The sequence below is a fragment of the Eumetopias jubatus genome, unplaced genomic scaffold, assembly GCF_037043125.1.
Source record: "Eumetopias jubatus isolate StellerSeaLion01/CBP00866 unplaced genomic scaffold, mEumJub1_p1.0 scaffold_11, whole genome shotgun sequence".
NCBI classification, from domain to species: Eukaryota; Metazoa; Chordata; class Mammalia; order Carnivora; family Otariidae; genus Eumetopias; species Eumetopias jubatus.
Genome location: NW_028274817.1, coordinates 31,916,829 through 31,988,917, shown reverse-complemented (window position 1 = coordinate 31,988,917; position 72,089 = coordinate 31,916,829). Strand labels below are relative to the sequence as shown.

Here is a 72,089-nt window from a genome sequence, read left to right as displayed (position 1 = left end):
ATTTCAGCGGAGCTGGAATTTAAAAAAAAAAAAAAAAAAAATTTAACTTTTCGCTACATCTCGTAAAGTTAGAATTTATTAATATTTGGCAGAATACCACAAGGCTGTCAGGAAGGGGATTCGTAAGCATTGTATCATTCCTTTGTCAGGGTGTTCTCTTTTTCTAGCAGGAAGTGTTATGACTTGCTCTCCAAAGTTGCAATTGTAAGAAGAATGTTGGGTTTCCAGATTGGCTTTCTGGGCGTGGGAGGTTCCTTCTATTAGTGCTGCGAGAGAGAAAGAAACAGGTTTGCTCTCGTCGCGGAAGGGTAACTATTTTAATACTATTTTGTTAGGCTCTAACTTCTCGATGACTGAATATTTAAGCAGAAATTTATTTGAAAAGCTTGAGATTCTTACTATGTGTTTGGGTAGTTAAGCATTTGGAGATGCATTCTAAACGTTACTTACTCAAGGAGAACCAAAGAAAAGAAAATTTTTGAAGTTTTAGAATCTAAAATTATCTCTTTATATTCTGCCTTTTCATTATTTGGGGAATATTCTAGGGACTTTGTACTTTCTAAAAATTGCTTTTGAAATCTTAATTATATACCTGTGTCTATCACGTTAGAGGCTCAGAGGTTTAAATACAGAAACTATTAGTTTATATCTTGGGGGGGGAGTAGAATTTCAGATGCCTTTGATGCCTTTGATCCGTAAATGGTTTTTCAAAATTGTGTGGAAAAGATGAGGTAGCTGTCATGACAGAATAGGTTATGATTAGACGAGTATTCTGCTCTTATGAAACGACTTATGACAAAGTTGTGTTACTGTTTGTTTATATTTTACAAGATACCTGAAAATCATTGGTGTTGAAATTTTGGTGCTGTTATTGTAACGTGGTAGTGATGGTGATTTCTGGTGCCCACAAACCCGTCAGGGATTTTTTCCATCCATTGGTGATCAGAGACGTTTTATTTCTCCTTGTTTGAGCAGAGCTAGATAGCCAACTCTGATGCGTGTAAGCAGTAAGAAGTGTTTTCTCAGTTAACAAGTACTATATTTGAGAACATAGAAGCAGGGTATGTAACATTGCAGGAGGCACTTTTAGTGACTAACAGATAAGCTTTCAGCTTAGCTCAGAGTCTAAGCTAAAATTGTAGCTCTAGTGATTTCTGAGTTGTGCATCCTAATATTTTGTTTTGAATTGAAGCATGTTAACTAGTCTGATCTTGCCTTGTGATGTATGTGTGTGTGTCTAGTACACACAGAGACACATACACACACACACCTGAAGGTTGCCCTTGGCTTCAATGTTAATTTTCATAGGAAAGGACAATGAAATACCCCTCCGATGTGAAGGTTAATTTCTTTAGCAGTAAATGTATTTTTTCTTTTTCTTTTTCTTTTTTAAAGGTTTTATTTATTTATTTGACAGAGAGACAGCGAGAGAGGGAACACAAGCAGGGGGAGTGGGAGAGGGAGAAGCAGGCTTCCCGCCGAGCAGGGAGCCTGATGCGGGGCTCGATCCCAGGACCCCGGGATCATGACCTGAGCCGAAGGCAGATGCTTAACGACTGAGCCACCCAGGCACCCTGCAAATGTATTTTTTCATGAATTATTCGGATATTTGGGGAAAGTGTCAATGTTTACTTCGGAAATACAGACAGGCTTAGACCTTTGTAAAGGAGAGTGTGCTGCTTCAATCCAAGGAGTTAATACAAGCTTGGCTTTTGGTAGGAGAAGGAGAGGTGTCACTTTGTTGTTTTATCTTTGGCTTTGATATAGTATTCATCACAGGGAAAGGGGATTTTAGAATATGATTAGGACATATGTGAAATATCTGTAAAACTCTTGACTGGTAAGAATGTAAAGAATGTCTTCAGTCTGACTAAATTGAATTGAATGTTTCCTTTATTGGAAAAGTTACTAACTTGTTTTTAAATAGCCATTACTTTAAGGTCTTATCTCCTTTTATTTTTTTATTAAGTACAAAAAGAAGAAAGAAACGTTTACTTTAAATGGAAGTATTTGATATTCCTCCAGGAAATGACACATGATTGGGCACCCTTTGGGGTTTAAGTGACTCATAGATATTGGTACTTGAAAAAAAAGATCGATTAGAATCTAGCTTATGCCGGATTCGAGAATAGAATAGAGGTATTTCCAGAAAATGAACTCATTTCTTAAGAGAGCTATGTAGGGCAAAATCATGAGATGTCTGGGTTTGCTTTAAAATAATTCAGGAAAGTGACAGAAAAGGGAGAAGAGATGAAGAAGGCCGAGGGGAAATGCTGATCAATGTAGAGTCTGGGTGGTAGGTTAATGAGCGTTTACTGTACTATTTTCTTTTTTGTGTTTATTGGAAATTTTCATAAAACATTTAAGTATAGCTAAATTTAGTTTGGGGCAATTTACATTTATTTCCAAACGTTACTTTTACCTATAAATTGCAGGTTTGTCAAAGCATGATTTGTGCCTAATGTGTATTATTGGAAAAGTGAAATGTGCTACTTGATTGTCAAAATTGTAACAAGTAAAAACTGTTTCTGGGAGGAAAAAAAAAGCCTTTCTGTTTGACTTTCGACTAAATTCAAAGGACAGGCTGCAAACATCTTGAGTAGTTTTTGTAGTATCTTGAAGCATTAAACAAGAGTAGATAGCTAAAGCATGCTAATAGGCCAATTGCATGTGAAGAATGCAGGAACATTATTTTGTCTTGACTGTTTTGTTCACAGCTTTCTCTAATAGAATATGCATTTTTAAAATCACAGGAGACAACTATTTAGCCTGCCTTGTGTTTAAAGATGTTCACTTTCCCTACTTGCCTCCATCAGAGTTTATTTATTCAACACACATTTGGTAGGTGCTTATTGTGAGCCAAGATACAAAGTCAAATAAGATACCAGCCCTGCTTTCAAGAAGCTCCCAGACTGGTGGAAGAAATAGAGTAGTAGGTGGTCATCCTGCAATGAAAGGGGGCGGAGCTACAGGAATTGGGTAAGGGGAGTTAGTGGTTAGCAACTAGGACGCTGTGGTGCATCTCCTTTAAAATAATGCAAACAAGGGGTGCCTGGGTGGCTCAGTCGGTTGGGCATCTGCCTTCAGCTCAGGTCTTGATCCCGGGGTCCTGGGATCGAGCCCTGCCTCGGGCTCCTTGCTCAGTGGGGAGCCTGCTTCTCCCTCTGTCTCTGCCTTTCCCCCTCCCCCTGCTTGTGCACTCTCTCTCTCTCTCTCTCTCTCAAATAAATAAATAGAATCTTTAAAACAATGCAAATGAGAATTTGAGATGGCTTAATTATTTGTAGGTACTAGAGAAGTCAGAAGAGGGCTAACATAGTTTAGTTTAATTAACGCTATGCAGTTGACATGCATGACTTCCCAAGTAACAGCCATCTCTGCTTCCCTGCACTTCTTAATAAAACCTCTATACTTCTCTCTTGCATCTCAAGTGTTGTTGGAGCAGCATACCTGCAGGAGATAACAATCTCTTCGTCACATTAAATAGTAAGCTAATGTTTAAGTCTCCTTAAACATTCAAGGCGACCTCCAGGGCAAAGTTGCTGTTGTAGGTGGGCAGCTACGTGGGGTGGGATAAAGGGTAGAGTTAGCCTTCAGTCACTGATGAGCCTTCCAAAGTTCATTTCTCCATCCATCTGGAGTTTGAAACCTACTTTGTCATGGAAGTAGTAGGTAAGGTTTTTCAGGTCACCTCCCAAATGTCCCTGAAATTATACACTCTGTTTACCTGAAGTAATATACTTTTGTGTTCATGTTATGTTAATCCAAATGAATTATAGAAGCGTAGTTGCTAAATATAGCCAGATTTATGTTCCATCAGCCAGTTGCTTTACTCTCAAGTCCTCAATACCGTATAACCTAACGGCATATACAACTGTGCCTCAGGGGAAAATGCTGTCAGTTTTATTTGGGGTCATCTATCCGTGTCCTCTGCTTAGTTTTACCAGTTTATGGCTGCAGCATCAAGTAGAATTAGCAGAAGATCTAAGCCTGAAAGACAACCTCATGGCACAAAGTATGCTGTGCATGTTGAATATTGCTTTCGTAGAACTTTGCTGTCCACATCGGCTATCAGAAGCAATTTGTAATGATGCTGAACTGCTGGAATAATCGACAGTAACATCCATCACCACTTCTTTCTGCTCAAACCTTTCCTTAACTCTCAGGACTAAGAACCTGTGACGCATGAGGGCATTTAGAGTTCGACTCACTTGTTTGACTTTCAGAGCAACAAATCATTAAATTCAGAAAGATGCACATAACCTCTTAAGCTCTCACAGTTACTCCTGTACCAAGTAGCACATTTCACTTTTCCAATAATACACATTCCATTGAAATTTTTTAAAAGATTTTATTTATTTATTTGAGAGAAAGAGAGTGGGAGCAAGCTAGAGAGAGAGAATGAGCAGGGGGAGGGGCAGCAGGAGAGGGAGGAGCAGGCCCCCCACTGAGCAGAGAGCCGGATGCGGGGCTCCATCCCAGGACCCCAAGATCATGACCTGAGCCGAAGGCAGACGCTTAACCGACTGAGCCACCCAGGCTCCCCTCCATTGAAATTTTCTAAAAGGAAACGCACAAAGACTCCAAACCCCTTGACCCTTGAGAAAAGTCAGCTGTTAAGTTTAAGAACTAATCACTAAAAAAAAAAAAAACAAAAAGAGAAAAAAAAAAAGAAACTATGGGTGCCATAGTGATGGCTTACGTATGAAAATAATTCTTAAGTAAATCACATAGATACTTGAGTGTTTGGTTATGTTTATACTAAGTTATTAGCACTGATAACGGTGGGAGTGGTTGTTCACAATACTTAGCATTTAGGAGGCTGAAATGAAGTCATATTTAAATCCCGTGAAGGGACGCCTGGGTGGCTCAGTCGGTTGAGCACCTGCCTTCGGCTCGGGTAGTGATCCCAGGGTCCTGGGATCGAGCCCCGCATCGGGCTCCCTGCTCAGCGGGGAGCCTGCTTCTCCCTCTCCCTCTGCCTGCCTGTCTCCCTACTTGTGATCTCTCTCTCTCAAATAAATAAATAAAATCTTTAAATCCCATCAAGCACAAGCCTGTCAGACCGAGGAAGGAATGGGCCACAGGAGAAGGGAGACATTGGTGTCCTTACTTTTTTAAAAGTGTGGCCTGTCTTATTGTCGGCACCCGTTTAACATGAATGTTCTGAAGAAAGAACTTTGAGAATTCCACGGTACATAGTCTACTGAACCTGTTTCCTGTATTTTGTGTGTTTTCCACAATCCGTTTTAGTGATTTCAGCTCAAGGATTAAGTGAACCCCCTTATCCTTTAAGTAACAAAAGCAAGTTGCTTTTAGGTAGGGGAGTCACTGTCTACGTTTTCTGGTAACTGCATATTTCTCAGGACCATGGTCACATTTGTTTGGAGCCTTTCAAGGATCTTGCGTAGTCTCTAATTGGCATGAGCCTGCTTTCCACAAAGCAGTGTGTAGCCTCCTTGGTTTTGCTTTTACGGTAACAGTAGTTCATTACCTTCACTCACAATCTTTTAATTTGACGTTTGCTGCACAGCCTTGTGTCTTGGGCAAAGTATGTAACGACCCTAGGCTCTTGTTTTTTCCCTACGATGGTTTCAGTAGTCATTGGATATCGGGCATGCTGGGAATTATCACTCAAACCTTCAAAACCTTGCAGTCAGTTGGAATATTTTTTTGAGCCACGCCTCTACCCGGGATCCGACAGCGGATTATTACGGTGGGAGTATAGAAGAGGAAGACGGAGTTTTGACGCTGTTCTTGAGATACAAACAGTCTCAAAATGAGACCAGCAGAGCAAGTAGTTAGACAAGCGTTTGTGTGCTATTAGTCAAAGACGGAATCTCTCTTACTGGGGAAGATTATTCTTGAAGCAAGTTTGAGGAGCTGTGTGGAAGAGGCAGGTGAACTGAATCAGGTAGGACGACGGATGTCCCAGCCAGGCGGTCCTCACATCCTCTAACATAACTAGAGGAGGAAGGCCATAATGAAATTGCCAGTTTTTGTTACAGGATTCTCAAGCCTGTGGGATTTGAAGAGGAAGGGTGGCAGGGGGCGGAGGCCCTGGGGAAACATGCTTTGGGAGAGGGTGAGGCTTCTGCTGAACCTTGAAGGGTGAATAGGGTTTGGAGAGGGAGAGAAGAAAAATTAGGAGGGCATTGTAAGTGTGAGAGGTGGATACAGGAGAGGGAGTCCTTAGTGGGAGGGAGGGAAAGAGGAAGAGGGGCAGGATAAAACAAAAGGTACTGATGTAGGAGTTAACAGGACATGCTCAGGAGAATAATTGTGATCGAAAAGCTAATTGGGAGTGTGGCTGAAATGTAAAACTGGTTAGATCTGTCCAGTAGGACCGCTCTAGAGGGCCTGAGTATCAGGCAGAGATTAGACATGCTGTTTTAGGCATAAGCAATGATAGCTTCCTAAAAGGGGACGGACATGGCTGACATGGTTGTGGGCACTAGCCGTGGGCCATTTTTTATTCAGAAGATATGTATTGAAAATGCTTTGTCGGGGCACCTGGGTGGCTCAGTCAGTTAAGAGTCTGACTCTTGATTTCAGTTCAGGTCATGATCTCGGGGTTGTGAGATCAAGCCCCACATCTGGCTCCGCGCTGGGCATGTAGCCTTTTTGAGATTCTCTCTCCCCCTTTCCCTCTGCCCCTCCCCCCCCTTGCATGCACTCTGTCTCTCTCTCTCTAAAAAAGAGAAAGAAAATGCACTGTGTTTGTGCGTTATTCTAAGGGCTGTGGTGAATACAGAGATAAGTAAGCTGCATCTCCACTCTAATAAGGTTATAGTCTTATTGGGGAAATAAATTCATTCAATAAGCTGTTGTTCAGGAGGCTACATAGCAAAATGGTTGAGAATACTGACTTTAGTGGCAGGCAGACCTGGGTTTGAGGCCTGGCTCTACCTCTCAAGAGCTGTGTGACTTTGGGAAAGTGACCCAACCTCTCTGAGCTCACTTCCTCATCTGTAAAATGGGCATAACAGTATCACCCGGTTTACAGAGTTTTTTTCTGAGACGTAACGTACATAATGTATATAAAGCATTTCACAGAATGCACCTACATAATAAGTCCTCCGTAAATGTCAGCTGTAATGTAAACTTACAATGGTATGTTATTACATTATCTTAATTATTATCATTACCTACTCTGTAGGCACTGTGATCAGGGCTGGGAATATGAAGATGAATGGGATATGGCCCCTTCCATCCAAGAGCTTTGTTATAAATGCTATCCTTGTGGTGACTGTATTTTCCCACTCAAACACTGGTACGTAGGCTCCAACGGTAGAACGAGATATTTAAAATCAGAGCTGCCTGGGCGCCTGGGTGGCTCAGTTGGTTAAGCGACTGCCTTCAGCTCGGGTCATGACCCCCTGGAGTCCCGGGATCGAGTCCCGCATCGGGCTCCCTGCTCGGCGGGGAGTCTGCTTCTCCCTCTGACCCTCTTCCCTCTCGTGCTCCTATCTCTCATTCTCTCTCTCTCAAATAAACAAATAAAATCTTTAAAAAATAAAATAAAATCAGAGCTGCCTGAAAGAGTCCTACGCTGGTTGTCACAGAAGAAAACACAGCCAGTCCTGGGCAGAGAGGATTGTGATCTCAGGTGGGTTCAATCTGAAGCTTTTGTAGAGCTGGGTTAGGAGATGGGTGGAGAGCATTCCACGGAGAGAGGCACAGAGGAGAAGGAACAGGGGGTAGGAAACGGTGGCCTGCTTGGGAAATGGGATCTTTCTAGAGCGTGGGTCGAGGGGGCCATGCACGTGATGGGAAGTGACATCGGAAAGATAGGCAGGTCTCAACACAGAGCCACATAGGGCCTTGAATGCCGTGCAAGAGAGGCGGGACTCTGTGTTTTGTAGACTCGATCGTCGGTCTTCTCCCCAGGGAGCTGGCAGTGTGAAGATCACCTTGGAGGGACACAAGACTGGAGATAGACCAACTCAAAGGCTTTTGGACACCTCATGGTCAGACATGAGGTGATCCAGGGGTATGATGGAAGAATCCAGACTGCTTATTTACTTCACCCTCCCTTTGTTTCTTTAGAGACAGAGCAAAGTGGGGAACTGGAAAGGGACACCTGATTTGGCAGGGGAGATAGCTGAAAATGGGAACTAATTCAGTGGGAAGTTAAGTGTAGACACTTAGACTTTCCTGACTGGAATCCTCCTCACTCAGCTTCCTTCTCCCTTGGACCAGAGGGTCAAGTCCAGATTTTGAGTGGAGACCCTCTAAATTTTTTTTTAAGATTGTATTTATTTATTTGAGAGAGAGAGAGCACAAGCAGGGGCAGAGGCAGAGGTAGAAGCAGGCTCCCCACTGAGCAGGGAGCCCAGTGCGGGGCTCGATCCCAGGATTCTGGGACCATGACCTGAGCCAAAGGCAGACGCTTCACTGAGCCACCCAGGCGCTCCGAGTTTAGCCCTTCTAAAGTGGACCCTGACCTTCGGCTCCCAATCAAGTCTGTCCTAAATCCCAGGCACAGTGCTCCAACCAACTACATTTTTCCACCTCCAGAATATAATCTTCTCTTCACATCTCTGTATCTAGAATGCCTTCAGTGATGTCTGTCCGAGGAATTCCTACTTAGGTTCTAGGATAAAGTTCAAAAGTCCTCTTTGGAAAACCTTTCCTGAACCCCACGGCTCTCACTCCAGCACTCAGGAAATAGGACTCTAATAGCATGAGAGCACTAGTATTGTCTTTGTCTTTCTCTCTGTTTCTCCCACTAGACAGTAAGCTCTTGGGACTTTGGGTCCTAATTCCCTACTTGTGCAGCACACGACACAGTGCCTGGTACCCCCTAATAAGCCTTCCATTAAGGCCTGGATATAAATGAATAAGTGAGTAAATAGGGTAGACAGTCAAGTTGAAATCTTGTAGAAAGTCACTTGGAAGTACAGGTGTGGAGCTTGAGTAATCATGGGAAGAGTCGGTGAGCTCGAGCTCGGTGTTGAACACCCATGTGACCTGGAGACTAGTGCTGTTGACTTACCCGACTCGGGAGGAGACAGGGTGGCAGTTTCTGTCAGTACAGGGAAGTATGTGAAGTGTGGGTGTTCCGGAGCAGTGCCTGATTTGGACAAAGGAAGGTGACAAATACACCCCTTCTTGTTGACCACTGTTGAATTATTCACCCTTAGCCGTGGCTGTGGGGTTTTGTTTTGTTTTGTTTTGTTTTGTTTTCATTTATTGTGAAACAATGTATTCTTCCATGTTTTGTCCACCCTTTGTTGCTCTCTCCTTCATGGCGGCTATGCGAGCTTAAATATGTGTTGCCAAATCTCTGATTTAAGTAACCAGCCTCCCTTTCCCAGTCGTATTTACCTGGCCTGCTAGTGGCTGGGATAAAGCTTCTGGGTGAATATCCCCTGCGTTTCTCCTGTCGTTCCCTTTCAGCTTCCGGAAGAAGAAATACAGAGTTCATAATCAACTCCCGATTATCCACGGATGAGTTTCCCAGCGTGTGTGCCCTGCCTCCCGCCCCACGTGCTGCTGAATGACAGAGATTAGTAAATAGATTATTCAGTTGGCTGCATGCCTCCACTGAATCGCTGTAGGGGCTGAAAACAGGCACCCCTCCTCCCCTCCCATCAAATACCTTTCAGAATTTTTGACTGATAGTTTCAGGTAGTCAGTTGTACGTACACCTTTCTCAGCAAAGATTTGTGTTCAGGGTTTGAGTGTAGTTAAATGAGCCCGCGGAGTGGTTTCATAATTGCCGCATTGTTAATCAAACTCTGTAATTAGGGATGACTTCATTGGCCTAAGATTTCTCTATGGGTGACGCCCTGAATTCAGACCCAGTTGTACACCATATCCTTTTATGAAAAAAACCAACAAACAAGGTTTTGTTTGCTTTTCGTTTTATTCCCTTTTTTTGAAAATCTGTTTTCCTTTGTCTCAGATGTTTAGGGAGAGAGAGGATCTGTGTTGTTTTCTTTTTTTTTTTCCACCCCCCCCCCCCCCCGCAGCTTTCCCTTTATAGAGGAGGTAGGCAGAGGAGCTAGGGAGGAAACAGAATTTGGGACAGATCAAAGTGCTTTGCAGATGAGAAAATGCAGAAAAATGCAGAGACCCTGGGAGCTTTTACTTTTGATTAGTATTTCATTTGGCTACATTTAAATGGAAGGAAAAAATATTTGTTTGGTTTTTTTTTAATATCAGCACGCTTCCTCTCTCTCTCTCTCTTTCTTTCTATCTCTCTCTCTCTCCCATGTAAATAAAGTTCACTTTTGTGGGAAGACTTTCTTTTGGCCTGTCAATCACATACTGTGAACTTGAAGTTAAACTTCTGTTCAGCAAGTAAATTTACTTCTTACCTCTTTACCTTTTACTTTTCATCGCTGATGAAAAGAAAATGTGCAGATTGGGGAGAATATGATTATATTGACAAGCTGTTAGTGATTTTTAAAAGTGGTCCCGAAATATTTAAAGTAAAATTTGCATTTGTGAGAGTATCTCCTGGCCACTCTTCAAGTTGTAGTTAGAAACTGGCCTTAATGAAGGAGCCAAATTGAGTCATGGGTGAAAAGTGGCTGACAGGTTTTCGTGGGGCCCATCCTTCTTAAATTACTTTGACTAAAGGCTTATAATTTTTATGTACACAGGACATCTTTATACTCTGGAGTCAATAATTATAGGGCAAATGGAAAAACTTTTCATACACCCCATTTAAAAGGTTCTTACTAGAACTTACACCTATTTTTATATAGCCTCTCACAACTACTCAGACATTCATTTATTCCCCCATTTTCTTTTTTTTTTTTTAAAGATTTTATTTATGTATTTGAGAGAGAGAGCATGAACAGGGGTGGGGGGTGGAGGGCAGAGGGAGAAGGAGATGCAGATGCAGACTCTGACGTGGAGCCTGATGCAGGGCTGGATACCAGGACCCTGAGATCATGACCCGAGCCGAGCCGAAGGCAGACGCCCAAGCAACTGAGCCACCCAGGTGCCCCTCCCCATTTTCTTTCACTGAGGATTTGAAGTTACTGTATAATATTTTATAGTTTACAGCATGCCTTCACATATGCCATCCTTAATCTTCATGAGGACCCTGGGGAAGGAGGTATTATTGTTGCTATTTTCAAATGAGGAGACTGAGAGCCAGATGAAATAAACTTGCTCATGGACACACTGCTAGGAAAGAGCAAAACCGAGACCCTGCTTGATGCTTTCTGAGTCCACATTCAAGTCTTTCCATCTTGCCATTGTAACACCCTACAACCTTGGGTGAGGAACAACTATTGCCCGTGTACAGGGCGATAATGATGTCATATCTTCGGTTTTGCTTCATAAGCTCCAGTCTAGGATGTTTTAGTTGCTTTGAGAGAAGGCCCTAGAGTGCAGTGAATGCCCCATGAAGAGGAATAGAGCGTCTATAATTTTAACTTGTAAGATTTTCATTTTTTTTTTAAAGATTTTATTTATTTGACAGAGAGAGAGACAGAGAGAGCAGGAACACAAGCAGGGGGAGTAGGAGAGGGAGAGGCAGGTTTCCCGCGGAGCAGGGAGCCCGATGCGGGGCTCGATCCCAGGACCCCGGGATCACGACCTGAGCCGAAGGCAGACGCTTAACGACTGAGCCACCCAGGCTCCCCTTTAAAATCTTCATTTTAAAGACCTACAGGCAGTCTTAACTAAATTACTTAAATGTGATGTTTTTTCCCCAAGATAGTACTTAATTGCTTAATTTCCTTAAAGATACCATCAAATACCTACTAGTAGTCTTAAGAAAAATACCTTTTTTTAATTCATGTGGGAAAAGGCCTGCATTATGTAAGCAACTTTAAAAATTGTGACTTTTGGGGCACCTGAGTGGCTCAGTCAGTTAAGCGTTTCATCTGCCTTCGGCTCAGGTCGTGATCCCAGAGTCCTGGGATCGAGCCCCGCAACGGGCTCCCTGCTCTGTGGGAGGCCTGCTTCTCCCTCTGCCTCTGCCTGTTCCACCGCCGCTCTCCTTGCTTCTGCGTGCTCGCTCGCTCTCTCTCTATCTCTCTGACAAATAAAATCTTTTAAAAAAAAACTGTGACTTTTATCAACTAAGGCATCTATTGTGAGGCTCTTAAATTTGACTTTGTACTTCTTAGATTTAGCTCAGGTGCCTCAGGGGAGCATTTATTTCAAATAATTATAAATAAATGAAATTGAGTTTACTTAAGCAAGAGACTCCTAAATTCAACTTCTGTTATCCTGGACCAGTTTGCCTAGAAATGTTGTTTTGGGGATATATGCATATTCCAGTTCTTTTTATTCTTATTTGGATGTGCCTCCTGAAGTCGCCTGTTACAGGTGTTGTTGGGGAGAAAACAATTTTTATTCTGCCCTTCTAGCTTCTTTGGCTGGTCTAATTAAATTGACATAAGACAAATTAACAAGAGAAAAACAACAGTTTAACAACCTGCATACCTCTGTATCCATGGGAGAAGCCCAGGAAAACTGAGTAACTCCCTAAAATGGCTGAAGCCACCACCTTAAATACCACTTTCAGCTAAAGACAAAAGAAGATGCTGGGGGTGGGGAGTCAGTTATGGGAGGTGACCAGGAAAAGCACAGTAAACAACAGTAAGCTTGTTAATGCAGATTTAAGACTGTGCCTTCCTCCATTAATAAGAGTTTCTAGAGATTTAGATATTCTCTTCCTGTTAGAGCAGGGAGACACTCTGACAAATGGAGATTTCCCTTATGAATGTAAATATTTCATACAAAAGGTTAACTTCTCAGTTTTCAGAGCTTCACCAGTGTTTGCTAGTTCTTAAAAATAACCAGCTTAAAATAATCAGTGTGCCAAAGAGGCATATTTTGGGGTGGTATATTTTGCTCCCCTTTAGTGTAAAAGAAGTCACTTTAGGCTTTAAGACAATTAGACAGGGGGGTGCCTGGGTGGCTCAGTCCATTAAGTTAAGCCTCTGCCTTTGGCTCAGTTCATGATCCCAGGGTCCTGGGATCGGAGCACGCATCAGGCTCCCTGCTCAGCAGGGAGGCCTGCTTCTCCCTCTCCCACTCCCCCTGCTTGTGTTCCCTCTCTCACTGTCTCTCCCTCTGTCAAATAAATAAATAAAATATTTTTTAAGCTTTTAAGATTTTATTTATTTGATAGCACAAGCAGGTGGAATGGCAGGCAGAGGGAGAGGGAGAAGCAGGCTCCCCACAGAGCAGGGGGAGTCCAATGTGGGACTCCATCCCAGAACCCTGGGATCATGACCTGAGCTGAAGGCAGTCACTTAACCAACTGAGCCACCCAGGCGCCCCAAATAAAATCTTTAAAAAAGGGGGGATATGGTAGTATGAGAATAAAATCACTTTTTTTTTTGAACTCATATACTTTAGATCATTACTAATGTACAAACTGCTCAAACTGTAAAGGACCTTTAGAGACAAAGGAGAGGCCACATGTTTTGGATTTTCTGAGATGGTCTCACTTTCAGACTTTGTGTCCCATTGTTCTACATGGTATAGTTCATGGGGATGGTTAATAATTTCGTATTGAAAATATGACTACTGGGGCGCCTGGGTGGCTCAGTCTGTTAAGCAGCTGCCTTCGGCTCAGGTCATGATCCCAGAGTCCTGGGATCGAGCCCCACGTCGGGCTCCCTGCTCAGTGGAGAGCCTGCTTCTCCCTCTCCCTCTGCCTGCCTCTCTGCCTACTTGTGCTCTCTCTCTCTGTCAAATAAATAAATAAAATCTTAAAAAAAAAAGAAACAGAAAATATGACTACGTATGTACGTAAAGAAAATTGTAGTGAATCCTATATAGTATGTTTGTAAATCAGAAGTGTTAAACATCGTAATAGTAAAATAAAGGATACTTTTTAAAAGTACTGCCACTAGATTACAGTTTAACATATGAAAAGTAGCTTTTTACTCTTTAATTTTGAAAATGCCTACTCCATATCTAACTGAAGATCTTTCTTTACCATATAGAGCCTCAGACTACTCTGAAAGGTGATTTACCCAACTTACCTACTGAGAAGTTTTTCCCTCTTTAGTGATATTTTAACATCATAGGTAAGAAAGGTTTATGAAGAAGCAAGTTCTGTTTTCTGTTTTTTAAAAGTCTTTTGGGGGCTCCTAGATGGCTCAGTCAGTTAAGTGTCTGCCTTCGGCTCAGGTCATGATCTCAGGGTGCTGGGATCGAGCCCCATATTGGGCTCCCTGCTCTGCGGGGAGCCTGCTTCTCCCTCTCCCTCTGCCTCTCCCCCACCAGCTCATGCTCTCTCTCTCTCTAGCTCTCTCTCAAATAAATAAATAAAATCTTTTAAAAAGTAAAATGAAATAAAAAAGATAAAAGTCTGTTTTTGGTGAGCCTGGTTGGCCCTCCCGTGGAGCATGTGACGTGAGTTCGAGCCCCATGTTGGGGGTAGAGATTTACTTAATAAAAAATAAAATGGCTAAAAATAAATAAGTAAATAAAGGTCTTTTTACTTAATTTTTGAAAATACCAGTCATTGGAAATGTATATTGCATTGTGGTGGAAACATGGCTAATGGTATCATATGGTCGATTTAAAATATCCCGGGGATTTCAGAAAGCTGAGTTTGAATTCCAGTTTCATGGTCCCTCTGAACCTAAGTTATAAGAAAAAAGAGGAGAATACTTACCTCCTAAGGCTGTTGTCAGGGTTCATGGAATTAATACAAATACGAATTTATCTAACGTAGCTTGGCACACAGTTGTTGAATGGTTAGTAAAGAACTATTTTATCAAGTGCCTTACTGTGTGCCTGGGACTCTGATAAGTTCCAGAGAGAACAACTATGGCTGTGAAAAAGACAGGTGGGGCCCAGCTCTCTCTTGATGAGTTGGTGACTAGTTTTTTTTAACTATTAACAAAAATATCTAAAAGGGGTAAATACGCAATCTCAAAGAGTTTGTGTTTTGTATAGATAGTGAAATTTAACCTATAGAGTACTTTTTTGAAAGAGGAACACATTTAAGGCCATGAAACTATCCTGTCTGATACTGTAACGGTAGATCCATGTCATCATGTAGTTGTCCAAACCCATAGAATGAACTCTAAGGTAAACCATGGACTTTGGTGAGAATGATGTGTCAGCGTAGATTCCTCGATCATAGCAAAGGAGGATGTTGATAACAGGGTTGGCTGTGCATGTGAGGGCAGGGGGTGTGTGAGGCCGAAATCTCCTTACTTCCTGCTCAGTTTTACTGTGAACCTAAAAGTGTTCTATAAAAGTAAAGTCCTCAAAAAAGATTGAGAAAAAGACAAAGCCAAAAAAAAAACAGCCACCAAACCCAGAGAACGCATCATCATTTTCATGCCTTTTTGTCCAGAAATTGTTGATAAGTTTGTATTTGGGGATTACCCATTGTGAAACAAACCTCCTTTCTCTATTGCAGGGCTCAGTAAAGTTTTTCTGTAAAGGTCCAGATCATAAATGTTGTAGGCCAAGAGGCAAAATCAAGAATATTGTATTCTTTTTTTTTTTTTTAAGATTTTATTTATTATTTGAGAGAGAGAACGCGAGAGAGCACAAGTGGTGGAGAGGAAGAAGCAGGCTCCCCGTTGAGCAGGGAGCCCACGGGGCTCGATCTCAGGACCCCGAGATCATGACCTGAGCCAAAGGCAGACGTTTAACTGACTGAACCGCCCAGGCGCCCCTTCACACTGAATCATTTTTAAGTGACTTAATGGGAAAAAATGGTAACAATGTGAGGTGATGGATGTGCTAACTAACCTTATTGTAGTAAATCATTTCACGATATATTAGTATATCAAATCATGTTATACACCTTAAACTTACACACTAGTATATGTCAATTATATCTCAATAAAGCTGGAAGAAATGGAAGTAGCCAGTAAGATAGAGAGAGAGAGATAGGGCTTAATAGCGCAGTTATATATTCCCTTAATCTTTGGTCACAAAATTTGGACTTTCAGTTTTAACATGAATAACCACAGATTTCTATTATGTATCTCTTTCCTGTCATTGCTAAGTACCTTGGTTCTTTGTTTGTAAGAATTTGTCCTTGAAAGGAGGATCCAGAGCTCTATTTTTATCTGAACAACTTTTGGTAAATAATGACTTCTCATGTGTTTGCTTTCTTTATTATGACTTTAGCTATAAATATGGGAACGTATTGAGATGGTTTTAGCAGTTCGCAGTTCTGTTTAAATTATCTCTAAGATGAGAATTTAACAGGAATACTTATAATCATCACAAAAATCTTTCAGTCTTAAACCTTTTTGGTTTCCTCCTTAGATCTTTAAATGGAGGAGATGGCTACCACTCAGATTTCCAAAGATGAGCTTGATGAACTCAAAGAGGCCTTTGCAAAAGTTGGTAAGTATTTTTTTATAGCTTTAACTATACTAAAGCCATCTTTGGCCCTAATGAAGGTTAATTCTCTAAAAAATTACGTGAATGGTTAATCATGAATCTTAGGGCAAGGTAGTTAAAATCAATGGGATAAAGTTTTAGAAGCTACACTTTAAACTATTATTTCTAATTACATCTCTCTACTATGGTCAAAGGTTTTTAGTCTAGGGTACCAGTCCTTAACGGGGCGAGGGGGCTGCTGTGGCTCCTGAAGATTTTGAACAAATTTTGTGTTGTTATTGTATTGTGTATCATATTTTTCTGAGGAGAGGATTTGGAGCTTTCACCATATTCTCAGAGGGGTGTGTGACCCCTGAAAATGTTAGATGATGATTAGATGATATTTTACCTTTGCCCTATTGGCTTGGCTTTATTGCCTTCACGGATCTTCTGTGCCTTTGGACAATGCAGCCCGTTCTGCCTTCCCACGTTACGTTCTAGTATCAGCATTAGATGGGAAGACATAGCGCGCCATTTGGTTTTTCCTTAAACCTCATTGAACATGTCTTAGAATTTAGCAGCGATGGAAGCAGTGTACAGTATTTACATTCCAAATTTCAGTGCTCGGGTCAAATCAGTAGAAGCTAGTAAGGAAAACAGGGTGAGAACTGATCATTAATGCATGTACTCACATGAGTCAACACAGGCTTAGAGAGGCAAACTACTATTTGGTATCTCCTTGATGAAAAGGTATAAAGTTAGATCATAATTTGTTATTTAAATCGGACTTAACTCTTGGACCTGTGTTGCAAATCTCATTAATGAAAAGTAAGGAAGTGTACATCTCTACTCCCATACATTCACGGCCGGCATTGTCTGTGAAGGCATTTAGTAAGTTACAGCTTGCCTTGGGAAGAATAATGACCCCTGCCCCCAGCCAAAGTGACTGTTCACAATCTCATCAGAATTCCAAGTAGAAAAAAAAAATGAATAGGCCTGAATCTAACACACTTTTCTGTGTGTGTATGAAAAAAAAAATGCAATCTGTTAACTGGCCATAGATACTACCTGCTGTAACAAAGAGTACTACCCAGTCTGATACAAGATTGATTACGAGAAAACAGCACGTGAATTCTTGGCTGCAAGATTTTTTAAATCTCATTACTCTGTAGAAATAGCCTTATCAGAATTGTTTTAGGATTCCATATCCTTTGAACTTTCTTTTTTGTTTCTTATAATCCTCCCTCAGTGTTGGGGACAGTCTAATTTGTTTCTTTATGAATAGAAGTTTGGGTAAGGACCAGGACTTACTATGGCCATTATTGAATCTTACCTCGCTTCCTCAAAAAAAAAAAAAAAAAAAAAGGTTATTCTTGAGTATAGGCCTTGTTCTCATGGGAAGCATCTTGGAAATAATTGTGTGCAGTATCTTTTTAAAATGTAAAGGTATTCAAGTATGGTTTACTGGACGGAACTGAAATACTCTTACCCGTCAAAGAGCTTCATTGCTCCTTACAAGCTTTAATGATATGAAGAGGATTCACCACTTGTCTCCATGGAGGAACCAGGGTTAAATTGCACTAAGTGAGGGATCAGTTAGAGCTTGGACTGCAAGAAATGGTCATCGTAGAATTACTCTTATTTTAAATCCTACATCTTGGAGGGGTTAGGGTAGATGAAGAAAGTCCCAAAGGCAGGACATTAGACCGTACATCCTATTGATGTCCCTAACAGGCATGTATTCATTCCTAAGATATGGAGGCTCTTATTACTCTACATGCTCCTAAGTAGAAATTCTGGAGTTCCCGATTTCTGCCTGCTCTGCATATCATTCAGTATCTAGCTCAGTGTTGTACGCATGTTAGGTTCGCAATTGATATTTAATTGACTGAATCCCAAGGAATTATATGTAATTTTTTCACGTACTGAGACTTTGTTACCCACTGTAAACTAAAAGAGCCTTTGTTATGAAGATTTTCATCATGGTGGAATTTATTTATTGCTAGAGGTTTTGGCCATTACATTGTAGCACGTAAAATTTATATATATATTTTTTGGCATAATAAAGGCTTGTGTGGAGTCTGTCTTTTAGAAAAGTGTTTAAAGATCCAGCTGAATCTTTTGATTTTTCCTTTAAAATCTTTGTAGTTTGTAGTTATTAGTTACGGAGCCCTCAGGCAACTGTCAAAGGTGTTACGGAAATTTTTTTTTTTCATTCAGGGAAACTCGATTTGAAAAACAAGCTCTAGAACTTACTTTACTGTCAAGGACAATTCTTTCTTATTGGTGGGGGGAGGGTAGGGAGGACCACTTTGTCTCTGTTCAGTTGTGACAAAATATGGAAATCATTATGTGATTTTTCCCATCTATTAACAATAATAGCCTTGATTATCTCTTTAGAAATTCAGCAAAATCATAGTGTGTGAGGAAAATCTCTGTAATTACCACTAACCATAGGTTTTGTCCAATCAATTAATAGTGCTTTGAAATTCTCTTTACTAGCAATAAATCGAGTATTAAGATTTAAAGTTCTCCTTTCACTCACTTTCTGCACCTGCTTAGTGTTAAGCTCCAAGCAGTATATTTTCATTTAATTATTTTAATTTTCTCAACATTTGTTTCCAGTATTTCCCACTAGGATAGCAGAAGCCTTGGCTCTGTTTTTGTGTTTTTTTTTTCCTATTTCATAATGTTTCCGTTTTAATTTAAATGCTGCATAAGTTTTTTCTAAAGAAGAATAAATAAAACTTTCAGAACACTTAGGAAGTAAATATTTTACCAACTAGAAAATGTCTTACATTCTGAGAATTTAATCTTGTTATGGAAGCGAGAAATCATTTGGATGATTACTTGTCATAAAGATAAATTCATGTAATGTAAATCTTTTCAGATTGGCTTTAGTCCTGCAAACACTGACATCTGACTTTTTCTCTCCTAAGCAACTGCTACTGAGCTTTAAAAAACACACACACACACACACACAAATTCAGCACTTTTGAAATAAAAGAATAATGGGGTTTCATAAATGACTAGGAATACTGTGGGTATATTCCTTTATGGCTGCCCCCCAAATGAAGTCAAAAAATTTTAGTTGTGGTGATTTTCTCCTCTCAGGAAGTTGAGTTGTTTCAGATTACTTGATATTCTGTAGTGCATGAAAACCACATCAGGATGATGCCACAAAAGGCACAGTGGTTTAATTTACTTTTTAGTATTCAATAAAACTACACCAGTGCATATTTGTTGAATTACGACTTAAGAAATAAAACCTATAGGCCAGCCAAAAAAATAAACTAACCAGTGCTATTTCACTGAGCCATCTGGTTAATTGTCAGTGGAATATTAGAGACAGAGGTCTTGGGATGGTCTGCAAACCATGTTTTGGTGGTGTGGAAGATTGGAGATCTTCACTGTGGATGGGTGGGCTTCAGAGCAAGAGCGCATGTGTGTGAGGATGTGCTCATGTGAGCATGTGTGGAGGTGCATGTGTATTTTTAAAGTGGGAGAGTGGCAGCAGGTGGAACCTGGTGGCCAAACTTGCTGGAAATTTTGAGTTGGAAAAGGATCGATAGACAACATTTTTGATTGCCTGGCTTCAGCCTTCTCATGTTGCCCAGCCTTCAACCATACTTGACCTCCATCTTTGAGGATCCGCGATTAGGATGAACTCTTAGGGAGCGACCTCACTTCTACCCTGAGCTGGGACTCATTAAACTGCCTCTTCCATTTGCTGGAATGAGCTGCCTCAAAAGGTATAAGCTGTGAAAGGCAAACCTCATGTTTAGTGAAGCATCTGGAGATGTTTAGCATCTGCCTCTAAGGTTTTAGTGCCTAATGAAAGCTTGACTTTACTGCTTAGATCTTAGGATGGAATATAATCTAAATTCTTCGGCACAAGTCTTTTGGCTGAGTCTTCTAAATCAATATTTCGTGTGCTTTCACGGGCATTTGAGATTGTGTATGTGTGCACGCACACGTGTGTAAATCCATTACTGTTAGTCACGTAGATTCTTTTTGTCAGTTTTTTTTTTAAGTGCGAAAATGTCATGGGATATGTTGGTTAAACTAAATGGAACTTTTAAACCCAGCTTTCCTGAAAGGATGTGCATCTGTACTTGATTGGTTTTCTTCTTTAGGTCCTAATGCGCACTGTCCGTGATGGGTTAGTAAAGAGGTTGCATGTGTGTTACAGATGAGGACTCACATATGCAACCTCTTTATAAAGAGAGACACTGGATTTAGACAGATTCAAGGATGGTTAAAGCCACACACACACACACACACACACACACACACACACACACACACACACACACACAACCTGGGTGTCAAAGGAAATCCCAGTCTTTCTTACTGTCAGATTAAAAGACGAAGTAGCACCCCAAAAGATGCATTTGAAGTGATAGATTGTGCCTCATACCACCTGGACATGGGCAGTGTAAAACAGCTAAAATCAAAACCACTTGAATTCTGGCTCAGCTTTCTCCAGACAAGTACTTAAAATAGCTTAAATAACAGGATGCAAGGGGAGGGAAAACATTTCCTTTTAAGGATATGCATTCTTGGTGTGATTCAAACTTCTGCAGGAACACGGCTGTATAATGAGTTTATTTACTTTAAGGTTACTTGGGGGAGGGTGTTGAGAGAGTTAACTGGCATTTAAAATAATACTTGGTACAAAAGCATAATGGGGTTTCTTTTAAGACAGAATGCAGATGTGAACCTACATGTGTCATCAGAGAGACACACACACACACACAGAGACAGAGCGACAGACAGAGAGAATCTGTTGTTACAAACAGTTGGTTCCTTTCTGATGAATTCAGCAGCCGGTATGAAAGGCCTCTCGGGTGCAGCACTGGGAGCCTGTTAGTGATTTTTTTTTTAAGTGTCATGATTTTTCTTTAAAAAGAAGAACACTTGGTCAATGGACTGAATATTCAGCTGTTTACTTTCTGCAGGAACTTTGTTCAGTGGGGAGATGTGTGGAGTTTCTTTTTTTCCTGCCATTCGTTAATGTCGACTCTACTGACCATATTTTCTGAACCCCAAAGTTGAGACTTGCTTGCACAGAAGCATTAAGAATGTTCTAGATAATCCAGGCTATATGATAGTATCTACCTTATCAGGCGGTTGAAAATAGGAGTCTTCAAAATGCAGAACCTGTTCGACCCCATGCCAATGTGTAGTTAATGAAGATGTGGCAAATGAGCCAGAAAGGGCTTCCAGAATATTGGCAGCTTTAATGAGAAAATAGAGGGCTGCCATTATGCCAGGACGTTGTGATGTTAGTTTCCAGTCGTTAAAACTATTTTCAATCTAGGTCTGTGTTTTTTGGGTCAGTTTATTATTAAATTTTCATGTTTGTGTCAAAACTCTGAATAGAAAAAGATCAGCGCCAAACCTCATTTTGGGCTTCTGGTTAATAATGTCACCGATAAGATGGAAGCTTTCTAAAATGCCATTGTACTATCTCATTTTCTGGCTTTCCAAAGCACAGCATATTAGATCTTTGATAATTGTGTGTGTGTGTGTGTGTGTGAGTGTGTGTGTGTGTGTGTGTGTGTGTGTGTGTGTGTGTGTGTGTGTGTTGGCGGGGCAGGGGGGGGATTGGAAATAAAATTAGCATAAAACTCTTTAAAAATAATTGCACCCTATTTTGTCTTTCAAGTACTTTTCCAGCTGGGAGATTTTGTAAAATTAATTGCAAGCTGCCTTTTTAGGCTCCCTCTGCCTTTTTATTGAAATTGAAATTGTTGTCTTCAAAAAGATATGATTTAGGAGTTCTAAGAAAGGCTGGCTATAATTTACTAGTACTGACACTAAAATGTCTTTGATTATGGGAGGTAGTACGAGCTCGATCTGCTGATAAAATATGGTAAAATAGCAGAGTAGGTAAAACTTTTAAAATATGTAAAACTAGCATATGTTCAATGCTTCTTTTCCCCTCTCGGGAGAGGTATAGGATAGCTAGGTATTCCAAGTGACTCCTATTTTCACAAGGATTTTAAAGCCACAGTTTCAAGTAAAAACCAGAGAGAGTCCCTCCGATTAATTTCTGTATCTTTGGTATCTAGCTCAGTGCCTGCCACAGAGTAGGTACTACGCTTGCTCTGGAGGTTGCCTTCCGCCAAACAAGTGCACGCGGTATTTCTTAATACAGACAAAGCAGGTTTCTACATTTAGAACAGAACAAGCCATCACTGGTTGTCTACTTGGGTACTCCTCGGTGGGTGTGTTCACTTAGAAAACCAAATTACAGATCTGAAGGCCGCCGGGTGGGGACAGGATTAGAACAAAGGGAATGAGATTGAATGTTATTTAAGGGTTATTTCTGTCGTTATGGTTTCCTGGTGAATTGCCATTCGGTCTTTTAGTGCTATTTCTATTTTTTTTTCCTTATTGTTTGTTTAATTCTGTTTTGAAAATGCTTGTTAGATTAGAGAATTCTTTTCCTGGTTAATACCTGAGAATCAATGGTCCTACAGAAATTGTTTTTTGCCCCATCGCTTGTTATATGCAAGGTACTGGGCCACGTATTGGGGTGGAGATCAAAAGATTCAGAAGAGTTTGTCAAGAGCTTTGCAGCCTAATAAGGAAGATTGCTGTGTACTGACCAAGTCTTCCTCCTCCAACCCCCTTTAAAATGGTCCTGTCAGTTATTAACAGCATCTGTTTATTACCACTCTTACTTCAAAATGGAGTTTCCACATGTGGTTATTTTATGTTAGTTATATTTTAGGATGGGTACTTCCTGGCATCTTTTAATCACATCAGTGAGCTGTCTTCTAATTACTGCCCAGCAGAGGTTATTTCACAGAGGGCTCACGCAAATGCTAATTCTCCCCATTGCCTACACCTCTATTCCACCTAAGGCTAATAAACTGCCAAATGGACTAGACTCTGGGCGCCGTGGTCAGTTTCATGTAGTTTTGAATTCACTGTTCTCCAATATTTATTTTAAAAATCTCTGCCTTCTGCTTCTGTTATATCACCAAGAATACAAAAAGAACAATTAAGCCCCTGTTCTATGCTAGGTCAAAACTGGAGTCAATCACAGATTAAATTATGCTCAGATACATCATTTCAGAAGTCAGGGTAAAGTAGAATACATTTAAACATAGTTTTTAGGGCGCCTGGGTGGCTCAGTTGGTTAAGCAACTGCCTTCAGCTCAGGTCATGATCCTGGAGTCCCAGGATCGAGTCCCACATCGGGCTCCCTGCTTCTCCCTCTGACCCTCTCCCCTCTCATGCTCTCTCTCTATCTCATTCTCTCTCTCAAATAAATAAATAAAAATCTTTAAAAAAAAATAAACATAGTTTTTAAAGATTTATTTATTAATTTGAGAGAGAGAGAGAGAGCATGAGTGGGAGGGGCAGAGCATGAGTAGGAGGGGCAGGGGGAGAGGGAGAGAATCCTCAAGTAGACTCCATGCTGAGTGTGGAGTCCGACACAGGGCCCGATCCCAGGACCCTGAGATCATGACCTGAGCCAAAATCAGGAGCCAGCAGCTCAACCAACTAAGCCGCCCAGGCACCCCTTAAAAATATTTTTCTATCAGAAATTGCCAAGTGGACAAAGTTTTGACAGTGGCCAGGAATAAGCTATCTTTTCCTAAAAGATCTAAAAATGAAGGGATGTTATATTTAGATAATATGATATAGTAGTGATCAGAATGTTATTACTATATATTTGTTTTTAATATTTATTATAATTGTACCTCCAATATTTTTTTAAAAGTGTGTGTGTGTGGTTTGTGAAGCCTTGGCTACTCAAATTTAGAATCAGAGTGTGTTTGAGTCAAAAAGGGAACTTGGAGATCATTTGATCCAAAGGACTTCTTTTACAGATGGGAAAATGAAGACCTAGAGAGGTGACTTATGTAAATCCTATGTCACATTACTCCCACTTGTACCCCTTCAACTAGGCTGTGTATCTTTCACTATGCCACACTTAGACCCTAGTAATGAGCTCTATTTTAACTTTTTTTTTTTTTGAGAGAGAGAGAGGGAAAGAAAGAGCAAGAATCTTAAGCAGACTCCACGCCCAGCATGAAGTCCAATGTGGGGCTCGATCTCACAACCCTGAGATCATGACCTGAGTTGAAATCAAGAGTCAGTCACTTAACCGACTAAGCCACACAGGCGCCCCCTCTATTTTAACTTTTTAAAATAAAACGGGAGAAACAGATTGGTTTATGCGTGGGAGGAGGTATATTTAAACTCAAGAATTTCATTCATCAAAGTTGCTAAAATCCTGCCACAGTACCATGTGGATCACTTTGTTCTTTTTAGCAATTGCAGATGTTGTTGCTGGATTGATTTCTACATATAAACACTTAACTAGTAAAGTGTTTGATGTATGGCCTTTTATTAATTCAAAGCAAAGAAAGTAAAGATGTGCCCTAGGGAAATTAAGTGCTCTTTGTCGAAGGAAATAGTCGTGATTTTCAGAAGTTTGGAGTAGTTTAAGGATGATGTTTTAGAAGTATAGATACTCTAATCAGTAGATTTAAATGTGCCGATTACATTTAAGAGTATTTGTTTGACTCTAGAAGTATACTTCATTAAAATTAAATATAGAATTTCATCAGCCCTCAAAATATTGGGGAAATGATTTCATATAGGATATTTAATATTTTAATAGTTGACACAAAATGGCTACTATGAATTACACTTAGATCACACTGAGAATAAGATCCATGGGGTGGGCCCCTGGGTGACTCAGTCAGTTAGTCGTCTGCCTTCGGCTCAGGTCATGATCCAGGGTCAGTCTCCCTGCCCAGTGGAGAGCCTGCTTCCTCTCTCCTCCCCACTCTTGCTCTCTCTGTCCTCTGTCTCTCTCTCTCATAAATAAGGGGAATCCTAAAAAAAAAAAAAAAAAAAAAAAAAAAAAATTCGAAGTACTTTCCATGACCTGTAAGAGTATACGGGATCAGCTCCCTGGCCTCATCCCTCATTTTCTCCTTTGTTTACTCTGCTCAAGTCCTACTGGATCTTTGCTGTTCTGAACCCGTACCAGATACTCTTCCATATCACAAACTTTGCATTTGCTCTTTCCTCTACTTGAAATCTCTTCCCCCCAGATATCCACACAGTTTGCTCCCTTACCTCACGTAAGTCTTCATTCAGATATAACCTTGTCAAAGTGGCCATCCTTGACCGCTGACATTTTGAGCTGCGTAATTCTGTATCGCAGGAGGGGGTCGTATGCATTGTAAGGTATTTGGCAACGCTACGCACTGGATGCCAGGAGCATCCTCACCCCATCCCTCACCCTGGTCCCCAGTCATGCAACCAAAAATGTCTCCTAACATTTCTGAAGGTTCCCTGGGGGGCAAAATAGCCCCCAGTCTGACCCCTTTCCCTGCTTTATTTTTCATCACAGCACTTATGTTATATTTCATTACATTATATTTTATAGTCCTACCTCACCTTATATGTTATTTGCTTAGTAGTTGACATTAGAATGTGAGCTCGTGGAGAATGTGAGCTCGCAGGCAGCGGGACTTCTCTTTTGTTGGTGGCAGCATCCCCCATTTCAAGAACAGTACCCAGTATCGTTTTAAAGTAACGTATCAAATAGATTAATTTCACAATACATTTTCTTGAACAGTGCTGTGGTTATCTTGAGTCATTTCTCTATTGAGATTGTATCCTTTTATTGTAATAATTAAATTTATGTATGAAATTCAGTGGGGACCTAAAGAATAAAAAGCGTTGTTGAACAGTAGGTATTTGAAATTGCTGGTGAAAGTCCAGTTTTCTTTACTTAAAAAAATATGCCCAAGAGATTACAACCCTCAGGACGTTAGCCCTCTTTCCCAGTAAATTAACTTTTGGTCATTGATCACTTCCTCCCCCCCACCATTTTAAAAGTTTCAGACTAAGCATAATCAGCACTACGTCCTCCATTAGAACTGTCCTAGCACAAAAACAAAAAGGTTATTTATAGAGTCATGGTAAACATTTGCATTACTCAGGACTGCATTTATTTTTATGAACTCTATGTTTGTCTTAGATTGATGTTTATTTACATTAGCTCTTGAAAAAAATGGTGCTGAAGATGGTAGCTTAATTTCAGGTGTGCTTAGTAATATAATCAGCATCAATTCATAAAATATTCTACCAGACTAATGGAAGAATGAGGGGCTTAAAACTCCTAAATAGATACAGTAGAAACTGTTTTATACCATGGCGGTGTTTTATTGGTACATAGTCTATTATTTCTTAAAAGTCCTGTCAGCTTCGTGATTGAAAAATAATTTATTAGGCAACTCTACTTTGTTAGTATTAGGGATGCTATATTAAAGTGAAGCTACTTATACACTGTTTTTAAAATACAGGAAACATGATGTAAAACCGTGCTCCTTCAGTTAAAATTTGTTTCCCTTTTAAACAACCTTAGATACCAAACACTTAAGAAGAGCAAGCACTGTATTCAGGCAAGCTTAGGAACTGAGTCTCAGATGAAGAAAAATGCTCTTAACATAAGAATACTCTAAGAGGCTAACTTATTTCTCCTAAATTTTTTCCTTTTTTTTTTTTTTTTGCCTGCTCTCCCTTTGTGCAAAGATCTCAACAGCAACGGATTCATCTGTGACTATGAACTTCATGAGCTTTTCAAGGAAGCCAATATGCCATTACCAGGGTATAAAGTGAGAGAAATTATTCAAAAACTCATGCTGGATGGTGACAGGAATAAAGATGGGAAGATAAGCTTCGATGAATTTGTTTATGTAAGTATGTGAAAATCCCCCATTAGTAGGAGTCATGACTGTTCCTTTGTCTAGCGGGATCTTATAGTAACAAGTCCTATGAAGTTCCTAAATGTATCATATTAGTAATGTTACAGCTAATGAAATTTCTCTCATCCCACCAAATGTGTTAGTTCTTTTAGCCATTAGAGTATCTTAGCAAAGGAAGTGAGAAAAAGAACACTGACCGAATCAAAGCTAAAACACACTACTCGCTGTGAAAGGCGAACCATTTCCTCTGGGGCTTCACTAAAGGGCATTTTTCAAGGTGCTAAGTGCCATCCTGGAAGTGCTCTTTCCGTCTCCCTTGGTGTCTCCCTTGGGGAATAGGGTGCTCCTAGATGTTAATGCTACACCCTGATTCACAGTCTTGGAAGCTTCCCGAGTTGAACTTTCTGATTAAAAAGATGTTTGCGACTCTCGCCTTAGTAGTATTTAACCGGACGGTTTTCTCTAGGATGATAATTTTGATAATTAAAAGTTAGAAGCATATCTTTTTAGCCCATTGGAGGAGGCATTTAAAATTTTCGTCCTCCTCTCTAGTATCATCAGATACTCCTCAAGGTTCGGGGCTGACTTAATTCTTCTACTTCCAAGCACCTGGTTCCATGCTCAGTGCCTGGAGAGCGTATGTGTGGCACTCCTTACTGAAGCCTGATGCCTTAGCTGCTAGTGAGCAAGGTGGCTGGCGCCATTTTCAGTCCATAGCCATTGACAAAGAGTATTTGAGATATAGCGGCTCCCTCTTCTTCCCTCAAGATCGTATTGGTTTGATCTATTAATTTAAGGCTGAGTTTGGCTAGATCTAATTAGGCATTCCTTTTACTGTGTTGCAAACAGGTAATTAGCTGCCTCGTATTTATCACAAACTTCCCAGCACTCTTACCCTCTTTTTCCATGGTAACTGAGGCTCACTATAGCCAGTGAAATTCTGGTTTGTTCTCTCCCATTAGAATTAACTCTTTTAGAACACTGTTAAGAGCTCCAGAAGCAAATTGACTAAATAATGATGTCTACAGAGCTGAGAGCATTTGGCGGGGCGGGGAGGGCTGGTGTTTTAAAAATGTAGACATGTGTCGTAATTAGAATGGTAGCGTTCTTGCCGGCTTCTTTTGAAATACTGATTTCCTCCCCACTGTTTCTGTCTTCAGTTATTGCCAAAGCCTTTTGTTTTGAATTCTGTGTTCAATAGTAAGTTGCAATTGACTTGCATTATGAGCGCTCGCATGTCCTCTGATGTAAACGTGCTCCCCTTGGAACTGCATGTTGAATTGTGAATTTAAAGCAGCTTAGAGCAGTAGTTAACTATGATTGGTTATTTTTGAAATAATTTACTGCCCAGAATCTTAATCTACTAGAAAGAACGTACCTAAATCATTAAGATTTGCAGTGTGGCCACTATTATTAAGGAAAAAATTATGAAAGTGTCTTTGAGAAAAATGATCTTAGGGAAAGATGGAATTTTGTAGATCTTGAAATGTTGCAGATTCTTCAGAGCTGTCCGGAGGCTTTTAAGAGAGCAGGTTTGATTACCTTAGTATATTCTTAAAAAGTAAATGATGTGCATACTAATTTTGGCATCACTAGGAATTTTTAAAAAATATTAATGAGGACATTTTAGGTTAAAATGTACATTTTTTTAATTGGAAGGGATTGATATGTTTATACTCTTTTCAGGAATCCAGGCTTTTGTTCTTGATTTGAAAAATGAAAGAGTATAAAGAAATTTGCAATAGGAAGGATGGTAAAATAACAGCCTGAAGTTTCAGAATGATAGCACCATGACCGCACCGAAAGATGGGTGTCTGGCCAAATGTCTGTCCACTTCCGTCTGCTCTGTCACTGATGAGACAGCTTAAAAATTGTCAAAATATGGGTAGATTTTAATCATCTGTGAAAAAGGAAGCAAGTTATTCCTATCAGGTATTAACATAAGGAAGTAGAAATAAACATGTTCTTGCATCTTGGGTTTTTTTTTTTTAATTTAAATTGCTGCATAAGAGGTGTTAATTGCAAAGCAGCCTACAGACAAAATCAATTTATGTTAATTTTGGAGAAGAGAGAGAGAGCGCCTAAATTATATGTAAACCTCAAATGTTAAAGTTAAATTTAATACCCTGATTTTGTTTCTTCTAAGTATCTCAAAACGACATTACTGGATTTTTATACCTACAAGGTAATGGTGGGGTTTTTTTTCCCTGCATCTTTAAAAAAAGACTGGCGTGGCACTTTCTTTCAGCAGAGATGTCTGCATTAAACTCTTGTTTTCACAGTGAGAAATTTGCTCTTGCATAATGGCACTCAGTTGTTGACCTGTTTTAGGACTTTTGCTAATAGCATTGATCTCATCAGATTAAATCACTTCATATAAGTAAAGCGCTTAGAACAGTGCCAGGCATATAGCAAATGCTATGTAGATGTTAGCTGTTGGAGGTAGTGATTAAAAAAAAAAAAAAAAGGTAGTGTTCTTTTCCTATTATTACTAAGCTTGGGCCTACAACAGATTCCAAAAAAAAAAAAAAAATTCAAACGTACTACTTTGGAAGCAAGCCTCAAACCTGGAAGCCAGTCAATATTTTGCAATTCTTTCTGAAATCTTTCCTTCCTCCTAAGTCATTATGCCTCTGGATTGCTTTCGTCTGGCCACTAGTCCTGCACGGAGCTAGAAAAGGTGACGAAACTTTAAAAAGGAATAAGAAACATATATATATATATACACATATAGTCCGTAAGATGTATAGAAACGAGCAGTGTCGCCCGGAGTCTGTTCATGCATGACAAAGCCAGTCCTTCCGCCTTGAGGGAAAACAGCACGAAACAATGAGCTCATTAGTATCACAACGGGCAGCTTTGAAAAGATTCATTGAGAAGACTTTAGCACAGTAGTTGGCCTTGTGTTATCTCTGATTTCAGAAAGTCTTGTTAAGCCAAGGGCTTCTACTCAAATAGCTTTATCATCCACTGGAGCAATTTCTTCCCTACCGTAGAAAATAAAATGCAAATTCTCCTGGGGTGAATCCATTGAAGATACACAAATCCTCAATTATCCCTTTAAATTTTTTTTAATTAATCTAAGGAACAGAGGAAAATACCATGAACCTGAAAGTTTGAGCATGGCTGAAAACATTTATTTAAAAATATTTAAAAAACGAAGGTCATATAACCTTTGTAAGGCAATTAAAAATTAACTGATTTGGTTGCAACTTTGCTTTCGTTCCCAAGCATGAGCTTAATTAAATACAGTGAAGTAAGTAATTGCATTAGGATATTATACAGCATTCTTTTTTATTATTTGTATTATTCCTCTTTTCCATGCTGCATATAAATTTGCATTTATTTTTCAGCTGCGGTTGTGATCATGGAAACCAACCTAATTTCTAGAAGCAAACGATCTTGAGGCAAAAATAGTCCTAATAAAAAAATAAAATAACTTTTCATAGGTCATTTCCGAAGCAATAACATTTTGGATGCTTTTTTTTTTTTTGTCCTGCCAGTGATTTATGATATGTCAGTCATGAGGGAAAGCACACATTTCAGATTTTAATTTACTAGACAATGTCTAGCTAAACGAAGGGGAGTTCACAATGAGGTAGAATAGTTAATATTGCGTTTTTACTGAGCAGATATATAGTTCTCAAAGAGGAGTTACGGGGACCAAATGCATCACAGTGAAGACTGCTACATTCGCTGGTCACCCTTTTGTTGCATAATCTTGGCTCAGAAGTTGAGGTTAATTGAATGAAATTAAAGTTGGTCTTAAAAAATCAGTGTACGTAAAAATAATTTCAACCATTCAGAAATTGCCCAGAGCACATGAGTAGTCACCTCTACACTATGGATACTTAACAGAGTCCGTATAATGGCCAGAAAGGAGAAAAAATGATTTCAGTATTTAGTTGGTTGTGTGCAATATTTAGAGTAGCCCGTGTGCATGTGTCTATATACATATACAGACATAGACACACACGCACACGTGCACACCCCTTCTAAAATTCTACCTCTGAAATTACAGGTGGAGCAGAAAAATCACAGCTGTGGAAATTGAGTAAGCTTGATTTTGTGGAACTGAACTACTCCGTATTTTCCTAAATAAAATTGGGTCTGTAAGTCCAAGGAAAGTCAGGATTTTGGAAAAGCAAGAGGAGAACTTGACTTTGCAAGAGGACTACCCACAACACCTATAACAACTGTTACACCAGTTACAGAAAGTCTTTCTCTCTGATTTGTATTAATGGATTAGTAGATTAATGACAAAAAAGGTTCCCGCCTGGGAAACCTAAATATAAAAAGGCCCTCCCTGCTTTTGGCCTGATGCCGCCATCTTGTGCAGGACACAGGGCTTGGTTAGTGGCGCATGGGGCTGGATTTCAAACTTCTCCTCGGGCCTGTTCTCATAGATAACAACCTGAACTGCTACATATTGTCACCCTGGTCTGTGAACTTCAAACATGGGCTGCACCTCCTGAGGTGTGCGTGTGCATGTGTACCTATCAGTAATGCCAAAGGCCTTTGACTCCTTTTCTGTTTGTTCAGCGACTCTTCCATTAGAGTCATACATGTCCTTCTGTAAGTCCATTTGTGTGTGGTAAACACCTTTTTTTTTAAAAGATTTTATTTATTTGAGAACACGTGCACGCATGTGGGGTTGAGGGGGGTGCAGAGGGAGAGGGAGAGGGAGAAAGAATCCCAAGCAGACGCCCTGCTGAGCATGGAGCCCTACACAGGGTTCAACCCTGAGATCATGACCTGAACCGAAATCAAGAGTCAGACGCTTAACTGACTGAGCCACCCAGGTGCCCCCTTTAAAGAAATTTTTATGAAGATGCTACATCTTGCTCTCATTTTACTGGAGGTGGCTACTTTAGCCATGTGCACTGGTAGATCAGAAACAAGTTTGGGCTTAGGTGAGTTCCAGTATTTAAAAATATATAGATAGTCCTGGGGCACCTGGGTGGCTCAGTCAGTTGGGCTTCCAACTCTGGATTTCAGCTCAGGTCATGATCTCAGGGTCCTGGGATCCAGCCCCACCTCAGGCTCTGTGTTCAGCGGGGAGTCTACTTGAGGATTCTCTCTCCCTCTCCTTCTACCCCTCTCCCCGCCCCCCCCAACTTGGGTACTCTCTCTAAAATAAATAAATAAATCTTTAAAAAATAGAGAGAGAGAGTCCTTTAGAATGTCCATTCAGTCAGGCAGTTGGGTAGGGTATGAAATTTGCTTTGTTACCACCTGCTCTTGTACAATTAGCATGTACAGGTTCATTTTGTTAGCCATGTTCTTCATTGTGACGAGAAGCTGGATTTCATAAACACTCAAACAAGACAGTCACTGAAAAGCCTCTTTTTTGGTTTATTCTCCAGAGTTGTCTTTTTGCTGCCAACTTAACCCATTTTTTCACCTTAATATTCTGTAAATTTTGATTGAACAAACTCTTACTATTGTACCCCCAAAAAAGGTTTTTTTGTTGAGTCATAAATTTTCATCTTTCTCTGCGCTAAGAACTGTAGTTAAAGAAGGGGGATCCTTCAGCCTTTTCTCTCCAGGGAACAAAGCCTTACTTGTTGGTAGAAAATTAGCAGATTTACCTGTGCCTTTGAACCACACTAGTTTTCGGCTTAAAGAGGATTCAATGCATGTGGCACTTAACGTTTTTGACAAGTGTGTGCAATTGACTATCTGGCTTCATTTTCATTGTAGTATTTGCTTAGCATCTTAAAAACTCAAGCCCAGTTTTCCATCTACTTTAAGACTCACCACCCATGTGGGAAAATGTAGGTGAGCAGAGTCTTAGAGAAGATAGAAGGGCTTTATTTAAAACGTTGCGCCTGATTTAAAACGAATGGTGAATTAACAACGTATTTTCATTTGTAGATTTTCCAAGAGGTAAAAAGCAGTGACATTGCCAAAACCTTCCGCAAAGCAATCAACAGGAAAGAAGGGATTTGTGCTCTGGGAGGCACTTCCGAGCTGTCCAGTGAAGGAACGCAGCATTCTTACTCAGGTAATAGTACGAGTTTCACATGTGGTAGGTTAACGCAGTGACCTAATTAGGGTGCCTGCTATGATGTTAAGAAGGGGCACTAGAAAAACATTGGTTCCTAATAGAGAATACAGCAGAAGCCCATTGTGGCGCGTATTTAGACCTGGGACTAATACTTGCCATAACGGCATTGTAAGTATTTATTGTATGGCTTTGTTAGCTTGCAGGACATATTATACAATATGAGCAATGATAGGCTTTATTATAGTAGAACTCTACAGGAATGTAAGTAATTTTTAAAGAATTTGGTAACTAACTTCTCTAAGGATCAGTTAACCCTGCTCTCTATTTTTTTGTTGTTAATTTTGTACTTCGTAATAGCCATGTTGTATTCAAGTATCTGAGTTTCCAAAGTGGAGAACCCCATGTTTGTGACACATTAACTTTCAGCACTACTGTACAAATTATTTTGGGCTTTAGAGTCAACCTAGAGCGTGAACTAATTTCTTGTTATTCAACATGACTATAGAGGAAGAAAAATACGCTTTTGTTAACTGGATAAACAAAGCTTTGGAAAATGATCCTGACTGCAGACATGTTATACCCATGAACCCAAATACCGACGACCTGTTCAAAGCTGTTGGTGATGGAATTGTGCTTTGGTAAGATGTTGGTTGATTTTGTGTCCCGATTTCCGAAACAGCCTTCCACATAACTGATATATTGGTTTCTGGGTGCTCGACAGCTTCAGCTCGGGAAACAGAATTGAAAGTCGTCTGGGTGTGTCCAAGAAAGTACCACCAAGATACAAATCTAAAACTCACTCATTTAGACTGGGGACTGCTTTATAAGGAAGCTACCAGCTTCCAGTTTTTCTCATCACTTGAGCAAGCAGGACATGACAACTTTGTTGGACTTAAGTATGTCAGTGTCTACTTATTTTTAAAGTACCATAGCTTCAAAATACAAAGAGAACCTCCTCTTCAGTTCTCACTCTCCAATTACTTATTTCTGAAAAATGTGTTTGTCCCTGCTGCTGCGCCAGAGCCAACAGTATCTTGGCAGAAAGGTTGTAAGATGATCAACACGTTGTCCGTTGACGGGCTAAGAGCATGCTCCACAGTCTGCCTGGGTTTGTCTTCAGCCTCTGCCACTGAGGAGCTGTGTAAGACCAACCCAACTGCAGTCAGGATATTCAAACCCCTTTGCATTTCACCTGCATCTACTATGATCCCCGTTAAAAAGCGTAAGATAGCCCGTTTTGTCCATGTATAGGCACTAAAGAAATAATTCCCCCATGTGTTTTAATACAGAGAGATAATCACATGATGCTATTGATTTGATAATCAAATCTGACACAGGGGCGCCTGGGTGGCTTAGTCGGTTGAGCATCTGCCTTCAACCCAGGTCATGATCCCGGGGTCCTGGGATCGAGTCCCATGTCGCATCAGGCTCCCTGCTTAGTGGGAAGTCTGCTTCTCCCTCTCCCTCTGCCCCTCCCCTTGTTTGCGTTCTCTCTCTCTCAAATAAATAAAATGTTAAAAAATAAATCTGGGCACGCCTGGGTGGCTCGGTCGTTAAGGGTCTGCCTTCCGCTCAGGTCATGATCCTGGGGTCCTGGGATCGAGCCCCGCATCGGGCTCCCTGCTCGGCGGGAAGCCTGCTTCTCCCTCTCCCACTCCTCCTGCTTGTGTTCCCTCTCTCGCTGTGTCTCTTTCTGTCAAATAAATAAATAAAATCTTTAAATAAATAAATCTGGCATGGAAAGAAGCATGGTTTTCCCTGTGCAGAATCACATATTTTGGGGCAGTATTATAAACACCTAAAATGTTAGCATCTAAGTCCAAATTTTACGAAATGAGATTTGTCCAAAGAAATCAGATTCTAGTCTAATTAGTAGAACCTTTCTGTCACCACTGGATTAGCAGCACCAAATATCACGCCTGCTCATCATTTAGGCTCTCAACAAATACGGTGACTGAAAGAATCTCGTGCTCAACAAATTTACCTCCTGTGAATAAATGGTCATTCTTATTTGTGAATTTTACAGTCAAGAGACACAATTTCCGTGTCGGATTTTATCTGTTTTTAAAATGTATTCAGTGGGTGCCTGGGTGGCTCAGATGGTTAAGTGTCTGCCTTCGGCTCAGGTCATGATCCCAGGGTCCTGGGATCGAGTCCCGCATCGGGCTCCCTGCTCCTTGGGAGCCTGCTTCTCCCTCTGCCTCTCTCTCTTTCATGAATAAATAAATAAAATCTTTTAAAAAAATAAAAATAAAATGTATTCTCTAAGGTTTTTTCAATACCCAAGTTATTCATTCTTATAAAATGATGGGAATATACAAAGAAATTAAAATGAGAAAGTATGCCCCAATCCCCAACTCAGAAATACCTACCTACTGTAAACATTTTGGTCTTTTTTTTCCATGTGCATAGTTTTTTTGTTATCAACATGATAAAAGTCATATATTGCACTGATTTTTTTCGGATTACATGAGAGACATGTCATGTGCCTTAAAACATTTGTGAATATTTACAGGCTCTTTAAAAATAAACCAATTCCGGGCGCCTGGGTGGCTCAGTCGGTTGAGCGACTGCCTTCGGCTCAGGTCATGATCCTGGAGTCCTGGGATTGAGTCCCGCGTCAGGCTCCCTGCTCGGCGGGGAGTCTGCTTCTCCCTCTGACCCCCTTCCCTCTCGTGCTCTCTCTCATTCTCTCTCTCTCAAATAAATAAATAAAATCTTAAAAAAAAAAGTAAACCAATTCCTTGCTTAATTTATGTTTCAGTAAAATGATCAACCTTTCAGTTCCTGATACAATTGATGAAAGAGCAATCAACAAGAAGAAACTGACACCCTTCATCATTCAGGTACGCATTGATCTCCCTGCCCTCTTCTGGGAAACTGCCTTGTGAGGGTCTATTCTGTAGACCATCAGTTCTGCCCTTCGTATCTTCCCATTTAGTTCCTATAATAACTCTTGAGTTTAGGACTATTATCCAAATTTGACAGGAGAGCTGGGACTCAGAAAGGCTCCGGAGCTTGCCCAGGGTTAACACTGGAACTGAAATTCAAATCCAGGTCTAACTCCAAAGCCCTGTATTCTCCTCATTACACACTGTGTTCAAGCATGCAGAAATAAGCAAAAATATTTAAGCTTTTAATTAATTAGCATGCTTAAGCAATGGAGCATTTTTCTTTTCCATCAAGTGAGTATTATACTCTGAGATAGCAAAATTCCCTCGGGCAAGAGCACCTCTTGGGATGTGGAGAATTCAACTTCTAGAACTTTTTCAGGTGCATGGAATAGACCTCTCATTTAGGCATTTTTAGAAATACAACGACTCAGGCGCCTGAGTGGCTCAGTCGGTTAAGCATCTGCCTTCAGCTCAGGTCATGATCCCGGGGTCCTGGGATCGAGTCCCACATCAGGCTCCCTGCTCAGTGGGGAGTCTGCTTCTTCCTTTCCCTCTGCTGGTCTCTCTCTCTCTGTCAAATAAATAAATAATCTCTAAAAAAAATAGAAATACAATGACTCTTGGGGCACCCAGCTGGCTCGGTTGGTAGAAGGTGCAACTCTTGATCTCGGGGTTATAAATTTGAGTCCCACGTCGGGTGTAGAGATTGCTTAAAAATAAAATCTTTAAGAAGAAAAAAAGAAATACGACCTTTAACCCGCATGGATATCCTGACTCTAGTCACTCAGCCTTTTCCTTTTGTGACAACGTCTGTGTACTTCAAAAGAGACCAAATAAAAATACCAAGTTAACTTCCCACGGAATTCTGGAAAAGACAGTAACAATAATAAGGCTGAGATTTGTTTAACACCAAAGTCTGGAGTTTGTTGCCTGGAATTTGTTTTCTGTGGATCATATGTGACTGAAATTAATTTCCTCGTTGAGCATGATTTTCAGTAAAGGGAGTAGACTCCCTAAAAACTGGAAAGGTCAAGAAGCAAATGTGTACATTGGCTGTCTTGCAGGAAAACTTAAACTTGGCACTGAACTCTGCTTCCGCCATTGGGTGTCACGTTGTGAACATCGGTGCAGAGGATTTGCGGGCTGGGAAACCGCATCTGGTTCTGGGACTGCTTTGGCAGATCATTAAGATTGGTTTGTTCGCCGACATTGAATTAAGCAGGAATGAAGGTAATGGAACACAGTCATTATTTTGAAAGCTGTTTATTGGGTATTTTTTCCTGGTCACACAGACTGTCGTGCTTTCACTTAATTGTGGTGATTAGATGATAACTAGAATTAACAGAAGGTAATGCTATAGTGTTGTTCTGGAAAGCAGTCTAATTACAACTTTTCTTCTTTAGTAGTAATTCACATTTGCCTGGTGCTTTAGAATTCATTTTATAATAAAGACACAAAAGCGCAGAGTTTAAGGAACATTCCCAAGGTCCCCAGGCTGGGTATCTTTTCTTTTCTGATCTGCCTGCACAACTGCCGCCCCATCTTCACCCCCAGACTGAGACCTCTTCAAACTAGTCTACCCCACCCTTGATGGTCACGTATTTCCTGAACTTTTTACAGCATGGGGTTTCACCTCACACCATGGATTTGTAGGATGTATAAGCACGCACAATATAATTGTCATGTGTCCTGGGCAATACTACATGATCCTCTTCCTGCAAAGCTTAAAACATTAAACACCACTCCAGATAATCTTACTTTATTCCAGAAATCGCTCTCTCAACCCTAGTTACTTCTGGGGAATATGTATTTGGGGTTCTCAGTCTTTTCAAGGCCCCAGAATGTCTGTCGACGGTCTTATTTTGCACATCGATCCATGAAAGACTTTTTTGCACTTTTGAGACTGTTACACTTGCTCTTTCAATCCACTCAGAGGTACCTATATTTGAACAAAGACAATTACTCTCGTTGCTGGCCTTCTGCACAGTGGTGTTTGTCTTGTTAAAGAAGTTGAAGTCCGTTCAGAAAGGCAAAGGGAACAGCAAAATAAAATCACATTGGCTTACATAGTAAATCAAATGACTTTTCTTTGACAAGGTCTCAGGTGCATAGATAGATATCAGGCTGTTTAGTCCTCCCTAGCCTTTGACGCGGTGGAGATGGGCAGCCAAAGGAGGGTCTTGGACAAGTGACCTGCTGCTCCTGCCCTGGCTTAAATCCCTCAGCGTCAGAATGACGTGGCGTGAAGCAGAGTCTGTGAAAGATGAAATTTGCCTGATAAAGGTAAATTAAAATTCTCTTCAGAAATCAGGCAGTTTCATGGGGCGCCTGGGTGACTCAGTCGGTTAAGCATCTGCCTTTGGCTCAGGTCATGATCTCGGGGTCCTGGGATCGAGCCCCACATCGGGCTCCCTGCTCAGCGGGGAGTCTGCTTCTCCCTCCCCCTCTATCTCTGTGCTCTCTCGCTCACTCTCTCTCTCTCTCAAATAAATAAAATCTTTAAACAAAAAGAAATCAGGCAGTTTCAGTCTTCTTGTTCAAGCTAAACCTCCTTTTATTTCATGGGAGGTAATTTTTGCATTAGGACTACACAACTTACTCCTAAAACAATGCCAAAATTTAGACTGTTCTCTATGCAGACACCCTCTGCTTCTACCTACTCCCTATAGGGAATATTTACCAGAAACCCTTGGCTTCTTCTATACATTCAATTCAACAACAGAAAATAACAGCAGCTTTTACATGTTAGGTGCTGTAGAAAACGTAAAGTTAAATTATATCCCTTTAAAATTAGATTTAACCCGGGGCACCTGGCCGACTCAGTTGGTGGAATGTGCAACACTTGATCTCAGGGTTGTGAGTTTGAACCCCACGTTGGGTGCAGAGATTACTTTAAAAAATAAAAATATTTTTAAAAACAGATTTAACCCTTTGAGAGTCAAATAATTACACTTAAATATAAATACCATAGTGTTTTGGGGTGCCTGGGTGGCTCAGTCTGTTGAGTGTCCAACTCTTGATTTTGGCTTAGGTTCATGATCTCAGGGTTGTGGGATTGAGCCCCGAGGTGAGCTTTGTGGAGAGTCTGCGCCTCCCTCCCTCTCTGCTCCCCCCCCACCGCGCTCACAGTCTCTCAAATAAATAAAATCTTTAAAAAAAAAAAAAAAGGACAATTTAGGTAAACATATGACATAACAAAATGTTTTAAAAGCTGTACCTTATTGCCATTTGGAGCATGAAGACTAATAAAATAAATGATGTATTTGCTATATATTCTCATAACAGTGTCTATCTGGATCATCATATAATTGTCTACTAATATATTATCTTTTATTAGACTATCAGTACCTAAAAATGAGGAACTAGGTCAGACCAGTCATTGCACCTCTGTTACCTAACACAGTGTCCAAAGACCGAATGAACTTGTAATGACCAAAAATCAAAAAATAATAATAAATAAATAAATAATGAACTTGTAATGACCATTGTCATATAATATATTGGTTGTGGGGTGGTGGTTGTTTTTTTTTCCCTTATAGCCTTGGCCGCCTTACTTCGAGATGGTGAGACTTTGGAGGAGCTTATGAAATTGTCTCCAGAAGAGCTTCTGCTCAGATGGGCAAACTTTCACTTGGAAAACTCGGGCTGGCAAAAAATCAACAACTTTAGTGCTGACATCAAGGTAACTGCAAAGAACCATCACGCCTTTGGAGGATATGATGTCTTGGGGGACTTCCTCCCAGTTAGAGGGAAAAATCCTGCCAGGATATCGCCAGGCCTTGTTGGCCCTTGGCCCCGATGGTAGATTTTGGGAGAGCTGAAACCTAGTGAAGAGTACTAGCACTGAGTTTAACTTTCCTTCTGTGGGAAAGGGTCAAAGTATTATATAGTCCCGAGGCATTATTCTGCCGCCTGTTGAACATGGAGTATCAGAGGGTGGGCCATGACCATTCTCTTCCTAACTGCCTTTCCCAGACCTCAGGGTACCTGTTAATAAATCCTGGAAGAGAGAGAAAGGGCCCCAGAATTCTCCTTCCCCTTTCTTATTTGGCTTCTTTCTATCATGTGCTCCCACCTGTAGACATTGAGTTTATGAGGGTAGTGATGAACTCTTACATAAGGCTGTGTCTCGTACCTCAGCCCCTGCCCTAGGGCCCTCCGACCAAAGCCCGCCTCCAACCACAAGACCCGCCACATAAAAGACCTACAAATATTTCTTGTGTTACATTTGGCGTTTGCTGCTCAAAGGCAGTAAGGAAAAAACTAGAAGAGGAAGGAGACATTGGTAGCTTCCCAGAGAGAGAGGGCCAAAATCACCACAGCAAAAAAGTTCTCATTCATTGACTCGACTCTCTCCCAAATCCAAGTGTTTGGGACACAGGGAACACATTCAAGGATCTTCACCAGATGTCACTGACCCACAGGGCTATGAAAACGATAGGCTGTGATCCTATCAATGTGCTCAGCGGGGAGAGGAAGTCGTGCGATATTTGCATTACTGATTTCACCAGGGAAAATTAAGGATAGCTTCCAAATTATAAGACCAGCAGGCCTCCCACCCCTTCTTTTAACTTACACAAGATGTTTGGCCAGGTGTATTTTTGCTTTATGCACGAGATGTGTTCCTGAAAACCACTCTTAAATGGATTTTCTGTTCTGGGACCTCTTTGAAATGTACAAGAGGAAATAGTGCTTAAAAATGGAGCCTGCCTTGAATCTTTTCAAAAAGCAAATGATTGTTCAGTAATGTGAAAAAAGGCTTCCAATTTATCCGTACTTCAAGTGTAATTTTCACCTGTAAAGCCCTTTCCAGGGTCGAAAGACACTGCTGGGTCTGCTCTTTTCCCATTCTTCTCAAGGGCATAGGATTCGATTATGAGCTGTTCATGCACCATTAGGAAGAAATTGTAAGCAAAAGCGCCTTCACGACAGTAATGCCCTCTTACAGGGAGGCAAATCCTGCGCCTGCTAATGGTGGGATCTGGGTTTGCAGTTCATGAATGGCTCTGAAGTAGATTTCACTCCCCTGATTTTCCCCACTGTTAGAATCATTTCTGGCATTCTGTATCCAACTCGCTTAGGTGGCTCATTTAAGATGCAGCTCCCAGAGATTTGTATTTGGTAGGTCTGGGGTTGGACCCAGTTAATCTATATCTTGAATGGCTTCCCCCAGGGGGTTAAGATGCACATAATCTACAGAGTTTACTAGGAGAAACGTTCCTTTATAAGCCTGTCTGGACTGTCAAGGCTCAGCAATAGAAACTGATCACCGCTGGGAAGGTCATCTTCCAATAGAGCAGGATTAAGGAGTCTTGACTCCAGGTTCAGTCCCCTAAAGGCAGAAGTTTACTTGACATGTGTGTTGAAGACGGTCATTAAGGGTTTGCCCTGGTACAGTGGTTCTCAATTTGTATTTTGTGGAGGGTCCACACAGCCTGATTTCACCTAGCCTACCCCCATATGAGCAGCGCCACTTTTTGTTACTGGGATTCCAAGTAAAACCATTCAAACAATGAATGAGTTCAGGAGCTTAAAACAAAAAGAAAATCTTCAGGGAGCGCCTGGGTGGTTCAGTCAGTGAAGCGTCCGATTCTTGATCTCAGCTCAGGTCTTGATCTCAGGGTCATGAGTTCAAGCCCTGCGTTGGGCTCCATGCTGGGTGTGGAGCCTACTTAAAAAAATATCTTATTTGGTTAACTATATTCAGGTCATACAGGGTTAAACATTATTTCACCAACTCAAGAGTCACTCATTTAAAAAATGTTATTTAAATTTACAATTAAATACATCTTTAACATAGCTAATCTCTTCTCCATAGGTTATGGTATATATTGTGTTTTGTAATGATGTAACCTGTCTATTTTCTCTTTCCCTATGCTTCCTGGATTTCTGCTCCTACTTTCTTTTCTTGCTCGTTTTATCTACCAAGCTTATTGACTTCAGTAATTCAGTGAAGGTACAGAACTAGTTAATGTGTTTACTAGCATTATTGTATTGGTAATGTTAATCAGTTGTAAAGTCATGATAAAATCCAGTTATCCATATTCAAGGCAGACATTAGGCCAGATAGATGGACTTTTCTGGGGGAAAGATCTGTTAGATTAGAAGACAGAGATTTGTGCCATATATTCTCACAAAATCCAGTGCAAATATCCTTCCAAACATGGGACAATGGGATCCATTCATTCTTTGTAGATGTGATCTCACTGAGATTTTCAATTCATTTGTAGGATTCCAAAGCCTATTTCCATCTTCTCAATCAAATTGCACCAAAAGGACAGAAGGAAGGTGAACCACGGATAGATATTAACATGTCAGGTTTCAATGTAAGTATAGGTGTTCATTTGAATTCTACAGTCTTACAAAATGATTGTCAATTTCTTCTAAATAATAAGAATTTTTATAATTGCTTGTAATGGTGTTAAAAATTTTTTGAGCATTATTTTATAATTTATTGCTGTGGGTATAATTCAAAGGCAGAAAGAGTAGCTTTGGTGGAGTTTGATAGTTTATTAATGGGATCCATAATGATGGTGCTATTGGTTTATATTGATTGCATAAAATATTCAAAGCAAGGGTGGGGAAATAAGTGCTAGAAACTAACCTTTTCCAAGTGTTTGGATTATAATCACAGTGAGAGATGTAATGACAAGCTATTCATATACGCATCTGTAATATTCCTGTGTTGAGAGTAACATGAATATGTTTACAAACTGCGGATCCCTGAAATCCAGCTTGGGGACTCACTTGTGGACCATATTCCCTGGTTACATCACTCAGTTGTTCAGTGACCTTCCCCAAATTGGATCTCACTTTACTCATCCATAAAGGAAGAAGTTAGGCTAGACGATTTCGTCTCAAGTTTCTAGGATCCCCTGGTGCGTTCTTTGTACCCATCAGATGTAGAATGACTTGTACTAATTTAGAGAATCCGTATTTCTAACCTACTAGGCGGTAGGATCGAGTAGATAATACGGGCTAAACCACTTACCCTGCCCTTATCAGAACTGAATTTGTAACTGACTCGTGCATTTATATTGCTGTCTGTATGTTGGACGTGAGACTCTGGTTCAGATGACTTGGTATGGATAAGGAGCTGTGCTGTGCGCTGGGGAGCTGTCTGGGCAGGCTCGCCCGGTGACTGTATGCATGCGTAAATGGCGCCAGTACACTAACTGATTCTGATTTCCAGACAGTTCTCCATTCAGTCTTCCCTGGTTGATCGTCAAACACTCCTCTGTCTCTTCCCTCCCCAGAATCCTTCAAGGATTCCCCATTGACTCTAGACTTTAGTCTGACGTGTTCTGCTTAGCATTTAAGGCCCTCCACAGTCTTGCTCCAGGTCGGCTAGCGAGTACTCTTTCCCATTAGTCTCTACCCGCACCCCCTCACCCCTGCCCCCAGTACTCATTTTACCTCTGAGCCTTTGCTCACACTTTTCCCTTGTTGGTCAGTGTCCTTCTTCATCTTTTTCAGCCTTATTACCTTCTTTAGGGCCTAATTGACTGATGATTGGGTTTTTTTTATATCCATTATCACATCAGGTTTTCTCATGACCCTTTGTAATGCCTTCCAGCCCCCATCCCAGGCAACCACTCATTTGCTTTCTTTCACTTTATATTAGTTTGAATTTTTATGAGTTTTATATAATGGGCCCCTACAGTATGTATCCCCCTTTTTTTTTTTTTTTGGTCTAGCTTCTTTAACTCAGCATAGTATTTTGAGATTCATTCATGTTGTCACATGTATCATAAATGCATTCCTTGTTTATTCCTGAATTATATGCTGGTGAATGGAGATACCACAAATTTGTTTACACATGCACTTGCTGATGAGCATTTGGATTGTTTCCAGTTTGGGGCTATTACAAATATAGCTGCTATTGAGCATTCATATAGAACTCTTTGTATAAAGATATGCATTCATTTCTCTTTGGTAAATACCTAGGAATGAAATGGCTGAGTAATTGGGTATGTCTATGTTTGACTTTTTTAGGAAGCGGCCAATTCGTTTTCCAAACTGGTTGTACCATTTTACATTGCTACCGGCAGTTCATCCACACCCTCACTGACACTTTAGTGTGGTTAGTCCTTTTAACTTGAATCATTCTAACCGGTGCCGAATGATCTGTCATTGTGGTTTTAATTTGTATTTCCCTAATGACATATGATGTTGAACATTTTTAATGTGGTTATTTGCCATCTATGTATTGTCATGTTCAAACATTTTGCCCATTTTTAATTGCATTGTTTGTTTTCTTATTAGCAAGTTTTGAGTGTTTTTATGTATTTTGGAGATAAGTCCTTGATTGGATATGTGATTTGCAAATATTTTCTCTCAATGTTTTTCAAAGAACAGACGTTCGTAATTTTGGCAAAGTCAGATTTAGTCATTTTTTCTTTTATGGATCATGCTTTTGATGTTGTATCTAAGAAATTTTAGCCTAACACAAGGTCACAAATATTTCTTCCTATGTGTTCTCCTAGAGGTTTTATAGTTTGAGGTTTTACATTTAGAAATATATGTTTGGGGTTAACTTTGAATATGGTGGGAAGTGGGGCTGGAGTTATTTTTGCATATATGTTTTTTTATTTGATTATTTTTTATTTCACTATTGTCTATTTGACTATTAAAATTTTTTTTTTGTTTCTGTCTACTCTAAAGCTTCCTCCTATTCCAATATTATCAATGCTTCATTAGGAATGCCAAGATGATCAATAAAGGATCTTAAAATAATTTGGTAAATAGCATACAGCAAACAACATTAAAGTAATAACTGACAGGTTACAAGAAATAAAATAGGCTCCATGAGAGGAACTCACTATGTTCAGAGAGAACCCTGAAGAAAGGTTGAATCCCACTCAATTGCCCATCTGCTGGTGGTTACTGATTGTTTTGCAGAAGGTAACAAACTAAATACACATTGTTCTGGAGTCCTGTATAATCAAGGCACCTCACTGGAGGTTAAAAAAACTAAGGATAGCATCACCCATTGAAGACAAAGTTAAGACTATCAAATTACACATTCTGGGCAGCTTTAGAAAAGTAACATTCCTCAGGTTTCATTTCTCTTAATCTCTTCTTTTCCCACCAGATTGTAAAACCCTTTCTCCCATGACACTTCCACAGAAGTGTTCACGTTTGCCCTGGGGCAAAACTGTAGTGTGTCCATGTAGGAAGTGCCCAGAGTGCCACTCTGTTCCTTTTCAAGTGTAGGTCACTAGAAACAGAAGATCCAAAAGCACCCGTTCCTCCCGCGGCTCCAGGTTTTTCACTTGTAGCCTTGGGATGTGGGAATAGTGAGTGCCTGAGAAACTGTATTTTTGACATCAGGCTGAAATGATTGGATAACTTAAATTCTTCACCAAACCCTGTGTTAATCCAGAGTTGGGCATTCATCTTGGGGGCGGGGGGGCGGGTAACAAGTTAGGAGTCATGGGAATAAGTTGGAAGTAAGTATTCTTTACAGAAATGAGCAACTCTGCTTCTTCCTGGGTGGAAAAGTTAAGTCAAATAAACCGTAACAACAGAAAAAAATCCTTGCAGAGGAAAACTACAATTTGAAATACGCAATTTAAACCTGAAATTAAATTATTGGAAACTGCTATTCTTGATGATTATTTTTTAAATATTTTCTCATGATTTCTCTATCTTTTTCAGTCTTATGCCTTCTTTAGGGCCCACTTGAAAAATCTCAACAGTTTTAGCTTTTTTCTGGAGTTTTCGCAGGGGAGATGTAATCCCATTTGAAGTAAATGTACTGTCCTCAAATAAATGATCTGGTGCCACCTAGCGTGCTTTTTAGGTACTGCATGCAAATACGGCCAACTTTTTCTGCTGTTGTATTCAAAACAATTTTATAATAAGTACCATATGTTGGCTAAGAGAAAGTAGAATTGTATATCCAGCCTATCATTGTAGGGGAACATGTCTGTATTTTTAGTATAGCCTCTTAAAAGATGCCTTCTTATTTTACTTCAACAGGAAACAGATGATTTGAAGAGAGCTGAGAGTATGCTTCAACAAGCAGACAAGTTGGGTTGCAGACAGTTTGTCACCCCTGCTGATGTCGTCAGTGGAAACCCCAAACTGAACTTAGCCTTTGTGGCTAACCTGTTTAATAAATACCCGGCACTAACCAAGCCCGAGAACCAGGATATTGACTGGACTCTGTTGGAAGGTAATTGAAGTTTTCTCACGTTCTAATGTGCGAGACCACAGACCAGAAATACACAGGCCATGATGATTCCAGGATCTTGGCTTAATAAGTTTCCTTCTCCACTTTCCCTTAGCAAATCTCTGCTGGAAGTAGACCCGAGGGCTGAGTAAAAAGTGGCAGCTGATAGAAAAGGGTGATACTGGGAAACTTGTAGTCAAGGATCACCTAGCTTAAGGCCACTTAGTAAACCATTGTTTTATTTTAATATTTTAGAAATAGATCATCTTTTAAACCCCTCACCAGAAAAAGGTATATATGCATTAAATTTGACCTATCAGTTTACAGTATTATTTCATTCTTCCACAGTCAGACTAACCAGACAGCACTAGCCCCAGTTCCTTTTCTACTCAAAAAATCATAATAGGGGGCGCCTGGCCGGCTCAGTCAGTAGAGCGTGCGACTCTTGATCTGAGGGTCATGAGTTAGAGCCCCATGCTGGGTGTGGCGATTACTTAAAAATAAAATCTTTAAAATGATAATAATAACGAAAATGACAATTACTTAAGTTTGGGGAAGGCAGAGTTTACCTTTTCCAGATTATATATGCATGAAGTATAAGATTCAAATATAAACAAATGTAATAGTCATTCCTTGTCCATCCACTGGCAGGACTATAAAATCTTTACATTTTATGCTTTTCAAGTTTCACAGAACTTGTTGCTGTGATATAGGCAGGTGAAAGGAGTGCTCGTGTGTAGCTTAGAATTTACAAATGTGTAGAGGGAAGGTGTAAATTCATGAGTATAGAGGGTTCATATGACCACCCCCCAAATTTTTTTGATTTCCCCCCCCAATTTTTTTAACGTAAAACTGATCACATCAGTTACTTTTGAGGTATGGGGACTTGGGGAGATATTGGGGAAGCCCTAGAAGGGGGTGGAGATTATAAAAAATTCATAAACCTCTAAATTGTTTGACTGATTATAAAGTTGTATTCTTCAATTGTAAAATAAATTCAACAAATTTTTTTAAAGAAGGCTGTACCTAGAGGGAATGTATTTAGAGAGAATGGAGATTCATATTGGAGAAAACCTCTAGGTTTGTACAGAGGAAATGAAATAATCCTAACTATGAATTGATATGATATGCACATATACAAGGTGTTTAATTAATATATACATTTTGTGAATATTCTTATTAGGAGAAACTCGTGAAGAAAGAACCTTCCGTAACTGGATGAATTCTCTTGGTGTTAATCCCCATGTAAACCATCTCTATGCGTAAGCCTTTGTACTGTTATTATCTGTTGGGAACATCATGAATGGATGCCACAGAAAGAATTACAGCTCTAAACATTTTCTAGATGTTCGTTTACACTGGCTACTTAGATCAGAAGATGTTGAATGGTGACATCCATTATCATTTTCCGAATACACAGAAGCCCAGATTCTTTCTTTACATGGTCATTAAATGAAAGAGTGTATGAATGTCTTTCTAACACCCTATGGAATAGCCTTTATATTTTGAAACAGAGACCAGGGAATGCCTTAAGTACACCATCCATGATGTCTTGAGGCCTTTGTACTCACTGTTCTCTCAGCCTGGAATGTTCTTTTCTGGCTCAAATGCCTTATTCCCTTACTATATTCAAGCTACTGATTCAGGCCCTGACCACCACCTAACACTCCGTAACCCTAACCCTGGTTCTTTTCATTTTCAGAGCAGTTATCTATACCCCCAAATCAAATTATCTATTGATCCATATACTTGTTTATTCTCTCTCTCTCTCTCTCTCTCTCTCTCTCTCTCTCTCTCTCTCTCTCTCTCTCTCCCCCCCTCTCCGAGTCTAGTGTAAGGCCAGGGATTTTCATTCTATGTGCCCAGCTTCTAGAATAGTACCTTGCAAACCAGAAGCTCGCGATAAGTATTTTAAGTGAACGGGATAGTGTTAGCTCTATTTTTTAGGACAGATTGATAGAAAATATGAGCCTTGGGTATTATCTGTGGTTTTATATGTTTTAGTTGCCAGTGTACTGTTATTGTTTTTAAGGAAACAAAGGCCCAGCTGTCTAAAAACACTGATTAAATTATTTTTAAATCTTTAGTGACCTGCAGGATGCCCTGGTAATCTTACAGTTGTATGAACGAATTAAAGTTCCTGTTGACTGGAGTAAGGTTAATAAACCTCCATACCCGAAACTTGGAGCCAACATGAAAAAGGTAGGTCATTAGGTTGCTGTATACATTTCTTACAGGCTATTTTTATTCTGTTTGTTTCTTTTGTTTGGAAAACTCTTGCATCTGAGCTTCTTGAGAACAGGAACCGTGTCTTAACTTATTTTGTTGTGCTAAGTGCCCAGCATCGTGCATGCATACTCACATGTGTATCCAGATAAAGCAGATGAAAAATCCTCAACCATTTGCTTTTTGTGGGTTTACAGCTAGAAAACTGCAACTATGCTGTTGAACTGGGGAAGCATCCTGCCAAATTCTCCCTGGTTGGTATCGGAGGGCAAGACCTGAACGATGGAAACCAGACTCTGACTTTAGCTTTAGTCTGGCAGCTGATGAGAAGGTATGGTACCCAGTTTTCGCTCTTAAGCTCCACTGTCCTAGCGGTCTGTGATCCAGCCCTTGTTATTTTCAGGTAGACGTGTCAATGACTACGCCCTGGAAACTTTTGTATTTAGATTCTAAAGTGAGCTTAGGTAATGAATAGATGCAAAAATTCTGAACAGCCCATGTATCCTTTTGAAAAAGACCTCTTAACTAGAATGCTGACACGCATCCATTATAACCGAGTACCAGCCAAAACAGCTTCTTTTAGGTCATTGCCACTGTCAGACTAGTACAAAAGGTGCATTTTTTTTTTTCTCATGAAGTAGATTGGGACCTTTTCTTCCACTTCTCCTTCTAGATATACCCTCAATGTTCTGGAAGACCTCGGAGACGGGCAGAAAGCTAATGATGACATCATTGTCAGCTGGGTGAACAGAACATTGAGTGAAGCTGGAAAATCAACTTCCATTCAGAGTTTTAAGGTAAGATTTGCGCACATTTGATGATTAAACATGATGTGTGCCAGAAAGGATCAATAATTTAGAAGGCCAGCCTTCGGTTGGTTTGTCAGTGATTTAATGTTGTGCTGCTGGCAAGATTCTCTTCAGCCGCTGGGCCTGGTGTGTGGTGACTTGAGAGAAGTAATCACATGTTAATTTGTACAAACCTGAAACTCTTGGATTTATTGTCCTTTGACACTAGGACAAGACGATCAGCTCCAGTTTGGCAGTTGTGGACTTAATTGACGCCATCCAGCCGGGCTGCATAAACTATGACCTTGTTAAGAGTGGCAATCTGACAGAAGACGATAAGCACAATAATGCCAAGTAAGAGACACTGACCATAATGATGATTAATACCCACTCTACATTCTCGCTCAGGTTTGGCCACTTTACGGATGGTGTCACCTGAGAGGCGCCTAGGGGGCTCAGTCGGTTAAGCATCTGCCTTTGGCTCACATCACGATCCCAGGAGATCCCAGAGTCCTGGGATCGAGCCCCGTGTTGGGCTCCCTGCTTAGCGGGGAGTCTGCTTCTCCCTCTGGCTCGTGCTCTCTCTCATTCACTCTCCCTCTCAAACAAATAAAATTTAAAAATCTTAAAAAAAAAAAAAAAAAAAAAGACTGGTGTCACCGGAGGGAAACCACTTGGAGCCTCAGATTCCTCATTAGTACATATGGGAGCAATAATACTTACCTTAGAGATTTTGAAATGAATACAAGATATAAGATCCTAGCACTGTGCCTGACATCATAGACGCTCAGTCAGTGGTTGCTCCAGGGAATTACCAAAATGATAGAGTTGATGTTCATCTTACAACAAGGAGAAAATGGGCTAAGAATATTTGTGCCATAGATAAAGAATATTCTTCTGTCTTACTCTTTTTTGAAACATGTTATTTACGGATGTCTTTTTTCACTATGCACAGATTGCCTTTACTACATATGTTGAGTTAATTATCTTGGTCCCTAAATGAGCAGGATGCTTAGGCCTCCACTGAAACTGTGCCTTGAAAGTTTTGTGGGGTGGCGGGTGGCTCAGTCGGTGAAGTGTCTGCCTTTGGCTGAGGTCATGGTCTTGAGATTGAGCCCCAAGTTGGGCTTCCTGCTCAGTGGGGAGTCTGCTTCTCCCTCTGCTCCTCCCCCTGCTTGTGCTCTCTCTCTCAAATAAATAAAATCTTTTTTAAAAAAGAAAGTAAGTTTTTTGCATTTCAGCAATATTGCGAAGGGCTTTTCCACCTGTCACTTCCCTTCTTCCCCAAAGACCTAGACTGTGACCTGGTTTTGCAGGCAGCCCATGAAAGCTTGACTAGCATACACTGGAAATCAGCCCACTGAAAACCTTCCTTTTTCAGAAACGATCATCTTTAAAGATTTGTGTTACAAAACCCCTAGAAACGTCTCCTGTATTAAGTGAAGGGCGCTCCTGCAGATTTCCCTAGCTGGACACATCCGTTCTTTCTTCCCTTACTTTGTGTACCCTTTCCATTCCTTGCTCTGACCACTCTGTCCCCACACCTTGTAGACTCTACCCACCCCACCCCACCCCACCCCCACCTTGACTGTATGGAAGAATTCACTGCATCTCCCAGAGCAGCTTGGATTTGAATAGATGACATAGTCTTCCGTCCCCTATCTCTAGGATCACACGAGAGCATCTGTTATCCCGTCAACATGCTCAATGAAAATATCAACATCGATCGTACAGCCGATCTGGATAATTATATATATTTTTTTCTCATCTTCAGTATCACGTCGGTGTTCCAAAATTAATTCTCATTGCAGAAAAGGGGTGAATAAAATCAGTCCCAAGCTGTAGGGCTGAAAAATCAGATGTCACTTAAGACTGACCTCAAAAACAAAACAGAAAACAAAAAGTAAAATCGTGCCGCTCTGAAGTTTCAATATGAATGTTTCACATCCCAGCCAAATGACTTTACAAGAGGAAAAGATGTCTCCTATCATGTCCTTGACTAACAAGAGGTTCATCTTGATTTTTGTTTCCTCCACCAATAGGTACGCCGTGTCAATGGCTAGAAGAATCGGAGCCAGGGTGTATGCTCTCCCCGAAGACCTTGTGGAAGTAAAGCCCAAGATGGTCATGACCGTGTTTGCGTGCTTGATGGGCAGGGGGATGAAGAGGGTGTAAAATAACCAATTCGAATAAAAACAACCTTGCTCCCAGGTGCATGATTAGCAGGTCAACTCTTTCCAGGGGAAGTGCTCATGGCTTAAGGAACTGATGGTCATTGAAAGGACTCAGAGTTTTGATGAACAAGACTCCTCATCATGAGAGCTCACAGGGGAAAGAGTTTTAATGGCAACAACTCCTCTTTCCCGTAGTCAAAGTTGGATTTGTCAGGCACCCCTGAAATGCGCTCATGGCCGAATCATTTACTCTCTCTCCTCCTAGATCGCTGCCCCTGACATTTCCCATTGCTGTATGTCGTTTCTGTGTATCTTTGCCCCCCCTTAGAATGTTCACCTCTTGGGACTTGCTTAGGTGATTGGATATGATTATTGTTAGACCATAATTTTGCGTTTCCATCCAGGATGCTAGTTCTTATTCGAGAACTGGGCTCAGAGGGTATCTGGATATGAGTATCCTTTGCTTATCTTTGTAGTACTGAACATTGGCAGAAGTAACTGGCTGTGCAGAATGTAATAGAAGCTTTTCGTATTCTTTTATTCTTAAAATCAGTATCTTTTTACAGTATTCTTTCTACGTGATCTTTTTTGTACATTTAAGAATATTTTGATTACATTAAATGAGACTGCTGATTTTGCTACTTTTTTTAAGGGGTCTTCAAGTAAGTAAAAACCATACATTGTAGGTAGAGGAAAAGTGTCCCTTGATTTTGCATCGACCCTCTCACACCCAAGTTGTAAACAGCTGACATACTTTGTCTTCAAACACTTGGTTCCATATATGCTTATTTGTTTTAAAAGCCTATATCATCAAACTCTCTCTTTAGATTTAAAATGCTGTTGAATATGACACTTTTGAGGAGAGAGTGTGCTCAGAATGTAGACAGGAGACGGTAGGCCAAGCATGCTAAGCGTACCATAAATTTTCTAATTTACCACCTAAAACAAGGAGACGTGGTCACTAAAAAATAAAAATATATATGTAGGACGTAATGTACTCTTGCTTTGTCAAGCTGTTTGCTATAGTTTCCAAGATCATAATGTTACTCTAACTCTGAAAAGTGATGTAATCTGGTAGCAATGTATTAGTTCAAATAAAGGCATTTACATAATAATCAGTCTACTCATGTTTCCACCCCTTCGTGGTTTGCCAGTCGTGTTTGCCAGATTTTTCCCCCCAATATTCTCCTTTTCTGGTGTACTGTACAAAATGATGTTTGTTCAATTTAAGCTCGTGGAGCTGAATTACAGGGTCTGAATGAAGGAGCGTCCCAGCGGGGTCAGAGGGTTTTCTCCAACTTACCATAATGGGGGATCCGTATAACCAGTGAGGGGAGATGGTTTCTGGCAGGCTTTCTTATCCTTCTCGCCCTCAACATTTTGGGGGTCGGCTAACTCTTGCTGGAGGGGGGAGGGGCTGTCCTGTGCATTGCAGAAGGTTTCGCTGGCCTCCCTGGCCTCTACCCCCGAGATGTCAGTAGTGCAGCCCCGGTGCATAGAACAAATACGTCTCCAGACAACATGGCCTGAGGTCCCGTGCGGGGCAAAATTATCCCCAGTTGACCACCAGTGGTTCATGGTACCATTTTAAGGCTTTGTGTGAGTGAGTAATAAGTAATCCGGTCCTTTGACAAACTGCATGGTTATGGTGTAAATAACTGTGTATTTATAGCTTGAGTAAGAAAGATTTTTCTGAGTATGATACAAACCCCGAAGACCTAAAATAGAAGAATAAGAAATTTGACAGTTCTGCTTTGGCAAAAAAAAAAAAACAAACCCACAACTATATAAATCAATACAATAAGCAAAGTCGAAATATAGATGGGCGGTTGGGGGGGGAGTTTAGTCCCATTGCCTTAGTCCATTTGGGCCGCTATAACAAAATACAGACTAGGTAGCCTATAAACAACACATTTTTTTTTTCACAGTTGTGCAATCTGGGAAGTCCAAGATCAAGGTGCCAGCAGATTGGCAGAGTGGTGAGGGCCCTCTTCCTGGTCCATAGAAGGCCATCTTGTAGCTATAACCTCACATGGAGGTAGGAGCAAGAGAGCTCTCTGGGGTCTCAGATGAGGGCACGAATCCCATTCACAAGGGCTCCAGTCTCATGACTTAAGGCCCCACCTCCTAATACCATCACATGAGAGATTAGACTGGGGGGAGACACAAACATTTGGTCTATAGTACCCATATGATAGGTTAATTTTCTTAATATAAAAACAGCTTTAATGAATAAATAAAAGGCAAGTCTTCTGCAAACATATACCAGAGTAACCGGTAAGGACAAACCTGTCTTCTGCTAAAGAAAAAATTCCGTTAGGGAAAGGGGCAGGGGGCCCTGGCTGGCTCAGTTGGTAGAGCCTGCGACTCTTGATCTCGTGGGTTGTGAGTTCGAGCCGCACTTTGGGTGTCAAGATTACTGAAAAATAAAATCTTAGAAAGAAAGAAAGAAAAACGGGCAAAGGAGTTGATTACCCAATTCAAAAAATTATATAATTGGCCAATGAACATAAAAAGGGAATGCTGATTCTCAAAAGTAAGGAGGGTTATGCCATTGAAACCAAGAACTGTTTTTTTTTTTTTTTAGTAGACTTTATTTTTAGAGCAGCTTTAGGTTCGAAGCAAAATTAAGTGAAAGGTACAGCGAGTTCGCAGGTACCACCTGCTGCCGACACACATGCATAGCCTCTCTGATCATCAACGCTTCCCCTGGAGCAGTGCATTTGTTAAAATTGATGAGCCTACGGACGCCTGGGTGGCTCCGTTGGTTAAGCTGCCTTCAGCTCAGGTCGTGATCCCCAGGTCCTGGGACCGAGTCCTACATCGGGCTTCCTGTTCCACGGGGAGTCTGCTTCTCCCTCCACCTCTGCCCCTTCCTCCTGCTCATGCTCTCTCTCTGGCTCTTAAATAAATAAATAATTTTTTAAAAATTGACGAACCTACAATGACACATCATAGTCATCCAAAGTTCATAGTTGGCATTAGGGTTCCCTCTTGGTGTTGTACATTCTGTGGGTTTGACAAATGTATAATGACCTGTCCACCATTACAGTATCCTAGAGAATAGTTTCACTGCCCTAAAAAATCCTCTGTGCTCTGCCTTTTCAGTTCTCCCCATCCACTAACCCCTGAGAACCACTGATCTTTTCCGTCTCCTTAGTTTTGCCTTTTGCAGATATCCTATTTTTAGAATCATACAGTATGTAGCCTTTTCAGATTGGTTCTTTCACTTCATAATACACATTTAAGAGAACTGCCTTCTTTATGAACTGCCTTAAATTGATTTAAAAAAAAGTGATTAAAATGATTGATAAATTTTCTGTTGAAGGGTATGTGAATACGGGCATTCTCTAACACCCAGATGGAAGAATGATCAGTTTACAGTATGTTGAAGGCAATGTGGTAATTACAGTCAAACTGAAAACTGTCCTATCTTTTCACCATCAGTTTGTTCTCTATAGTTAAGAGTCTGTTTCTTGTTTTGTCTCTTTTTCTTTGTTGATTTGTTTTGTTTCTTAAATTCCACACAGGAGTGGAATTGTATGGTATATTACATATATAATGTCAGGAGAGTTAAAATTTGAAATATACTATTACCATAATTAGGCAAATAACAGATAACACTTTTTAACCTCCAGAGAAGTTAAGAGTACTACAGTGAACACCTATATATTCTTCACCTACACTCACCAATTGTTAATATTTTGACAGATATGTTTTCTTTGTGTGTCTGTGTGTGTGTGTGTTTTTCCTTTGTGTGTGTCTTGCTGAACCATTTGAAAGTAAGTTGCAGACCTCGTGATGTTTTACTCCTAAATACTTAAGCATAAATCTTATGAGAACAAGGACATTCTCCCACATAATTACAATAACATTGTCATATCTCCAAAATGTAACATAGAGGGGCGCCTGGGTGGCTCAGTCAGTTAAGCATCTGCCTTCAGCTCAGGTCATGATCCACAGGTCCTGGGATCGAGCCCCACATCGGGCTCCCTGCTCAGTGGGGAGACTGCTTCTCCCTCTCCTGCTCCCCCTGCTTGTGCTCTCTCTCTGTCAAATAAATAAATAAAATCTTAAAACAACAACAACAACAAAATGTAACATAGATATCACACCTAATACAGTCTACATTCAAATTTTCCAAATTATACCAAAAATATGTTTAAAGATGTTCTTAATAAAAATGCACACATTGTATTTGATTGTCAAGTCTCTGTTCTGCAAGATTTAAGATACTGGAACAATCTTGCATTTTCTTGTCTTTTATGCCTTTGATATTTGTTAACAGTTCAGACCCATTTTGTTGCAGAATGCCCCATAATCTGGATTTGTCTGATAGTAAAAAGAAAGGAAAGGGCGCCTGGGTGGCTCAGTTGGTTGAGCGACTGCCTTCGGCTCAGGTCATGTTCCTGGAGTCCCAGGATCGAGTCCCGCATCGGGCTCCCTGCTCAGCAGGGAGTCTGCTTCTCCCTCTGACCTTCCTCTCTCTCATGCTCTCTACCATTCTCTCTCTCTCTCTCTCAATAAATAAATAAAAATCTTTAAAAAAAGAAAAAATATTCTTGACAATTAATAAGGCAAAATAATATTTCGAAACCTGGTATAATTGAGCACCTGGTATGAGTTTGTGGAGTTTGATAAATGGGTACAGTTGAAAAGATAACATGGCTTTCTTCAGGGCTGAATTGTTTTACATTTTTATTTTGAAATGATTATAGGTTAATAGGAAGTATTAAAAAATGAACAAAAGGTCTCATAGACCCTTTATCAAGTTTCACCCAATAATAATATATGGCTTTAGTACAAATATCAAGAACCAGGTGGGCAAAATGGGTGAAGGGGGTCAAGAAGTACAAACTTCCAGTTTTAAAATAAGTCATGGGGATGTAACATACAGCATGTTGACAATAGTTAAAAATAGTGTATAGTATATTTGAAAGTTGCTCAAACAGTAAATCTTCAAAGTTCTCATCACAAGAAAAATTTTGTAATTGTATGTGGTGATGGTTTTAACTAGACATTGTGGGATCATTTCACAATACATGCAAATATTACATCATGACATTGTGCACCTGAAAATAATATAATGTTGTCAATTATATCTCAAAAAAACAAAACAAAAAACCTCAGGAGCTAGAAAGGAGTAAACAGTGAAAACTGGGGAGGGGGGAGACAAGAAAACATAAGAAATTGACATTGGTGTAATCCAGAGCTTATTCATATTCCACCAGTTTTACATGCATTCATTTGTGTGCGTGTGTGTGTCCTGTGCAATTGTATCATGTGTAGATTCATGGAACAATCAGCACAGTCAATGTTCCCTAGTGCTACCCCTTTCAAGCCACAACTACTACCCTTCATCCTTAGCCCCTGGGTCTATTTGTAAGTTCTGTATTATGTTTTATCAATCCATGTGTCTAACCCTCTGCCAATACCACACTGTCTTTATTAATGTAGCTACATAATAAGCCTTAACATCAGGTCAAGTGATTCTTCCCAATTTATTTTCCTTTTTCAAAATTGTTTTAGCTATCCTAGATCCTTTGCTCTTCCATATACATTTTAGAATAAGCTTTTGTATGTCTACAAAGAATTTTTTGCTGGAATTTTGATAGGAATTGTGTGAGATCCATAGATCAATTTAGGGAGAAATTTGACATCCTCACTAGGTTAACTCTTCCAATCCATGAGAGCATGGTATATCTCTCCATTTTTTTAGGTCTTTGATTTCTTTAATCAGCATTTTAAAAAGTTTAAGTATACAAAGTCCATACATTTTTTTTAAGTTTATACCTAAGTATTTCCTTTTATTTGGAGTGGGGTTTTGTGTAAATTTTTGGGGGAGTTTCTACAATCATGTATGTAATCTGCAAATAAGAAATGTTTCCTTCCAATCTGAAAATTTATTAAGAGGGTAGATCTCATGTTAAATGTTCTTACCACAATAAAGTCAATTTTAAAAAAAGACAAAAACAATCATTGCTTATTTAATGGGAAGTGGTCATCTGTCCTTTATAAACCTGTATATACCTTCCTAGGAACACTACATGGGAAGGTATATTTAAAGGACCAACAAGATGGAGACCACAACCACTTACCAGAAAACATAGTATTTGTGAAAGATTTTTTGTATAAAACCATTCAACACCAGGTGGAGGAACTGCAACGACTCAGGAAGAATTTTTCAGATTTTTTTTAAGATTTATTTATTTTGAGAGAGAGAGAGCCTGCCGGCGGCCTGCACACAAGAGCGGGGGGGGGGGGGCGGGGGGGAGCAGAGGGCAAAGGGAGAGAGAGAACCTCAAGCAGACTCCCTGCTGAACGCAGAGTCTGATGCAGGCCTCGATCTCAGGACCCTGAGTGAAACCAAGAGCTGGATACTTAACCAACTGAGCCACCCAGGAGCCCCAAATTTTTCAGATTTTGTTCACTTTATGAAATGTCCCTCAGTGAAGAACTTAGAACTTTAGTCTTCCTCTTTCACCACTTTTTATTCAACACACTTCCCAAGGATGGAGAAGTTTTCAAAGTTGTATTTTTCTGTTGAGTCTACTGTTAAACTATTTTTCCTTAGTAATTAATCAATTCAACAACAAAGAGACCTGCTCTAAGGCCTGAATAAGGTGAATGAAACACATTCTTTTTCTTGAGCACTACAGTTGTGTATATGGGACACAAACACTTACCATAAAGTAAAATGTAGCGATGGAAGTTTGTATCAGGTAGGGGCACAAAGTCAGAAAGCATACATTTTGACAGTGGTAGACAGAATGTGTAGGGGTTAGGGGTGGTGGTCAGTAAAATCCCCAATAGCTGGTGGTTAGTTTCTGACAAGTTGGACTGGAGATAAAAAGGGCCAGGTAGGTTTTTGTGTTTTTTTTTTTTAATCCTGCATGTTCCTTTTTGAGGTCCCGATTTGACCCATACTTGTTTCCTGGTTTCAAAATCCTACTTCAAAACTGTGCTGCGTTCGTTAGATTTCACGGAAGGGCCTCCTCGACAGGCTTGGCAGCTTAGACTTAAAATATGTGTAAGATAGGGGCACCTGGGTGGCTCAGTCGGTTAAGCGGCTGCCTTCAGCCCGGGTCATGATCCCAGAGTCCTGGGATCGAGTCCCACATCGGGCTCCCTGCTCTGCGGGAAGCCTGCTTCTCCCTCTCCCGCTCCCCCTGCTTGTGATCCCTCTCTCGCTGTGTCTCTCTTGTCAAATAAATAAATCGAATCTTTAAAAAAATTAAAAAATAAATAAAATCTTAAAAAAATATATGTGTAAGACAGTCTTCTCATAGTCTCATCACCGATGAAAAATGGAAATAGCCCCTCACCTGACACTCACAGCTAAGCCTTGTTCCCTGTGAGCATAAACAAATTCGGAGACGGCCACATCCTGTGAGCTAGTGATGAGGGCGGACGGCACCCGAACGTGCTCCAAATCCCAGAAATGAACAAACATCGCCCCCTCCTGGCGAGTATGAGACACTGCCGCTGCTTTTTCTTGACTCCACAGCTTGCTTGCTTTTCTTTTTTTAAGATTTTATTTATTTGACAGACAGAGACACAGCGAGAGAGGGAACACGAACACAAGCAGGGGGAGCAGGAGAGGGAGAAGCAGGCTTCCCGCCGAGCAGGGAGCCCGATGCGGGGCTCGATCCCAGGATCCCGGGATCATGACTCCACAGCTTTCAACTCGCTATAATCTAGTATAAAGGTTTTGCAATGTCGATTGTAAATACTTCTTGTCTTTAGATACTTAAGACTTAAACCTTGACTCTAACAGCGATTCTTGATTTCGCCTTTCCCAAACCCAGGCTCCAAATTCAGAACAAGTAATAACATTATTAAGGTGTCTTTTGTGCTTAAACTATCTTTGGGTTTCCTGAAATGGCCATTAGAGAATACAAAGATTGCTCCTCAATCTTATACAAGAAAGGACTATGAGCATACATTTTTCTAACTTTTAATGAAGTCAAAACTGCTCTAAGAGCTTTTGTCTGTCTGTCAAATGTCCTAATGATGATGATAAACTTGACAGAAGAGTTTAACTTCCTATGTTAGCTATGCATAAATAGAACATGGTAGTTCTTTTTTTTTAAAGATTTTATTTAGTGGCGGGCTCCCTGCCCATTGGGGAGTCTGCCTCTCCTCCCTCTCCCTCTCCCCTCCACTTGTTCTCCCTCTCAAGTAAATAAATAAAATCTTTTTTTTAAAAAAAGAGGATATTTTACACCTATAATAAATATGATTTCAGGTTAGTATATGATGTCAACATGGCTTAGAAACAAAGAGATTTCCTGACCTCTCCAGGAACCCCTATAAAAGAAATAAATGGTGAATGAAAAGACCTTGAGATGCTTTGCCATTGTCTGAGAAGATAACCGTGATAAAAACGGATTTTAGCAAAAATGCTTCATGATACCACTCCCAATAGCAGAGATGATTTGGCCACAACACTCTGGTGACAGGGACACACATTTTGCTGGTATTGCCATTTCAAAATCCTTCAAAGTAGCACATTTTACTCAGAAATTCCTCTGTGCTTATCCTATTCTAATTCAGAAAAAATAAAGAAAATTGATAGAGTTCTAAACTTATAATTAGCAAAGCTCTCTAAACCCTCGAACTTCCCTGACCCAGAGTACTGCATTAGGCCTTGACAGCAATAAGATCAAACCTCTCAAGGATCCAAGTTATCTCCTTATACGTTAATAAAAGTCTGCCTCATGCATTTGGGAATTTTACTTCCAATCCCAGATTCTCTATTACAGGCAAATGTGACTGAATATTCCTAGAAACTCACAAAATATCTCCAGCTTTATGATCGTCGGATACAAGGTACAATTTCAAAATACACACCTAGATAGTCTCTGCATGATCTGCCACCTGGAGATTTGGTCTTCCGAAACAGGCAACAGAAATAAAACTTTCCTTGAGCCTCGATTAAAAAATATCTTGTTACTTGGTATTGTGAGCAACTGGCATATCAGTAGAACTCCAAGATATTGATACTTGCGTTTTTGTAAGTATATAAAACTTTTAACTTAACGGATATACATCACTTCCTCCCACATCACTGGAATCCATTCCAACAGAAGACCTTAAACTGAAGGTCCTTAGGAATTCTCCAGAAGCTGCTGACAGCAGAAGTGGACAACTTATGCCCAAGACAACAAAACCAGCTGCTGACTTCGGAAGTGGAGAGGTTCCACCCAAGATGACAAAATGGGATTAATTTTCTGATTTTTTCAACACTCTTTTTCTGTCCTTTTCCCCTTCTAATATTATTATACTTTTATATCCTCTAGAACACTAATGTGCTCTCCCTTAGCTTCATCTTACTATTTTTAAACCCTATGGTCTTTTTTTTTTTTTAAGATTTTATTCATTTATTTTAGAGAGACAGCGCATGAGCAGGGGAGGGGCAGAGGGAGAAGGAGACCATCTCCAGCAGAGTCCGAGCTGAGCACAGAGGCCAGGACCCCGAGACCATGACATGAGCCGAAACCAAGAGTTCGTCACTTAACTGACTGAGCCACCCAGGCGCCCCCCTCTATGGTCTTCTTCTGGAACTTGAGGGAAAACAAAATTCTATACCTTTTCTTCCCAAGCCATAGCAACTGCTCTGATTTTAACTAATGGCTGGATCTAACATCCTCCACCAGGCCCTGCTGAGAGTAATTTAATATCAATCCCTTTAAACACCTCAGAAGGCAGATTCCTTTTTATAGGCTCCTTCTGGTACTAATAAACTTCCCTCATATCATTAATCCTGACCTTCAGCCTTATAAAAATAGACCTTGCCTTCACATTATCAGAATGCTTCTGCTAAGGCTATTGTAATACCACCAGCAAAACCAAGCCAATCAGTAGTAGACAATATTACTGAGGCTCTCCTGACCACGAGAGTCAGCTTATTATCTTCAGAAAACACATCATTCCCTGCTTTGCTGAATTTTGAGCTTCACTGGAGAAATTTACCATTAGGGACACCAAACTGGCTTACTCCTACTGTGATAAATGATACTCATATTCCCAATTCAGTTTTTTTAATTTAATTTAATTTAATTACATTATGTTAGTCACCATACATCATTAGTTTTTGATGTAGTGTTCCATGATTCTAACCCAATGCAGTTTTACCCCCAACTAGGGTACTACATTTTATATGGAGAGGCTTACACTGGTCTGCCATACACTAATTTATCCTATGTATTCAGGATAATTGTGATATTAGATACTTTGTGTACTTTCAGATCATCGTGTACGCTTTTTTTTTAAGATTTTATTTATTTTTTTTGTCAGAGAGAGAGAGCACAAGCAGGGGGCGCGGCAGCAGACTCCCCACTGAGCTGGGAGCCCGACGTGGGGCTCGATCTCAGGACCCTGGGATCATGACCTGAGCGGAAGGCAGACACTTAACTGAGTGAGCCACCCAGGCGCCCCTCGCATCACAAATGTAAACGTAAGTCAGCCTGCACTTATGAGAAACACCTGTCAAGGAAACCGAATGTACTCCTGCCCCAATTCTCCAACTCAGCTTTAGCTACTTTACCTTGCCCCAGAAAACAGGACCCTCTAGCCTTTTCAAGGAAACCCCCCTCCTCCTTCCCCATCATGCCCTGTGTCCGAGCTGCCTCTTCTATAGAAAGCTCCATGTAAGATTTACTCTTGCCCAGGAAGAATGTTCCACCGCTTGTGAGGGGCTGGCCGCCCCCAAACCGTGCCTCGTTTCCCCTTGAACAAAGGACAACAGACTGGTTGCTCAATTGTTTTAGTTTTGTTGTCCGACGGTTTTGGCAACGAGGTGGAACCCGAGGCTGGCGCCTGAGGATTCCGGGGATGGTCCCCAGATGCCGGTGGAGGTGCTGACTCTTCAGCTCTTCTCTGGGATCTCCGGTAAGCTTCTCTCGGATCAGGCTCTGCTTATTCTGCACTCTGAGCTCCTGGAGTTTGTCCTAATCCTTCTGGGTGGAAGATTGGGGTGTGAGAAAGTCCAGATTTTTCATGGGGTATGAAAAATTGGTGTAGGAGAGACTCCAGATTTTTTCCAGGTGGGACTTAGTGGGCCCCAACATTTGGGTATGTGGCTGAGCTCATTTACAAAGTAAGGAGCCTTGGAAGGTCCTTACAAGTCTCAGGAATTGTGCACAAGCGGCCAGAAACATAAATCTGATTGAATTAGACTTATTTCAACAAGGGAAAATAATGGGTATCCCTCAATCTCAGAGCCAGATGGCAACCGTTCCGGGATTCACAAAGCCTTGAGGTAAGTCCACAGAGTAAACCGCTGGGGAACTTAGGGAAATAAATTAAGACAAGAAATTCAGACTGTTTTGGGGAGCTTGGGTGGCTCAGTTGGTGAAGCGTCTGCCTTCGGCTCAGGTCGGGATCCCAGGGTCCTGGGGTCGAGGCCTGTGTCAGGCTCCCTGCTCATCAAGGAGCCTGCTTCTTTCACTGCCTCTGCCCCTACCCCCTCTCATGCTCTCTCTCACTCTCTCTCTCAAAATAAATAAAATCTTCTTTTAAAAAAAGAAATCCAGACTGTTTTGACCAAAGGCACATCAAAATCTAAGTGGGGCGCCTGGGTGGCTCAGTTGGTTGGGCGACTGCCTTCGGCTCAGGTTATGATCCTGGAGTCCCGGGATCGAGTCCCGTGTCGGGCTCCCTGCTCGGCAGGGAGTCTGCTTCTCCCTCTGATTCTCCCCCCTCTCATGTGCTCTCTCTCTCTCTCTCTCTCTCTCTCTCTCTCTCATTCTCTCTGTCTCAAATAAATAAATAAAATCTTTAAAAAAAATCTAAGTAGGCACAAGTTGGACTAGTAACAGTCATGGGACATCTGCCACTGTAAAGAAATCTTTCCAGGAAAGGAATACTAGATCTTAAGAATCTCAGAAGCCAAAGCCTTACAATTGATGAGCACTGGTTGAGCACTTAAAAGCTGTTAGAGTGCTTGCCACCTAACTTCTGACTCCCAGGCTAGGATAAATTGGTCATGGAATGAGTTAGATTGATACTAGTTCAAGAAAATTTCCATCCAGGGACACCTGGGTGGCTAGTCGGTGAAACGTCTGCCTTTGGCTCAGGTCATGATCCCAGGATCCTGGGATCGAGTCCCGCATCGTACTCCTTGCTCAGTGGGGAGCCTACTTCTCCCTGTCTGCCGCTCCTTCTGCTTGTGCTCTCTCTCTGACAAATAAATAAAATCTTAAACAAACCCATGCAACCAGGTATACAACACAAAACACCGCAAAATTCCCAACCCAGTGGCACATCCTTCTAAGATATTAATTTGGCTCTGAGAGACCCAAGGCTTAGCTAAAGAAATGGGATCCTGAAATTTCAAGGAATCAAGTGCTTCACCTTCTGACACACCTGCTTATTTTATATTTAAGAACAGTGCCTGGAGGCCAGGGATATTTACAAAAATGGCAAAAATCCCACTAACACAACCAAGAATTAATCATGGGGGAACATTCCAATTAAACAAGATTCTTCATTTAAGAAGGGCACTGGAAAGTAAGGTTCCTAGGGGCACCTGGGTGGCTCAGCTGGTTACGCTTCTGCCTTCGACTCAGGTCATGATCCAGTGGGGAGCTTGCTTCTCCCTCTCCCTCTGCAGCTTCCCCTGCTTGTGCTCTCATGTGTGCGTGTGCACACACACACGCACACACACTCTCTCTCTGTCAAATAAATCTTAAAAAAAAAAAAGGTTCCCAAATCAAACAAGCAGAATGGGATACCTATTTTGATTGGTATGCAAAAGCCTCTAGAAGACCTCAAAATTCCGAAATAGCTTCTTTGGATGATTTGTTGCAAGAGGCTAATGAAAAATGAAAGATAAAAAAAAAGGAACGATACAAGAGGTACCTGAAACAAACACATCAGCTAAGGCTGATGTGACTCTTCTCCATTCTGTCCTCCCTTACCTGAGTACTGATCCTCTGAATTACCTTTCCACTCCGAGGAGACTACAGTATCTTAAACTCTTAGAGTTGGAAGGCCCACGAACCAAAAGCTCTGATATCTGAGGGCAGGATTAGATGGACGTCCCGACCTCAAGAAGAGAGAGAATTCGCATTCCTCTGCCTTATTGTTCTATCCAGACCCTCAACAGATGGGAGGCCAGCTCACACTCCTGAGTGGGACCGAATGCACTTTTCAGTCCCTTTCCCCTCCTTGGAGGTCAGTTTCAACCCTCTAATCATGGTCTTTCTGGGCCCAGCCCTGAAGTTAACTAGAGGCCCCCAGACTGGAGTCATCTCATTAGCATATAAAAGACGTTCGTCACCCTGAAGATTCCAAGGGTTATAGGAACAGTGTGCCAGCAACCCAAGACAAAGACCAAGTATTTACTTCTTTATTATATCACAGCATCCAATCAAGAGCAAAGCACTAATCCTTTAAATTCTCTAGAAAACCGTTTCATACAAATTCAAATCCTAAATTAAGTCCTTTCTAACACCCTTTGATGGAGGCAGTTCATGCTTCCTTCAATAAGCCAGAAGATCCCATCTGTCTCGATACAGGGCTAGGTGGTCCTGGTGTTCTCAGGCACTGGAAACCACAGCCTCCATCTCCATGTGGTTTGTAAGGAAAGCAATGAGAAAATGCACTCAAGATCTAACTGTGGGGCCCCTGGCAGGCTCAGTCCGAAGAGCATGTGACTCCTGATCTTGGGGTTGTGAGTTCGAGCCCCACGTTGGGTGGAGAGATTACTTAAATAAATAAATGTACGAATGAATGAATGAGAATAGGTTCTCCGTTAACAAAACAAAAACAACTTCCGTGGATAATTGCTTTGAATAAAATTTGGATCAGTTCTTCATGTTTGAAATCACATGAGCTCAGGAAATTTGCTTGAGGATTCCTGGAGACTTCCTTTGAAAGACATTTTTCCACAAAAGTGGAGCTTCTGTCTTTGCCTTATGTTTCCATAAAAAAATCTCCGATTTCCTTTGCTGATTAAAGTGGTTTTCCTTAGAGGGGTTCTTAAATGTGGAGACAGGATATAAAGAGGATAGACTTATCAGTGTGGAAACCATCTAGATCAGAATTACACTTGCTAACGTAATTATCAAGATAAGGATAGACTTGGAAAGACCCATACATGAAGAATTCCTTTCACCAAAACTTGGTAAATTCCTCTTGCTTTGCCTGCAGCTCGCCAGAGTGACCACTTGGGGGTGCTCTGGGCGAGTTTCTTGTTATGCTAGCCTTGAACACTCCTGCCATCTAGTGGCCAAATTGCATGGTGCTACTTGCTTGTCTGAAATTGAACCGAAGGCTTACAGGACCCGCCAAGTTCACCACGCTCCTGGTGCTTGGATGAAATAATAACGAAGCCTCCTCTATGTCAAGATGCAAGGAACACTTTAAACTTTTGGAAATAGTCTGCCTTTGGTGGGAAAACAAAAGTCTTCATCTGGGAAAAATTTTGATTTGCCCTTGAAGCTGAGCTTCCTTTGACCACAACCACGTATGATTCTATGTGTGAGTATTTGTCCTGAAATCACAATGGGATACATTCAGGCAGGAGCATTCCAAAAGCACGGCAGGTGGGCATGCAGATTTCAGGCACAGTCGGCCAGACTAGCCTCTCCAACCCCCCACAAGGGGGCAGCAGCCAAGTCGGAGGGGGCCAGGATTTGTGTCCCAGAAGGCCAGACAGAACTGTGGAATTAAAGGGGATGCAGGGGCCAGAGAAGTGAGCTTGATGCACTGAGTATTGAATTTGAAAACCAAAACCTGTCCACGGGATGCAGGGTCACCAAGTGCAATGGTCAAGAAAAATTCTTGAGACGTTTTATGGTACAAAAAGATACTTTTATTATGGCAGGGGGACAGAAACCATGGGCAGAAAGAGCTGCACTGTGATTGTGAGGAGTAACTGATTATATACTTTTAAGTGTGTGGAGGGAGGGGGGACAGATATAATGTCAATTTCTAAGGAATTTCTCTATGCTGAAATTGAGATTTACAGGACTTTGGAGGTCTGGCTATTGTCAAGACTACTGTTTTTAGTCTCTAATAAAACATCAACCTGGGGTGCCTGCGTGGCTCAATTGGTTAATCCTCCTACTCTTGATTTCTGCTCGGGTCATGATCTCAGGGTTGTGGGATCCAGCCCTGCATCGAGATCTGTGCTCAGCGTAGAGTCTGCTAGTCCCTCCTCCCTCTGCTCCTCCCCTACTTGTGCTCACGCTCTCTCCCTCTCTAAAATAAATAAAATCTTTTTAAAATAACTTTTTAAAAATCAACATTAAGGCAGCCATGAGTTCCTTAAAGAATGTCACTCTCTGCATGTCTCAGGTATTTATCAGTGGGCTGCAGTTGTAAGATTCAATTTAAGCTACATTTCTCTTGCTTTTGTTCTCATCATTTCCCGCCTTGAACAATTTCGACCCTTAAATCTTTAAGGTTGCTGAGGGTGGAAGGTCTTATCTTCTGTAACTTCTTCCTGCCGAATAGGGGTTTAGAGATGTCCCTACCTGGGGGTCAACATTGATCAGTTGTCGTTGACATCAGTTGTGGGGGTTATGAAAGGCACACACAGCCAAATCCAAGACAAACATCGCCTATGAAGGTAGACATCTCCTTGAGAGAAATTGTCAGCTGTTGGCTTGAGGTTATGGCACAGAAGGAGTCTCGGCAGCAGGCGGAGAGAGTCGGGGACAACAAAATAAGCTTAATATTATTAGAAAAAGAAGCCCAATAAAAAGATCCTTGACAGTTGACCAAACTCCTCTTCCAGTCCAGGAGTTTAACCAATCATTAAAAGAGAGGGAGGGATGGTTTAAAGCACCAATTTGAGCATTCATATCTTTTAGCAATCCTGTTACATTTTTATCACAATCTGGAATGTAGACCCAAGATTCTGGGGTATCGCTTTTTTTTTAGAAAAAAAAGATTTTATTTATTTGAGAGAGAGCAAGCATGAGTGCGGGGCAGAGGGAGAGAGAGAAGCAGGCTCCCCGCGGAGCAGGGAGCCCAATGCAGGACTCGATCCCAGGACCCGGAGATCGTGACCTGAGCCAAAGGCAGATGCTTAACTGGCTGAGCCACCCAGGCGCCCCTATACATGAGTTTTGTGACAATGTCTCTGAAGGTGACCTCAAGCTGTCTGGCATCAGTTTTCAGGGCTTTAGGAAAAAGGGCAGTTTTAGTTTGTAATGACTTTAAGTCAAGACAATAGAAGACTGGAAACCTGAGTTTGGAGAGCCATAGCCAGATATTTGAGGAAACCAGAAGAATTCAGGATCTAGTCTAGTTTATAATAAATAGTATTAAAATCTAATATCTACAAAGATGTGTTATCGAAACACATTTTTCTCTCTATAACCACCCTCATTTTTATCAAAGACAGCCAAATCACGACTCATTTGTGTGTAAAAACAAGTCCAGCTTTAACACACTTGGCCTAATTATTTACAGAAACTCAGCAAGAATAGTGATTGGCCAGATAGGTCTTTTAAAATCTGCTTTGCTGGAACTTTTTATAAGGAATCTCTAGATTGACCTTTTAAAAGCTGGAACTTTTTATAAGGAATCTCTAGATTGACCTTTTAAAAGCCTCTCGAGGCCAGAAGCCAAGCCAAATATTTGTTATCAGACATGCCTGCAACACCTGTAGATTTGGGCAAATTCCATATCCTGAGGTGCCTGCACCTGCTGGGAAGTGACATTCTTTGCTCAGCCAGTGAGGCTATTGGGAACCCTGTAAGCAAGGTATCAGGCCAGCAGTTCCAAGGAGCTTTACTGGCTCCATAAACTCAACCCTAATTCCTTAAAGCTGTCTGGTCATCTCTGAGTCCAGGCATGTCTCTCAAATGTGACATCCCAGGCAAAGCCTTGGTAAATATAAGCAAACTTTCCAGTGGTGTCCTGTTAAAAGGAGAACAGTTTCTCATTGCACTTATGCAGATATAATTGCCATGGAAGGAAGAATCCTCACTGAGAGTTTCTGAATTTCAGAGGGTTCAGAGGGTTCAGGTAGGGAGAAAAGTTAAATGCTTCAATTTGTCCACAAGGAATATTTTATCATATTTCTGCATATCATGGATATCTTAGGAGAAAGTTTCCTTAATCCGGTAGAGCAAACATTAGAAAACCAACAACGTTTCAAGTAAGAGTCATAAAAACTCATCTTCCTCAACTCATTCAGTCCCATGTTATTAATTCTTATTCAGTGTGAATGCAGCTTTTCCATTACTTCTGGAAATTCTTACCCAGTTTAGTTTTATGATCTTAAAGAACATAAACTTGTCTTTGTCAAAAGTCCTTTTCATGACTCTCCTTGAGGGCAAAACACATTTTGCAAGAGCATCAGAACAATAACTATAAAGGACAAAAGATTTTTTTTTAAGATTTTATTTATTTATTTGACAGAGAGAGAATGAGAGAGAGAGAGCACGAGAGGGAAGAGGGTCAGAGGGAGAAGCAGACTCCCCGCTGAGCAGGGAGCCCGATGTGGGGCTCAATCCCGGGACTCCAGGATCATGACCTGAGCCGAAGGCAGTTGCTTAACCAACTGAGCCACCCAGGCGCCCCAAGGACAAAAGATTTTTAAAAAATGGTCACAGTTGGGGCACCTGGGTGGCTCAGTCAGTTAAGCGTCTGCCTTTGGCTCAAGTCATAATCTTGGGGTCCTTGGATCGAGCCCCGCATATGATCTCTGTCTCTGAAATAAATAAAATATTTGTTTTAAATGGTCACAGTTTAAAATCTGATATGAGAGTTCATTATAATGTAGCTGACAAGGAAATCCAGTTATTTCTGTGACAAATAACACTTCGGTAATTAGAACATCACGTAATGACCTTATATCAGAACATATAGAAAACTTTAGGAATTTCGGGGTGCCTGGCTGGCTCAGTGGGTGGAGCATGTGACTCTGGATCTCAGGGTTGTGAGTTTGAGCCCCACATTGGAGGTAGAGGTTACTTAAAAATAAAATCTTAAAAAAGAAAAAGAACTTTAGGAATTTCACATCATTTCTAGAACAGTTATGGCACTTACCCAAAAAATACAACCACGGCTTATCATTATTTGTTTGACAGTCCTTCCAGAGTAACTTAACATACCAAATAAACAAACCTAATGAGTCAAGAAGATGTCAGTTACAATTCATATCTCAGAGAAGTCTGTTGAAACCCTCAGAAAGTTGTAAAGCACATGCCTAAATAGGATTACAGATTATTATAAATTTAATATATACATTTAACCAAGGTGGCAATAAGGGATTCTACAGGAAGCTAAATAGTTGTTAGCAAAACTTAGCTCCTTTAACCCTGAGAAGTTTTAACTTTCTCAAGTAATGAAAGACCTGATAAAGACAAAACACAGACGCTTTGGTTTTCTGGACGGATAAAAAAAAAAAGAAAAAAAAACCTTTATTTACATTTTCTTATAGAGAGCAGACCAACAATCCAAGACAACTTTGTCTTTTTAACGAGAAATGCAGAATTTGAATTTTATACCAGTGTACTTTAAAAAATCCATTCATCTCAACTGTTTTATGTATTCAATCTACTTGTTTTTTTTTTCAACAAGTAGCCATGAAAACTTTGAGACAGACAAAATTAACCATCATTTTATTTTTTTAAAAGAACTTATTTATTTGAGAGAGAGTGAGCGCACAAGGGAGAGGGAGAAGCAGACTCCCGGCTGAGCAGGGAGCCCGATGTGGCGCTCCATCCCAGGACCCTGGGATCATGACCTGAGCCAAAGGCAGACGCTGAATGACTGAGCCACCCAGGCATCCTTTTGCTGACAAATTTTAACAGAGATAACATGAGTTTATTTGGCCATCAGTAAACCTTGGTAGAATAAAAGTTTTCTGTTTCATGCTGATAACTCTAAAGACATGTTTACCTTAATTAAACTAACAAACTTAAATTGGCTTAAATACTGAATATGTTGCACCTGGGGCCACTGAAAGTCCATTTGTTCCCCACTGTCAACTTTTACCTGGGGCACCTGTGGGGAAATCTGAAGTGGACGGTTTAAGTCCAGGGAGGGGTACTCTCCAGTATTTGTTAGCAAGGATAGGAGGAGCAAGAAACAATGGTGGCAGAGGTATCAAGGACAGTATAGGAGCTGGTTTTGCAAGCGGTACCGACTGTGGTGCAGAAAATGTGGGGGGGGGGGGGCGCTGCAGAATAGCTGAGGTGCCTCCAGCCAAAACCCCAGACAGAAGAAAGAGGACTCCCAGTCCTAAAGCTGGTCAGCTCGGACAGATGAGCAGATATGTTTTATTTCCACCAACAGAAAGGGAGAATAGGCAGTCCATGTGGGCCTGGAGAAGACAGAGACCCTCCCCAAGATAAAAGGAGTCTCAGCAGCTGCTTGGGAATATTTTGAAAAGTCCCTGTCCTGAGCTGGACTAGCCAGACAACTGGCTCCAATTATCATAGCCATCAACCCAGGAAATGAATGAGGGAGAAAAACCTCCCCCGCTCAACAACAGTCAGACCTCATTCATTCAGTCCTTTCAAGATATATTCCAGGGGCGCCTGGGTGGCTCAGATGGTTGAGCGTCTGCCTTCAGCTCAGGTCATGATCCCAGGTCCTGGGATCGAGTCCCACATGGGGCTCCCTGCTCAGTGGGAGCCTGCTTCTCCCTCTGCCTCTCTCTCTCTCTCTATCTCTCATGAATAAATAAATAAAATCTTTAAAAAAAAAAGATATATTCCAGATCTGACACACAAAAGAAGCAAACAAAGAGCAGGTGAGGAACTCAGGAGAAAGAGGGAGGCCTGTACAGGATCTGAAGTCTACGGACCCATTAATGGACCATTTTTCCTCGTCTCCTACGGAGTACTGAGGCCATGCGTTATTGCAGAAGAAGATGTCACTTCTTCTTTAAATCTTGCAATCCAAATTGGCTCCACTGGGTTAAAAGTGACCCCAAGGGGGAATTCCTGGAGACTGAAGAAGAAAAGTCCATTGCCATAATCCCACCCCCCCCACCCCCCACTCCTGCATGGTGTCCTGCTCAGGATAATGTCAAGGGTTCCTAGTGTTCAAAGCCACCAGAAGTGTCCCTCAAAAAGTAGTTATGATCACCGATCTGTCCTACTGAAGGGATGTGGATGTCCCTTCACTTCCCTATTGTTTTTCCCAGGACATAATAGGTGCCAATAGATGGACCAAGAGAGCCTGCTGTTTTAACTCATGGAGATGCTAAGAATTTGCAGGGCGAAATACCTCTTTCTTCTGTCTGGGGTTTATGTAGTCAGTAGGGGACATTGACCAAAAATAGTAAAGATGGAGGGGTGCCTGGATGGCTCAGTCAGTAGAGCATGTGACTCTTGATCCCAGGGTCAAGAGTTTGAGCCCCACATTGGGTGTAGAGCCTACTTAAAATAAAAATTAAAAAAATATTGGGATGCCTGGGTGGCTCAGTTGGTTAAGCGTCTGCCTTCAGCTCAGGTCATGATCCCAGGGTCCTGGGATTGAGTGCCACATGAGGCTCCCTGCTGAGCAGGGTGTCTGCTTCTCCCTCTTCCTCTGCCCCTCCCCCCAGCTTGTTCTCCCTCCCTCCCTCCCTCTCTCTCTCTCCTCTCTCTCTCAAATCAATAAAAATCTCTTAAAAGATTTTTAAATATTAAAAAGAATAGTAAAGATGGAAATCCACCATGGTCTAAGCCACATTCCAACACATGTAGTCTTTATCGCCAACTTCCCAGGAAACATCCCCAGTTGGGATTTAAATCAAGCAGGTACTGGTTTCAGGCAGCTCTGAACCGAGGTCTCACAGCTGGAAGTGGCTAGACCAGAGATGTGGAGGGGATCG

At 40.9% G+C, this 72,089-nt stretch overlaps 1 protein-coding gene across 3 annotated transcripts; it reads left to right on the top strand.

The window, feature by feature from the left end:
• The first annotated feature begins 16,232 nt into the window (after nt 1–16,232).
• Nucleotides 16,233–51,299, top strand: PLS3 (plastin 3). 3 transcript variants are annotated; one of them, XM_088028936.1, is made up of 16 exons: nt 16,233–16,305; nt 26,857–27,020; nt 32,907–33,036; nt 33,545–33,677; nt 35,804–35,885; nt 36,998–37,163; nt 39,473–39,615; nt 41,863–41,889; nt 42,164–42,259; nt 45,918–46,113; nt 47,294–47,372; nt 48,198–48,312; nt 48,534–48,667; nt 49,010–49,133; nt 49,354–49,478; nt 51,167–51,299. In XM_088028936.1, the coding sequence occupies exons 1-16, from the start codon at nt 16,233–16,235 to the stop codon at nt 51,297–51,299; spliced, it is 1,920 nt and encodes a 639-aa protein (XP_087885062.1). The 3 variants fall into 3 exon arrangements, with proteins under 3 accessions (XP_087885062.1, XP_087885063.1, XP_027949892.1); XM_088028937.1 differs by lacking the exon at nt 41,863–41,889 and having other exon boundaries at nt 26,857–26,939; XM_028094091.2 differs by lacking the exon at nt 41,863–41,889.
• The last annotated feature ends 20,790 nt before the right edge of the window (nt 51,300–72,089 follow it).

Excerpts from the sequence above, each read along its gene's own strand:
- PLS3 (XM_088028936.1), top strand. The coding sequence starts at position 16,233 with ATGGAGGAGATGGCTACCACTCAGATTTCCAAAGATGAGCTTGATGAA. Across the intron at positions 33,037-33,544 it reads AACGCAGCATTCTTACTCAG|AGGAAGAAAAATACGCTTTT; the intron begins GTAATAGTACGA and ends ACATGACTATAG. Across the intron at positions 48,668-49,009 it reads GTCTGGCAGCTGATGAGAAG|ATATACCCTCAATGTTCTGG; the intron begins GTATGGTACCCA and ends TTCTCCTTCTAG.